The 72089-nt window shown below is 33.9% G+C and overlaps 3 protein-coding genes and 1 pseudogene across 3 annotated transcripts; 3 read left to right on the top strand and 1 right to left on the bottom strand.

The window, feature by feature from the left end:
- The first annotated feature begins 14796 nt into the window (after window positions 1-14796).
- LOC113119706 (sodium-dependent neutral amino acid transporter B(0)AT1-like) lies at window positions 14797-39060 on the top strand. Its single transcript, XM_026289322.1, has 12 exons — window positions 14797-15039; window positions 18737-18877; window positions 19602-19739; window positions 20538-20719; window positions 23204-23314; window positions 34368-34480; window positions 34563-34691; window positions 35573-35729; window positions 35868-36072; window positions 36535-36694; window positions 37787-37949; window positions 38793-39060. Exons 1-12 carry the CDS (start codon window positions 14835-14837, stop codon window positions 39024-39026), a joined length of 1938 nt encoding a protein of 645 aa, XP_026145107.1. The 5' UTR covers window positions 14797-14834; the 3' UTR covers window positions 39027-39060.
- Window positions 39061-43759: 4699 nt separating this feature from the next.
- Window positions 43760-53980, top strand: LOC113119705 (sodium-dependent neutral amino acid transporter B(0)AT1-like). Its single transcript, XM_026289321.1, has 12 exons — window positions 43760-43981; window positions 45219-45359; window positions 45450-45587; window positions 46955-47136; window positions 48514-48624; window positions 48702-48814; window positions 49813-49941; window positions 50135-50291; window positions 50409-50613; window positions 50857-51016; window positions 51851-52014; window positions 52987-53980. Exons 1-12 carry the CDS (start codon window positions 43777-43779, stop codon window positions 53205-53207), a joined length of 1926 nt encoding a protein of 641 aa, XP_026145106.1. The 5' UTR covers window positions 43760-43776; the 3' UTR covers window positions 53208-53980.
- A 1723-nt stretch (window positions 53981-55703) lies between these two features.
- On the top strand, window positions 55704-66385 carry LOC113119704 (sodium-dependent neutral amino acid transporter B(0)AT3-like). The gene is made up of 12 exons (XM_026289320.1): window positions 55704-55920; window positions 58531-58671; window positions 59495-59632; window positions 60685-60866; window positions 61795-61905; window positions 61978-62090; window positions 62200-62328; window positions 62443-62599; window positions 63460-63664; window positions 63735-63894; window positions 64869-65031; window positions 65805-66385. Exons 1-12 carry the CDS (start codon window positions 55788-55790, stop codon window positions 66009-66011), a joined length of 1839 nt encoding a protein of 612 aa, XP_026145105.1. The 5' UTR covers window positions 55704-55787; the 3' UTR covers window positions 66012-66385.
- A 2734-nt stretch (window positions 66386-69119) lies between these two features.
- LOC113120197 (telomerase reverse transcriptase-like) overlaps window positions 69120-72089 on the bottom strand; it is a 14433-nt pseudogene continuing 11463 nt past the window's right edge.

Raw genomic sequence — 72089 nt, 5'->3', positions numbered from 1 at the left:
TCCTGATATGACTTTTCTGCGCGAGAGCACGCTCCGGCTTCGAGGAAGAATGAAACACACACTGCACGAGTGTTTAGCGCTTCTGGGTCCGAATAAAATATCAGGTCATGCGCAGACTATCCTGTCTCTTTGAGTTTAAATCTATATTTATTTACACCAGCTCTTGAAAACATCTATGCGAACACATTTGACTGAAAAAGTGCGGGGAACGAATTTCCATGATATTAAAAGTATTAAAATCTACGCCCCTGATTTAGAATGGCGTCACAGAACTGCCAGATTCAAACAGCTTTCACTCGTTGGCTGGAGCTGAGCCAGAGACGGATGTGCTCAGCGCTTGTCATATATCACAATTAATATGAAGTGTTTTCAACCACATAATGTTTAGTTTAGGTTTCATACATTTAAATATAGCCCACATAATCACAGTAAAACAATACTTGGTATTTGTAAAATACACACTGATGATGTCTATGGAAGCTGCAAAAACTAATCAAATGTAATTTGCAGACGTGTTTTATTCATATATCAGACACACATAGCAGAACAAAAAGTTTACTCTATTCTTCTCCCAGTTCAACAGCCACTTACTTTCATGTATTTCGGGAGAAACTGGGGAATTCAAGTGCTGTAGCTACGTTAAATCCGGCTGACAGGACTCTGAACTGCAGCGCTCATCTCGTTATAGATCAAGATCATTTATAAAGGTTTTTAAACGAAGAATCGGAATATCAGATACTTGACATGGTAAGCAAGTTTGTGTATATATTTTAATAAAACATGAAAAACTAAATAAAACGAAGACCGATACATCTGTTAGTGGCTGCGGTGTGTCACGTGACAATCATGACGCGTCGCCATGGAAACAAGGGGTCAGTTAAAATATTTGTAATTTATGCGTGAAAGAAAATATATATATTTTTAAATCAATCCTAAGTAAACAACAATAGCCCAAGTTTAGTAAACATTTTTTATTGAGACTATAACAAATAATTCTGCATCTATTTTTAGGTGTGCCAGCTGCCACTGTGGGTGGCACCGGCACTGGTACACACAGCTTCAATGGAGGGACTGAGAGCTCTCGGACTAAATCTAAAATATCTTAAACTGTGTCCTGAAGATAAAAGGAGGCCTTACATGTTTGGAACAGCATAAGGGTGAGTTATTAATGACATAATTTTCATTTTTGGGCGAACTAACCCTTTAAAGTAAAGTGAATGACATGAAAATCGAGTACAACGGTACAGTAACATACCGGTATGTGATATAATAGATTTATAATAGCATAAAATTATATGTATAATATGAATAATACCATAACATAACAAGTCAGTTTGGGGTTCGCGAATCATTTGAGTCAGTTTGGGGATCGCGAATCATTTGAGTCAGTTCGGGAGTTCGGAGCGGAACGCGAATCATTTGAATCAGTTCGAGAGTTCGGACGGGTTTGCGAATCATTTGAGTCAGTTCGAGAGTTCGTAGCGGTTTCGCGAATCATTTGAGTCAGTTCGAGAGTTCGGAGCGGGACGTGAATCATTTGAGTCAGTTCGAGAGTTCGTAGCGGTTTCGCGAATCATTTGAGTCAGTTCGAGAGTTCGGAGCGGGACGCGAATAATTTGAATCAGTTCGAAAGTTCGGACGGGTTCGCGAATCATTTGAGTCAGTTGGGGAGTTCGGAGCGGGACGCGAATCATTTGAATCAGTTCGAGAGTTCGGACGGGTTCGCGAATCATTTGAGTCAGTTCGGGAGTTCGGAGCGGGACGCGAATCATTTCAATCAGTTCGAGAGTTCGGACGGGTTCGCGAATCATTTGAGTCAGTTCGAGAGTTCGTAGCGGGATCGCGAATCATTTGAGTCAGTTCGAGAGTTCGTAGCGGGATCGCGAATCATTTGAGTCAGTTCGAGAGTTCGGAGCGGGTTCGCGAATCATTTGAGTCAGTTCGAGAGTTCGTAGCGTTTCGCGAATCATTTGAGTCAGTTCGAGAGTTCGGAGCGGGTTCGCGAATCATTTGAGTCAGTTCGAGAGTTCGTAGCGTTTCGCGAAACATTTGAGTCAGTTCGAGAGTTCGGAGCGGGACGCGAATCATTTGAGTCAGTTTGGGGTTCGCGAATCATAGCTGTATATGGATAGGCATTTTTAACTAATTTAGTTGCTAGTTCTAATTACGTTTTCCACGTGTGTTTATGTGTGATATGTGAACTCGTATTTTGTGTTTTAATGATGTGCCTTTTAGCAGCATCAAGTATATTCAACAACTAAACAGATGCGTGCACTTTTTAGGCTAATGTAAAGTTATATGATGAAGTCATACTAGTGCAAGTGGTGTGCATTTTGAGTGCGTTCTTTCACTGCATTATTCGGTGCATTCAAATGCATTTATGCAAGTGAATGATCACAAAATTCAACATATGGGGGTTAAAAATTTATATATTTACATCATTTTATGTAGTTAATCAATATCACACGAAGAGTGCCATTTCAGTTTTTCTCAAAAAATCAGCAAGATTAAAATGTGATATTAAGTTACTACAAACAATAATTTAATTACAAATACAAAATGTTGCAGAATAATGTAATATATGAATGAATAATAGCCCAAAGAACCTTTGTGCTAAAAGGGTTCTCACTTGTCATTATAGAACCTTTTTATCATAAAAGGTTCTTTGGAGTTGAGTAAAGAACGCTATGGTTCTATATAGAACCTCAATTAACCCTTTTTTTTTAGTGTTGTCCAGTGTTGGGCAGTAACGCGTTTCTGTAACGCAGTTACTTTTGACAGTAACTAATACTGTAACGCATTACTTTTTAAATAAATTAACTCCGTTACCGTTACCATATGGTGCATTGTCCGTAAACAGGAAGACGCACTGTGGGCTTGTTTCCGTTTATTCAAGTGTGTGCTGCAGTCATGGAGAGTCAAGGCGAGAGCAACACGAGTTTCTCAAAGTGGAAATATGCTCATTATTTCACTTTAGTTGAGCATAAAGACAAAAACCTTTTAGTCAAATGTAAGCTGTGTTTTTCTGGTTCGAATGTCCTATCCTAGCTCACATATTTCCAATCCGTGCTCAGATTTTGTAAACCGTACCCTCGGTTTTTAAATCTGTACCCACGAATTCATAATCTACTCGCACACCTTCGCAATCTGTTCCCATGGATTTGTAAACTGTAGCCTACTCACGGATTCATGCAGCAAGCTCCTACGTGTTAACATACAGTTTTAATGAATATTATTATGTGGAATGGGTCTACAGCAAAGTGTCTTAAGTGATTCTCTGTATGTTTTTCTCATACAGGTGAAACATTGTTGAAAACATGCACCTGTCTCTACTGTGGAGTCGCCGGCTTTCAGCTCCTTAGCACGATAACATAGATTTCACTTATATACACTCCTGAACAAAATCTTAAGACCATGGGATGCATCGCAAGTTTTACACATTTTGCACTAGTGGATCATAACCGGGTTGTAAGTGCTGCTTCAAAATGCCAAAAGAAAAAACAAGATCAAGAGACAAAAAATAGAGAGTAGGCAATTTATTGAAAACTGCATTTAAAGTCAAACAGGCTGTTCATCAGCTGATCAAAAGTTTAAGACCATATCCCAAAAATAAACTCACAACTGAACTAAAAGTGTCAAAAAAGGACTCAGTAGTGAGTAGCCCCACCGTTCTTGTTGATCACTTCAAACACTCGTTTCGGCATGCTTCATGCGACTGTTTCCAGGAGGCTGGTGGGAACGTTGCTCCATGTGGTGAAGATGGCTTCATGAAGGGCATCCACGGTCTGGAACTGACGTCCGTTTTTGTAAACTTCCCTTGCCATCCATCCCCAAATGTTCTCAATGGGATTCAGATCATGATGGAGCCTCCTCCACTGCGGCGCGTAGAAAACATCTCAGCTGGGATCTCCTTGTCATGCCAGTAACGTTGGAAGCCATCAGGACCATCCAGGTTAAATTTTTTCTCGTCAGAGAATAAAACTTTCTTCCAGCTTTCAATGTCCCATGTTTGGTGCTCCCTTGCAAATTCCAAACGGGCAAGTTTGTGTCGTGGGAGGAGACGTGGCCTTTGAAGACGTTTTTTGTTCTTGAAGCCCTTCTCTAGCAGATGACGTCTTATGGTTATTGGGCTGCAGTCAGCATCAGTAAGGGCCTTAATTTGGGTCGAGGATCGACCTGTGTCTTCACGGACGACCCGTCGGATCCTGCGGCTCAGTGCAGGTGATATCTTTTTGGGTCTACCACTTGACTTTTTTGTCCCATAACTCTCAGGATTTTTTAAGAAATGTAAAATGACTGTCTTACTGCGTCCAACCTCGGCAGCGATGGTGCGTTGTGTGAGACCTTGCTTGTGCAGTTCAACAATCCTGCCATGTTCAAAGAGAGAGAAAACCTTTTTGCCTCTGCCATCAGGAGATCTAGACAGTATGACTGCTTGAAGAACAATGACATGAAAGCCATATTTTTGTGCAGATTTGACCTTTTTATGGCTATGGTCTTAAACTTTTGATCGGCTGATGAACAGCCTGTTTGACTTTAAATGCAGTTTTCAATAAATTGCCTACTCTCTATTTTTTGTCTCTTGCTCCTGTTTCTTCTTTTGGCATTTTGAAGCAGCACTTACAACCCGGTTATGATCCACTATTGGGAAATGTGTAAAATTTGCAAGCATCCCCTGGTCTTAAAGAGCCACACAGATGGGAAATCAAAAATTACCTGTATTACAGTGTATGATGTAGCTGTCCATCAGTGTAAACAATTTGCAAAGTAATTAAACCAAAAAGTACACGATTTATAAAGTTATTGGCTTCTAAAGTAAGGAGTCGACTCTGAATCGCTGAAACGAGTCGTTATAGATTTCAAATCTTTTGCCCATCTCTATGTACGTCACTAGGAGCACTTTGCATAATAATCTCCGCCTACCGTCTTGAGAGAAACTGAACTCTGACCTGTCTGCAGCCTTTCTCTGTGCTGATCGTCATGTACAAACACATCATTAAAATGAACTGTAACTCCGTGAATACTCAATGAAGAGACATGAGAGAGATATCTATAGAAAGCTTGACATGTCTACTTTAAAACTAAACAAGTGCTGCCGAAAACAGATATTCTGTGATAAAGTAATCCATATGAAAATAACTCGATGTCTGTTTTTCACGTCTCCCTTCATTATATCTAATGTGACCACGCCCCCGCGCTGAACGCGCTATTCAGATTCAAACTGAAGCGCGCAGCTTGAATACGGAACAACCAATCAAAGCTGACTATGTTAGTTGACCAATCAGAACACAGTATGCTACCGAAAGGTGGGGTTTAAGGAAACTGAATCTTTTGAACAGCTTCGCGCGAACCGTTTGGGGATCTCTGAGAATTTAGGTAATTTTAAAATGATAATTTGACAAAATGACAATGTTTTTTAACCTTGGATGGATTTAAACCTAATGTACAGGACTTATAAACAGTGATAGGAAGCTTAGAATTTTCATCTTACTGGCTCTTTAAGTTTTTGTTCAGGAGTGTATATTTATTTATGTTCTCGAAATTGATTCTGAATAATTCGGATTGCTTTCATTTATTTATTTCAAAATGTTTTGTGTTATGTTGTCCATTGTTGATAGTTTACATACTTAAGCTGTGAAAGGAACATTTTTAAGGGCTCAACACAACAGCTTTTATGATGCAGAAGCCACTTTAATTTCGATTCTGGATATATTATTCAGGTGTTTTGTTATTTATTTCAGAAATCCTTGTGATATACAATATTCAGTTTGTGCTGGTCTGACTTAATCAAAATAGTGTTTAAAAATTACTTTGTATAACTTTGTTTGCATAGACCATAACGCATAAAAGCACAATAATGGGAACATTAAAGAAAGTTCTAGGGCTGCAACTAACGATTATTTTGATAATCGATTAATCTGTTGATTATTTTTACGATTAATCTATGTACTTATATTTTAGTTTTGCCCATTTTTTCCCCAATTAAATTATTAACAAAGGGTCTTTATCATTCAACATAGACTTTTTAGAGATTTTAACCATTTTGCATTGTCATATCCTCATCAAAATATAAATTAAATTTATGCATTTAACAGACACTTTTATCCAAATGCTTACAGTGCATTCAGGCTATCAATTTTTACCTATCATGTGTTCCCGGGGAATCAAACCCCCAACCTTGTGCTTGCTTCTACTTGAGCTACAGGAACACTATATACCTGGAGTTTTGTTTTAATATGTGTTAGTAATTTTTTGTCAAACTCTTCTGCAATCAAAACACTGACCCATACTCTAGCAAATTTCACAAGATTTCAAATAATGTTTTCACCATGGCAGTCCTTAAGGCTCCTAAAGTAGTTTAACATCCCGAACAAAGCTTATTAAGGAATCTTTCAGAAAATATTTGCACGAAGAATAAAATTGCATTACATTGCATTTCATAATTTTTTTCCTGTAAACACTCACATTTTAAAGTAAAATCCATCAGAAGGTTGTCCAGGAAAAAAACAATTTGACACAAAAACCTGCTGTGTGAAAAAGAGCAGTGAATACTTCAAATACATTTAAACATTTAACTCTCTCATTCAGTCATAATTAGGCTACAAGACTAAATTATGAACTTGTAAATGACAAACTGGTCACAGAACATGTTTGTAAAGCTTTAAATGTTAACTGTTAAAAAGCAATGTTATTAGCTCTTACGACTAAACATTTGCAAACAACATTGTACAGGAGAATCTGCACAAATAAAAGTTTTAAACAGTTCAGTGGTGCAGAGTTTACAGGTTACTCTTCTGTTTTTAAGGCCCAAAGTAAAGTACTCCCACACACTTGATGACTTCGTTCAATTAGTTTAATCTTCCGCTTTTTCCTTTTTCTTTCTCAAGCTTACTCCACTGCCGTCAGTCTCCATCTCGCTGAACGCTGCAGACGCAGTTCAGGAAACACGTGACAAAACGAGGCCAGCGATTGGCTATTCGCTACTTCTCCTGCTGTACTGGCTGAATAAAACCTGCGGTGGCTCATTACTGCCACACTTCGGTCATCGCAGATTTAAAATATGCACAAAATGACCCGCTTATGGCAAATAAAATTTGTTTAGCAACTAATCGATGACTAAATTAGTTGACAACTATTTTAATAATCGATTTTAATAGATTAGTTGTTTCAGCTGTAGTTGAATGTGTTAAACAAATGTTTCTTATTTATCTCTCTCTGTCTCTCGCTCTCTCTTTCTCTAGAGTTGAAGCCTACAGCCATTCTATCCATGCAGCAACTGATGGAAAAGGGGTTCACTTTGGTGCTGTTGTCGAAAAAATGACATATATATATATATATATATATATATATATATATATAAACATTCTTGAATCATTCTTGTGTCTTGTCTTTCAACAACTTTTAAAATATTGACAGTAATTTAGTGACTCCATACGCTGATTCCAACTTTAACTTACCTGATAATGAGCTAATTCACCTTAAGGAGGTTAATCAATATACTGTATAATTCAAGAGACTAAGACTTTTAAGGTTCTTTATTTTTTACAATTGTTTTAAAATGTATATTTCATTTAGATTTTTTGTAAATTCATGTTTAAATTTAAAATTGTGACTCAAAGTACACTTAGTAATTAACCTCTGCTGCATTTTGAATCAAAAATCACATTTAAAACTACTACTGAGATTAATATTGATGCTATACAAAGTAACGCGACTGCAAACTAAACCAAACAGGGTCCTGAAACTGCAGCCATCGCTGTATAAACAATACTGTTTTAAAACCGTTTTCCTTGTTAGCTGGGCTGCATAGCGCTCAAAACCAACATGAAAAGGCTAACTTAGCCAGTAATGTTTACTTAGCGTTTTGTTTTGTTGTTAAACTGTGTAAAATTAGCGGTGATGTTAAATCAATGCTAGATGGTTTCAAGCTAATAGACGGTAGCTAACATTAGCAGATAAACCCGCACTTTTTGACATTCAAACAGGCGGCCTGTTGTCTGAACCAACTCAAACAGTGATTAAAATGCTGAAGCTTCATTTTCATTCTAAAGAGGCAGATAAACACACACACACACACACACACACACAAGACCAAAATTACAAAAATGCAAACATAAAAATGCAAAGTTAGCTAGAAGCTAGCTAAACCATTATCCAGGAGTGAACATGTTAAAGTTGTCCTAATATCAAACAACGTCTTACAATCATTAATATACAAGATGATTTAAAAACCAATGCTGTGAATGTCGCAATAAATCAATACTTACTCAAAAGAGGGTTCAGCGCAACCATGCACGGATCCTCACGCGGTTTGGCGAATTGAAGGCGGATCCGCCTAGGAGTCTCCTGCTGATGCACATTTCGGAGCGGATTTGGAAAACATTTGATTCAGATCGGGACTCCGAAGCGCATTTCGCGAATCATTTGATCGGGGCTTCGGAGTTCGCAAAACATTTGATTCAGATCGGGACTCCGAATCGCGTTCAGCGAATCATTTGATCGGGGCATCGGAGCGAGTTCGCAAAACATTTGATTCAGATCGGGACTCCGAATCGCATTTAGCGAATCATTTGATCGGGGCTTCGGAGCGAGTTCGCAAAACATGTTATTCAGATCGGGACTCCGAAGCGCATTTCGCGAATCATTTGATCGGGGCTTCGGAGTTCGCAAAACATTTGATTCAGATCGGGACTTCGAATCGCGTTTAGCGAATCATTTGATCAGGGCTTCGGAGTTGGCAAAACATTTGATTCAGATCGGGACTCCGAATCGCGTTTAGCGAATCATTTGAGATCAGGTCTTTCGAGCGGATTTGTAAAGCATTTGATTCTATCATGTAGGCTACTAGATCAAGTTTTAATAAAGAGAAAAGAGGTTTAGAGACAGATTTTTGTTAATAACCTGTTAATCCCACATTCCATAGCATCAGTAACTGTATAATTTAGTAAGGGAATATTAAAACAAAATAGGATGAGTTTCAGTTTTTATTTTATTTTTGTAGCAATGGTCATCTTAACCTCTGTGCAGTGTTCAGGGTATTTCAGGACCCCAAATTAAATTCTAATACTAATACTGCATCATACAAGTGTTTATTTGAGTTGAATATTTCGATATTCATGTAAGGAAACGAAGCCATAATTTGATAAGTTTACATTTACATTTATTCATTTAGCAAACGCTTATCCAAAGCGACTTACAAATGAGGATAAAAAACAACAAAAAGAGCAACAAAAAGTTTATAAGCGAGAAGAAACAAGATGCATGCAAAATGAAGGCAGATATTGTTTGATATGTTAAGAAATAATATAAAATAAAAATGCTAAAAACAAATTGCCAAAATATTTGAGTCAAAAACAGCAGTAACAGCAGCAGCAGAGATTATTAACCGTAAATGAAAACATTTAAAACTCTGATTCCTCGATTTAAAAAAATAAATAAAAATGTAGCAAAACATTAGATTCAGATGATATGTAGGAGTCTCTGTGATTATCAGTGTCAGACTGTGTGTGTTGTTTTGTCCAGGGCTCGTGAAACAGGCGTACTACTCTGACTGTGACGTCATCATCCTGGGGAGGGACTTTGAGAGGATTCAGATCATCCCAGGTCCGTGTATATTTTGGTCATTTGATTTTCTATTTTAAAATAAATTAAGATAAATGAGAAACGGTTTAATTTTCTTTTTTTCGTTTTGTTTAAGAAACGGAAAATGAAAATTTAGCTGGATTTTTCGTATTTTTGGTAGCCAGAATATTGGTAGCCAGAATATATTGGTAGAAAACGTTTACGAAAATAATTTTTTTTAAATCTTTTTTAGCAAATATATATTTTGGGCAGTTTTTATATATTTGTAAAAACATTTTAAATTATTTAATATATTGTATGTTCAATGATATCTCCAAATTCATTCTGGTATCTGTAACTATATAGTTTGTGTGAATTATGTCCACAATAAAACATGGATTTATCATCAATGCATTTTATGTCCTTTATTCGATTTAAATGTTTTAAATCCTAAATCTTAAAAGAAAAGTCTTTTGAATCAGTTCACAGCTTGCTGCATGTCATGTGACCATTAATCTATATCAGAGAAATTCAGTTATTCTTAAATGTCAAATTATTGTAATATTAACTTGAATTAATCAGCACCATAACTTAATTTACAGACCTAAAATACATTTTAAAAATGCGTAGCTTTTAATATCAGATAAATGCACTACTTACTGTTCACATGAGGCTAAAATAAACTTCTGATCAGCAGAATTGTGGGATACACACAGCAGAGAGCAGCAGAGCGTCACGATCAGACTGAAACTGATCAATAATGATGATCTTGTGTCCTCTCTTTCCCCAGAATGACTGGTTTTGGGATTATTTTCCTTTATTGATGGTCTCTCTTCAGTCATAATTCATTATACCTTCTTTTATTTACATTGCTCTGATCGTTCACTGTAGGTCCCGCCTTCTCACGCCACGATTGGTGGATTATTACAGCGCCTGCATGCTATTGGCCAAAAGAGTTTTCAGTCATTGCATTCAGCAAATATAGAAAAACAATAGGATTTTATGAATCTAAAATAGTTTCAGACAAAGGAGGGCACATGCAGGCTGAGATCAGCATCAGATGACCAGACTCGATGTCTCTGTGTCTCTGAATCTGTCTCATGTGAGGACAGGAAGTGATCTCTGCTCATGATCAGGCCTGCTATCAGTCACTCTCTATCATTAATGAGCTGCAGAGGAAACAAACACATCAATAATGTTCTAAACATGACCTGAAGTATTCAGTTCAAGGAAACTGCAAATAAATCAATAAATATATAAGATATAAAAACTGAAAAAGGGTTTCTGTTTTGGTCTCTTGTGAGGAAAGCCACACAAAGACATTTCAGTCAGATTTAATGTTCCTAATCTCATTTTGTTAGTGACTTTTCTTTCTGTTTTTAAAGACGCTTTCTTTGGATTGTTTGACAGCTCATAGGAGAAAATAACATTTGTGTTTCCTGCTGAATATCACATACATAAAGAAACATTCACTGGCTCTGAATCTCTCTTTTCTTTATTCAGAGTTGAGAGGAGTACATCTCATCAGATCATTAGAATTGAATTGAATTTGAATCATCAGTGGAAGACGGGAAAAGAATGGGAAGATACATGTGGAAAAATACAATTTCCTAAAGACACGCTCTTTTCTCTCCACTTCAGCTCTGATGCCTTTGAGGTTTTTAGTGAACCACAGCTAATGATTTGTGAATCTACACCGAAGGTTTGCTCTAAATACAAAAGTCGTCTGAATCTGAATAATGATTTGTGGAAAGTCATTTCTGATCTGGGGCTGATAGCTGAAACTGTTTAGACTAGTTTTTTTCTTTAAGACTGGTCATAACTATTTTAATTCAGCTATGAAAAGGTACATTGGTTTTATATGTAATGGAAAAAGTAAAACTGATTCAACTGCTAGTTGGTCAAACTAGATCTTAAGATCTTAACATGATGTCTAAGTTTAAGCAACTTCAAACAATCTTGAAAAGATTCGCAAACCCGCTCCTAAGTGCCGAACTAAAACAAACGATTCGCAAACTCACTCTGAAATGCCGAACATAATCAAATGATTCGCAAACTGATTCACGAATCACAATCCAATTCGAGCTCTTCAAAACAATTAATCATTTCGCGATGCAATCGTTTAACTGATTCTTAGTTTTGATAAGCTGTTTTCATCCATCACAAGTTCATATCAGTATACAGTAGAAATCCAGCATGATATTCTCCACTATCTTACGTGTTTTCAAAGTGTTATTTTAGTTGTTTTGAGCATTGTACATGTCAGAAGGAAACATTGTACCAACTATGACTGAGTTTGTAGCTTAATTGACTGTATTTGAAATAGTTTGAGCTGCAGTTCAGTTGCTGACAGTTCAATAGTAAATCAGTTTAAAGCATCCGGTCATCTCATATACCATTAAAGTGAATGTTCAGTGTATCAGTATAGATTGTAATAAATATTAGAGAAATGTCTGTTGTATGTGATTGTATTTGTATAGAGTGATAGTCAATGTAAAAAGAGCAAATGGAAGAAGCAGATGAATACAAAACATCAGAACAACATAAAGATATTGGTCGAGAGATGTCTTAGCTTCCCTAATTGCAGTAGAATTGCAATAGATTTAATTTTATTTAATTTCCATATTTAACCTTTACTTTAGAAATGTGCCCAAAAACTTGCAGAAGAAAAAGTAAGTATTAATTTAATTTAAATTAAATTAGTATTTTTTTATTTTCTTTTTTTGTGTAAACTCAACACTCTGCAGGACTGAAATCAAGATCAAGATAAAATATTTGTCTAAATATTCAGATATCCAGGATTTACCTGAGATGCAAAATGACCTAAGATACTAAATCTTAACTAATTAAACTAATTAACTAATTAAAACTGAGATTTTGCTTTAAAAGACAAGCATTTGTATCTAAATCAATTATATTATTAAAACACAATGACAATAATAAACAAATAACTCTGACAACAAATTTAATCTAAAAAATGTGAGTCATTTATGCCAAATCCAGAAATAAATTCTATCTTGCATACAGAAAATGAAGCTTCATTATGTTTTTTCATTATTTCCATGCCATTTCATTGGTATTAACAATGCAGAAATAAATGTATTAATTAATTAACAATAAATTAATTTAGAATTAATTTTAAAATATATTTCCTAACTGTGAAAAAATGATAATAATGGTCCAAACATAATTGTAAATAAATAAATTAAATTAAATTCACCAAATTCAATCCTCCATAAGTACAAATGATATAAAATTGCACAAAAAATGTTTTTCTTTGCATTGTATAATGACTGTAAACTATATAAATGATCATTGTCTCTTTGATTTCCTATATTTCATGTCTCTGTCCACACTCTCTTTCTGCTCACGCAATACAATTATTACAAATCAAACATGTAAGCATCATTTAACATGATAATGTACTGTCATCATAAATGAGAGAGTGTATTATATAAGAGCATCACGTCAGGGTTTATTCAGTGATAATGTTACACCTCACTTATTTCATGACTCAAACATGACATTCCTCTCAGTTAGAGAAATGATTACAACAACAATTAATGTAGTGTCAGTCCCGAATGATTGACCAGATGAGACGTGCTCATGTGCCAAACAGCTGCTCATCTTATGCAACGTTTCGGACGGGTCAATAAGTTGCTCAGGAACATCTTCATCTGAAGCTGAGCTGTTCAAACACCATCAATCATTCATCACATCTCAGATCTCAGCATATCACCGATGCATTTATTATTCAGCGTGTTGGACTTCAGTACTGTGCTGTGGGATGGATTTATGATGCTATAGGCAGTTTCTGTCAGATAAAACACTCTTGACCCATCGTAAAGCGATTAGGCATCAGTTTAATTGTTGTCACAACAGTGTCTCTTCACTCCTGGTTTAACACTCGTCAAACAGCTGTGGATCTGAAGCACTGATCTTCTGATTAAAACACAACGGCAAGTGATGAAGAAATAAAAGAGCGACTCTGAGTCATATGAAAAATATGTATCTTCCATTACAGGAAATAAAGCATCATTACTTGTTTGGTTTTCTTTATTATTATTATTATAATCAGTATTATTTAGTAATACTGATGGGCTATTATAGTTTTTGTTAATATATGTTATTTTTATAATTTCTGATTTCGCTATAATTTTAATTAAAATTATTGTACTTTTGCAGTGTATTTTTATTATTTTTCATTTTGTTTTTTTAAATACTGTATGTCTATATAATAGTTATTTGCAATACACACACACACACACATATATGTATATATACATATATATAAAATCCTATATGTATACAAGTATGTATGCTTTTGATTGTTAATAAAAAAATTATATAAATATTAATAATATATATATATATATATATATATATATATATATATATATATATATATATATATATATATATCATAGTATATGTTTTGCACTATTTAATTATATATATATATAATATTATATATTATTAATATTTATTCTACCAAAGTTCGGAGTCACTAAAATGTATATATTTGCATATATAAAAATACAGTAAGATTATATTTCATTATTACATATTTAATCCAGTTAATCTTTAACCTGGATTAATGAATGCTGTAAAAACCGTTATGTAATGATACCTAATGCATAATTATTAACAAAGTTGATGTTTTTGTAAAGTGTTGCTGATATACGAAACTTTAAAGCTGCACTGATTTGAACAAAATACAGTAAAAACAGTGAAATATTATTCTTATGTAAATCATCTGTTTTCTCTGTGAATCTCTGTTAAAGTGTAATTTATTTTATTTTATTTTATTGAAATTAATTTCAGCATCATTCCTCCAGTCTTTCAGTGTCACATGATCTTCAGAAATCAGAATAATATGATGATTTACTGCTCAATAAAATTTTCTGATTATTATCAATGTTGAACACAGTTGTGCTGCTCAAATATTTCTGTGGAAACTGAGATGCATTTTATTTTTCTGGATTCACAGATGAATAAAGTTAAAAAGAACAGCATTTATTAGAAATATAAATCTTTTGTAACATTATAAATGTCTTTACTGGCACATTTTATAAATGTAATGTGTCATTCTGACAAAGAACATTTCTCTCTCTCTCTCTCTGTGTGTGTGTGTGTGTGTGTGTGAGGGAGAAATAGAGAGAGTGTGTGGATAAGGGAGGAGATGTCAGTGCTAAAGGTCAGTGTGTGCATGTTGGAGTCAGTATTTATTGCCATCTCTCCATCTCTCTGTGTACAAACTCACCCCTGCAGACATGAAGCTGAAGCTGAAGCTCCCGAACCCGGGTCTGGACGAGCGGATCCCGTCTCACGCCGAGCTGGAGAAGCTGGAGCTGGAGGAGGCTGGAGATCGTCCACAGTGGGACAACAAAGCCCAGTACATGCTGACCTGTGTGGGCTTCTGTGTGGGGCTGGGGAACGTCTGGAGGTTCCCGTATCTCTGCCAGAGCCACGGAGGAGGTGAGGAACACAGACAACACACTCACAACATCAGACCAGCAGTCTGCATCTGCAGGATCTCACGCATTTCATGTATTTGAAGTGCATTCAAAATATTCATGCAACAGTTTTAACATAAACCAATAAATTTGATGCAAATTTGTCAGAAATGTAAGATTTCTGCACTCAGAATTCATGCCAATGCAGTGTGCATTTATTCAAACTGCTTAGAATCTGCATAAATTTGTTCATAAAAAAATGGATTTAGCTCAAAATGGTTAAAGTTGGCAATATTCAAAACAACAGTGGAATCTATTGATGATAAATATATATAAACCTGTTTATTGTGTACTTAAAACAAATTCTGTTTATTAGTTATATTAGAGAAATTTGACCTGTTTCATTTATGTATGACTGACAAAAATGCACTACATTAAGTTTATTATTTTTTATGCAATTCAAAGACATTAAAGTGTGTTTGTGCATCATTATTTACTATAAATGACACTTAATTTGATGTATATCTAATATAATGACATTCAGAAATATATGAGTGCCAATAAAGTGTTTTATGATTTTGCTCATTTAGAAGCAGTGCATTACACTATTTTCTTTTCTTTTTCGTATTTTTTAGAGACGTAAATTATGGAAATATACCAGTTAAAAGTGTTTTGTCCAAAACTGTTTCTGAGAATAATCAAAGTATACAACCAATTAATACCTGTGTTTTAAGATTGAAGACAAAAGTGATTGTAATTCTGTGTTATTTTCATACGCATGTGATATAAGCACATAAAGATCACTATAAACTCCCTCATAAAACCCCAAACAGTCTTATAATGGGCTAAAAGCAGCCACTTAAAACGATTATAGTTAAACATTAATTCAACATCAGCAGAACAACAGACGCTGTGAATGACAGCGAGATTTATTATGCTATTAAAACAGGATGGAAGTTTCCATTCAGAAAATGTACGATTTTTATGGTGTGGATCAAAGTGACCCTACTGGATTCGATACAATTAACAAAAAAATAAATAATAATAATTCACACTGCAGTATAAAAATAACTTAAAAAGAGTAAAATGTTAACATTGATATTTACAAAACATGAGAACATAAATAAATAAAAAAACTGAATGCCTTAAAAATATATTTTCCAATTTTCACTTAGAAATTACTTGTAATTATGACAAATCATTAAAAAGACACAGCAAGTAATTGTAATTGTGAAATTTTAAATGTTGTGGTATTTTCTTATTGAACTTACTCCACCTTTATTTTTTAAAAAAATTTTCAGTGCATATAACAAATATTTTTTTCATTAATTATTAATATTATGAACAGCATTTTAGATAATTTTTGTTATTCAAAAACTTTTTTTTAAGTGCAGAAAAGCACTTTTTTCAAGTCATGGGTTCAGTTGCGTAATGCATAAACATAATTGATATTCATATGCATTAACTTAAGTGTAAATACCCTCAGAGGGTACACAACAAAATACAAACATAATCCCTGCAAACATCATAATTGTAATTTTGTACACACATTCCGGTGTTTAAATTTTTCCACAAAAACAAAGAAAACATTAACATTAAAAACATCACAAAAAAACGTAATATAAAGACTGGAGTTGCTGAAGAGATCTCAACAATGTCTCAAACTGTACTCAGATTTGCATAGAAACTAAAGTCTGTTTTAGTTTTAACATGATTTTAACATGATATCAAACATTTTTCATCAAATGAAGAGGTGCTGCACATTCATTTTATATCTACTTTCATTTCTCCGGAGGATTTGTTAGAAAAATCATCTAACACATCAATGAAACAAAGCAACAAAGAGCTATGAAAGAGCAACATCTGAGCATTCTAATACTCATACGTTTCATAAGTGAGCTAACGCGAAGTGACAGAGCTGTTTCTTCAGAGAAGTAAATGTGCATCAAGTGTATACCTCTTGTTTACCTAAAGTGCCCTCTCACCTTCACCTTCACCTCAGTCCATCATCATGTGGACTTTCGAATCTTTGGGCTGATAACAGAAGAGAGTCAAACTCTGAGATAAAGATGCTGATATTTGCTGATAACACTTTGTTTCCAAAACAGCTGTTACAGTATGACAATGCAAAAATGCAATGCAATATGCATATGCAATAATTAATGTAATATAGCACTATGGACAGAAAATTAAATTAGGTTCTAGAGTTTGATTTGATGTTACAATTTAATGGTTTAATTTTTTTTAATAAAATGTAATATAAATCAGTGTGAATGATATATAAACAAACCTCTCAGTAAAAACCTTCAGAATATAGATAGGAATAAAACTGAAAAGTGTGGTGTATGTAAGTGCTGCTGAAGTGGAGAAACAAACTCTTTAAGGAAATGTATTGTAATAGAAATCTAAAGGCGCAAACAGATAAAGTGCAATAATAAAACCAGGCAAAACCATCTCAGTAAAAACCTTCAATAAAAAGTCCTCATTAAAAACCTTCAGAATATAGATAGGAATAAAACTGTAAAGTGTGATGTATTTAAGTGCTGCTGAAGTGGAGAAACAAACTCTTTAAGGAAATGCATTACAATGAAAATCTACAGTTCAAATAGATAAAGTGCAATAATAAAACCAGCGAATGATGAATGAAAAAAAAAACACTCAGTAAAAACCTTCAGAATATAGATGGAAACAAAACTGTAAGTTTTGGTCTATGTAAGTGCTGGTGAAGTGCAGGAAAAACTAATTTGGGAAAATGGCCTTTAAAGCTTTTGTAATAGAAATCTATAGACGCAAATAGATAAAGTGCAATAATAAAACCAGCGAATAAAATATGAAAAAACAACAACAGCAAAAACCTTTAGTATATAGATAGGAATAAAACTGTAAGTTTTGGTTTATGCAAGTGCTGCTGAAGTGCAGGAAAAACTAATTTTGGGAAAAAAGCCTTTAAAGATTTTGTAATAGAAATCTATAGACGCAAATAGATAAAGTGCAATAATAAAACCAGCGAATTAAATATGAAAAAACAACAACAGCAAAAACCTTTAGTATATAGATAAGAATTAAACTGTTAAGTTTGGTGTATGCAAGTGCTGCTGAAGTGCAGAAACAAACTCTTTAAATACATTTATTGTAATTGAAATCCACAAACGCAAATAGATTAAGAATAATTATAAAAATACCAGCAAATGAAATATGAACAAACCCCACAGTAAAAACCTCCAGAATATAGATAGGAATTAAACTGTTAAGTTTGGTGTATGCAAGTGCTGCTGAAGTGCAGAAACAATCTCTTTAAAGAAATGTATTGTAATTGAAATCCACAAACGCAAATAGTTAAAGTGCAATACTAAAACCAGCGAATAGATAGGAATTGAACTGTAAGTTTTGGTGCATGTAAATGCTGCTGAAGTGCAAGAGAAAAAAAATAATTTGAGGAAATGGCTTTTAAAGATGTATTGTAACTGAAATCTACAGACACAAACAGATGCTGCTGCACAATTATTTTAGCTATCTATATTTTTACTGTAGGACAACTATAAACTCATTTAATACTATTCTTATTGCTCAAGAGGATCTTTAAGAGAAACTTAGAGACATCAATGTTTTCAAACTTCTGTTAACTATTTAAAATGCTGTTTTAATTATATTTGTGCGCTGTAAAAATGAATAAACAAGAGCTTGTGTTGTTGAAAATAACTGATCTCACTCATTTCCAGGAGCATTTATGATCCCGTTCCTGATTCTCCTGGTTCTGGAGGGAATCCCGCTGCTTCATCTGGAGTTTGCCATCGGACAGAGACTCAGAAAGGGCAGCGTCGGTGTCTGGAGATCCATCAACCCGTATTTAGTTGGCGTAGGTGGGTATAAAGGCAAAACATTAAAGATAAATATGGTAAAAAGTGTTAACTAAAAGATCTCACCGTACTTGCCCAAGTTTATTAATTATAATACATTTATTTTGTTTTAAAACTTTTCTGAAATACTGTGTTCAATATCTAAATAAATATATACTAATTTGTATACATTACCAGAACAAAAAACATATAATTCATGTTTGATGTTTTTGACATATTGGAGTTTTTCAAGAGGGTCTTTTGGATTACTCCATAAATCAGAAAAGTCAGTTTTAGGAATTGAATTTTTAATTGTTTTTTGGAATAAAAATTATATAACATTGTGAATTCGATATGAACAAACCTCTCAGTAAAAACCCTCAGAAAACAGACAGGAAATAACCTGCTAAGTTTGGTGTATGTTCATGCTACTAAAGTGAAGAAACAAACTTTTGAAGATTTGTAAGTAATAGAAGTCTACATACGTGAAAAGAAAAAGTGCAATACACACTTACAGTAAATGTGTATATTGGATGTTTTCTTTCTACTTGTCTAAAGAACACATGCTATTGAAGCAAACTAGACAAAATTCAAAATAGACAATGGTTTTACTTGATAAAGACCTGATCCCAGTAAAAGAGTAATGCATCCCAGACCCACAGTATTAAAACTCTGTATGTATGAGCTTCATACAGTCTATCTGGTGATTCTGATGAATGATGTGATTGAAAGTGCTTGTCTCTCACAGGCATCGCCTCCATGCTGGTGTCCTTCATGGTGGGCATGTACTACAACACCATCATTGCTTGGGTCTTGTGGTACTTCTTCAACTCGTTTCAGGACCCTTTACCCTGGAGTCAGTGTCCCATCAATGAAAACCGGACAGGTACAGACCAACAGGTTCATTGTGACGTCACTTCATGAGGCTCTTTAGTAACCTGACTACACACAAAACAAACAAACAAACAAAAAATATTCAAATTAAAAGTAAAAATGCCTTTCTTATTCACTATTTGATCTGGTTTTCCAGTAAAAATATCCTAAAATATATTTTTCAAATAAGACTTAATATCTTACATCTATGCTTAAAATCAAGAAAAAAAATTTGATCTAGATTTTGATGTTTTTCTAAGAAAACAAGTCTTAGAAAACAATACTCAGTCATTTTAAGACCTAGTTGTTTTCTTTTTAAATAAATGTATCTTGATTTAATTTTTTTGCAAGTGAAAACAAGACAAAACTACTGAGTAAGACTATCTTTTTGTTAGGTCTATGCAAACTGCATGATCTTAGTGTAAAATCTATTAGTGTAAACATGCTGATGTAATAAAACTAGTGGTATCAAACAGTTAATCATGACTAACGTGTGTATGTACATATACATAACAAATATACACAGTACACACACATGTATTATGTAAACGAAATCTTTTATTTTGCATGCAATTAATCTCAAATAATCATTTGACAGCACTAAATAAAACTAATTTGTGTTTTTACCTTTTTTTACTGTTATTTATTTGATATTCTATTGTGTGTAAATGTCTGCTTTGTCAATGTAAAGCCTTTTATGATGTCAGTTAAGCGACCCGAGTCTTGATTGGTTAGCCGGAGTGCATTAAGACGATGAATGCACAAATCCAGGTGTACTTACACATCTGTGTGTGTGTGTGTGTGTTAACAGGGTTTGTGTCTGAATGTGAGCGCAGTTCTCCGGTGGATTATTTCTGGTACAGAAAGACGCTGAACACGACGCCTGTGATTGAGGACTCTGGAGGTCTGCAGTGGTGGATTGTTCTGAGTCTGTTCTGTGCCTGGACGCTGCTGTGGGTTTGCTGTCTGAGGGGCATCGAGACCACCGGGAAGGTACATCTCCAAAATATATTGAATCCAGTTAGGGTCTTTTCTTTTACTGCTCCAAAACATGTGCAGACCCTCATCTGTCTCTCAGTGAGATCAAATCTGTCATGTCATTGTTAGAGGGGTGACGTAGTAACATATCCACGTGCAGCTGCGTTAATAACCTTGTAAATATACACGAACATTAACCCAGGGTTTACAATGTGGAATCTCGAAACCTTCCTAGCCCAAATTAATTACTAACCCTCAGTAAAATATGAGCAGTGCATGACCTGGAGCAAGATAACCCAAGGTTAACCCATGCAAGGCCATTGATCTGGGTGTGGCTGTTCTGGTGAAACATTAGCTAGCGCACAGACTGACGTAATGGTTAAAAACAGCCAAGACGAGATAAAACATCGGAGGAAAGCGATACAATCTCTGCTTATGTTAAACACTATAATATAAAGAGCACAAAGGGCAGCGAGATTTGGGCCGCTGTAAAGATATCACAGCGACTAATGACTGGAAAGGCCTCGATGATAACAGACACTTTTCTGGTAAACTATAGGATGCAACTTTTAGAACAGGAAATTACATTTCCAGCTCTTATTTTATCCCAAAATCAAAAGAAAATATTAAGTTACAGGGAAGAAGTGAAGAAAGTGAAGTCTGTTCTTAAAAAGTTGTTACATTGTGACATTGTTTTCATGCCATTGAAGCACATTGACCAAACTCTTACTTTACAAAAGTTTATTAGTTTTTCTTATCTGCATTTCTCAGTCTTTCTTGCTGTCTAATCTAATTTTGATATTTGCATTTAATATATATTTTTTATTCATGTATTCAATTTGGTAAATTAAATTAATTTCAAATAAATACATGAGAATACTTTTAAAATTTAAACACATTGTTTACTGTATATATATATATATATATATATATATATATATATATATATATATTAGTGGTGGGCCGTTATCGGCGTTAACGTGCTGCGTTAACGCGAGACTCTTATCGGGCGATAAAAAAAATATCGCCGTTAATCTATTCTCAAAGTTGGGTTGGGAGCTGGGTCTATACTAAGCAAGCTATGATGACTTTCACCTTCATATTTTATATAACTGACTGGTTGAGGCCAGCCTAACGGACAGCGACGCTGAACCGAACTCTCTTCTGCGAAGTTCTCCTCAAAGTCCCTCCTGCACCGGAACGAACAAATACAAATCGCAGTTTGAAACAAACAAGATGTGAAAGAGCCCGATTCAGTACTCGCGGTGTTCTGGTGTTCAGGACTCACGCAGAGAAAGGCATCTCGAGACGCTAAAAATAAGCGTTTTCAAGTGTTTTGATCAAAATTGTGTATTTTATTGGATGTGTTCATCGTCTCTTAAAGTGACCGCGCCTAATTTAGCTGCTGGCTGCTGTAATGTTAATCCAAGAAAATGAAAATGAAAATCACTCACTGCTCTTGACTACTTTGTAGTTTTAACAGTCAAACCAAAAATTATTCAGACACCAAATATAATTTTTGATATATATAGCAAAACTGTAATAATGTGAGAAATGTTGAAGTTGTCTGAATAAATGTAGGTTTGATTGTATATTTCCTTTTTACATTGAAGACTATCCAGTGCTATTTTACATTTAATTATTTGGATTTCTTTACCTTGACACCTATAAACTTGAAAAAAACTTAAACATTGGTGTGAAACAGGCGTAAGGTTGTTTGTACCTTGTGCAATGTGGAATTAGTTTACAGCTTTTTCAAGCACTTTGTGATATATTTTGGAAACAGGAGATGAGCCCCTTTTCTAATGCACCACCTAGCTTGATAAACCCCTTCTCAAAGACTTACTGACTTATTTGTCAATTTTATTTGGGTAACACACATATTCTGAATGCCTTCGGCAGAATTCGAATGAGCCATTTTAATCTAGATTAATTTCAAGATCACAGTGAGATTAATCTAGATTAAAAAAATTAATCTATGCCCACCTCTAATATATATATATATGCTGTAAAACGATTAATCCTGATTAATCACATCCAAAATAAAAGTTTTTGTTTACATAATAAATATACACAGCACACATACATAAATAATGTGTATATATAAATACACACACATGCATGTACATATTTCAGACAAATATTTTATGTTTATATATTAAATACATATATTTATGAATATATATATAGACGTAAATACTTGTAAATATTTTCAAAATATATATTGTATTTCTGTGTATTTATGTATACATAATATATATATATATACACACACACACACACACACACACACTATATCCAAGGCGTCAGTGCTTTCTCTCTTCACTCTCAGCATAATGTGTATATATATTCAGCAGAGAATTTGTCATAACTATGGTCATTGTCATGTAAATTAATTTCATAAAATCCTTGTCTTTAGGCTAAATATAATTTGCACACATGATCTGGGCATGTTTCAGGCTCTGTGTTGAGTGTTTGTGTTGTCTGTGTCCTACACAGGCCGTGTATGTGACCTCCACGCTGCCGTACGTGGTTCTGACCATCTTCCTGATCAGAGGACTGACGCTCAAAGGCTCTGTCAGTGGAATCAAGTTCCTCTTCACCCCAGATGTGAGTCTGACACAAACACATCCAGCTGACTTCACTTTACACAGAGAAGAAAGAACTCGTGCATGTTCAGAAAGAGGAAATCTGCCATCATCTCCTCTTCATAATGCCCTCGAAACATCTTCGCAACTGCGAGATATAAAGTCAAAATTGTGGGTTATAAAGTCATAATTGCAAGATTTTGCAATTCCGAGAATAATTTTACAATAATACAATAATTTTACAAGTTTATATCTCGCAATTCTGACTTTTATTTGTTCTTAGAATTGCGAGTTATAAAACCTAAAACATAAAACATAAACTCGCAATCACGAGATTTAAAGTCAAAATTGTGAGTTATAAAGTCAGAATTACGAGATATAATTTATTGATTCTCCCTAATTATGTTGGCTTGGCAACAAGCCAACATACTGTTATGCTATTTAAACTTATTATGTTGGCTTGGCAACAAGCCAACATACTGTTATGCTATTTAAACTTATTTTTATTATGTTGGCTTGGCAACAAGCCAACATACTGTTATGCTATTTAAACTTATTTTTATTTTTTTTATTTTTATTATTATTATTCTTCTGAGAAAAAAATTCTGAACGCTACTCCTCCTAGGGCTTTAAAGCCACAAGCCCCAAACTCGGCAGACACCTGCGGGATAGAGGGGTGGTGTGTGCTATATCTTTTCAGAGTGATCAGACTTAAAGTTTTTTTGTTATTAATTTTTAAATGTAAAAATTGTCTGAGAAAAATTGCGCCCCTACAGTTGCAATGAGATTTAGGGGAGGGGAGCAGTCAGACGAGAGAAGAATCGCTGCTGCTCAGCTCAGGCTGTCTACACGGAGCCGACAACAAGCGAATTCATTCCTATTTAAGACATTTTAAAAACGCTATTGCACGCAATCCACACGTTAGAACACACCAAGAGCTAAATTGAGATGTTTCTGAACTGTTTAAAGTAATAACATGATATATTCGCGGCAGCCAACTGCTCGCGAGCTGGCGATGTATTTCTCTGAACACTTGAAGTCCACATTTACAGCCTTTCACATTAAAACACTGCAGCGAAACGGCACAAAACAATTAGAAGAATATATTACACATATGAAAATGAGTGTTTATATGTGCTTGTGAGATTTCTCTGTCAGGCTTAACGTCGCAGCAATTGCTCAGCGTTGCATAACATGGTAAAGCAGGGAGCTACACTGAGACCAAAAGGGTCGCAGGCATCACTGATTATTTTTGTACCTACTTATGTGTTATGCTATGATTTAATATGACCATTTATTAAAACAGAAATGTGTATTTTAAGAATACGTTTTATAACGTGCTCCGAGCATTCAACACATCAAGTTGGCTTCAGCCCCGCGCTGCGGGAAACTGATGGCGCGTGTGCACGAGAGAGAGCCGTGCGTCTCGCGGACAGGGACAGCAACACACTGACAAGCTAAACCAACATATGTTAATTATTATTACCCGATCGGATCTCATTAATACATTATGTCTCAGGCCAAAGAACCGAGAGAAAGACGAGAGAAATGAGCACTTCATCAGCAGCCCATATGACAGCGTAATACAGTTTATGAATACTGGAAGGAAAAAAAGTCACGACAGCCTTTTAAATTAAAACAGTGCAGCGAATCAACACAAAACAATTCTAAGAATATATTATAGAGATCAAAATGAGTGCTTGTGTGATTTTTTTTTTGTCTTAGGTGAAAATAACATCCATCTCTCCAGCTTCAGAGGACAGTGGTCGGTAGATCGGTCAAATCAAGTACACGATTACTTCAAAATTCATAATAGCTTGACTTGAGAGTTATTTAGTAATTAATGTCAGGAGTGCAAAATAATAAATCCGTATTATGCAACATTTTGAATAGAAATTCACCACTCATTCATATTGAGTTACATATTTGATTAGTACAGGTGTTAGGGCTCATTAATAATTTATTTCTGGGCAGAGAGCAGTAAAAAGGACGAGACAAGAATCACGGCTGATCAGCTCAGTCATTGTCTAAATGGAGCTCACAACGAGCGAATTTATTCTTCTTTAAGACCTTTTTAAAACATGTTATTACTTTAAACAGTTCAGAAACATCTGAATTTAGCTCTTGGTGTGTTCTAATGGGTAGATTGCGTGCAATCGCCGATATAATTTAATTTGAAAAGGTCTTAAATAAGAATAAATTCGCTCCCTTGGTCGCAGCCTTGGTCTGCGCTGATCTTCATTTACAAACACGTCATTAAAATGAACTGTAACTCCATGAATACACAACGAAGAGACATGAGAGATATATCTATAGAAAGCTTGACATGTTTACTTTTAAACCAAACAAGTGCTGCCGAACAAATATTCTGTGATAAAGTAATCCATATCAAAACAACGCAATGTCCTTTTTTCACGTCTAATGTGTATGGAAGGCCAAGAGGGTCAAATATACGTGAAAAATCAGCGGGTATTTAACGTGTATTTCACGTGTTAAATACACGTGAAGTAAACGTTAAAAATCAGTTTGAAGAGGTCAATGTCATTGGCTGCTGAGGACTTGGGTCAAACCACTTCTGTGAGCTTAGAGGGCTGTAGGCTGCCATTCATAGACAGGCAACCACCATTTAACATGCTATAGATCAGCTTATTCAGCCTTATTATTTAGTCTTTTTCTTTTCTGTTTTGTATAGCCTATAAAAATAATATATTTAAGTTTCAGTTTTATGAAATATTTATTTTATAATAAATATTAATAAACATTTTGTGGTGATAGTATAAAGTTTATAAAAGTTACAGTATTTTGTAATGAAACAGTACTTTTTGTTTAGCTCTTGACACGCCTAAGTATACTATAAATAGTGTCCCTTCTTAAATTTTTCAGTAATGTGTGATAACTTAAAATATGTTGTCAGTACTATTAAAATAAGATTAAATTGAATGGTATTTAGGAGATTATGGTTTTTGCATGACTTTTTTTGCATTCAGCTAGACAACCCTGTCTTAGCTGTTATCATAGCTTAGGCTTTTTATTAAAAAAGAAAACAGCAATGGACCATGGAAAAAGACTGTTGCAGGTGTATTTTTTTATTTACATTACACTTACATTTATTCATTTAGCTGACGCTTTTATCCAAAGCGACTTACAATTGTTATATATGTCAGAGGTCGCACGCCTCTGGAGCAACTAGAGGTTAAGTGTCTTGCTCAGGGAGACATTGGTATTTTATGGTATTATTATTTTATTTTTTTGCAGCGGGGCAACTCAAGAATGTTGGGCACACAAGTACTGTGGCTCTTTTGCCCCATGGCCAAGATGGCCAAGCCAACATCAAAGTTAGTTAACTAACTTTTAATTCTAGTTATGTTGGCTTGGCAACAAGCCAACATACTGTTATGCTATTTAAACTTATTTTTATTTTTATTTTTTTTATTATTATTCTTCTGAGAAAAAAATTCTGAACGCTACTCCTCCTAGGGCTTTAAAGCCACAAGCCCCAAACTCGGCAGACACCTGCGGGATAGAGGGGTGGTGTGTGCTATATCTTTTCAGAGTGATCAGACTTAGAGTTTTTTTTTAATTAATTTTTAAATGTAAAAAAAGAAAAGAAAAATTGCGCCCCTACAGTTGCAATGAGATTTAGGGGGAGGAGAGCAGTCAGACGAGAGAAGAATCGCTGCTGCTCAGCTCAGGCTGTCTACACGGAGCCGACAACAAGCGAATTCATTCTTATTTAAGACCTTTTAAAAACGCGATTGCACGCAATCCACACGTTAGAACAGACCAAGAGCTAAATTGAGATGTTTCTGAACTGTTTAAAGTAATAACATGATATATTCGCGGCAGCCAACTGCTCGCGAGCTGGCGATGTATTTCTCTGAACACTTGAAGTCCACAGAGAATTTACAGCCTTTCACATTAAAACACTGCAGCGAAACGGTACAAAACAATTAGAAGAATATATTATAGCCTACACATGAAAATTAGTGTTTATATGTGCTTGTGAGATTTCTCTGAACGTCGCAGCGATTTCTCAGCGTTGCATAACATGGTAAAGCAGGGAGCTACACTGAGACCAAAAGGGTCGCATGCATCACTGATTATTTTTGTACCTACTTATGTGTTATGCTATGATTTAATATGACCATTTCTTAAAACAGAAATGTGTATTTTAAGAATACGTTTTATAACGTGCTCCGAGCATTCAACACATCAAGTTGGCTTCAGCCCCGCGCTGCGGGAAACTGAACTGAGCAGAGCTGGTGACTTGCATGTGCACGAGAGAGAGCCGCGCGTATCGCGGACAGGGACAGCAACAATGAACCGAGCTGTAGTTCAGGACGTTCACTTCCTCCTGGACCTGAACGAACAAATTCAAATCGCAGTTTAAATAAACAGAAAAAAGAGCGAAAAGCAAAAGAGCTCAATTCAGCAGCGCGGTGTTCTGGTGTTCAGGGAGCAGGCAGAGACGCGTCTCAAAGTCTTCTTGCTTTTGTACCGACAACAAATACATACAAAATATGTCGAAATACCCGTGTTGGAAAGTGTGTTCGAATAAGTATGTGGTTATGTCTTAAGTGAAAGTAAAGATTTGCAAAAAAAAATCGGATGTGTATCATCATAATGGATGCGTTTGTTTCTTAAAGGGACCGCGCCTAATTTACTAGCTCTGCTGTCAGAGTCTTTAATGTATGAAAATGAAAGTAAATCACTCACTGCTCTTGACTGATTTACCTTGTAGTACAAGAATTTATCCAAAGTCAATCCAAAAATCAGATATAATTGTTTTACTAGTGGGTGCAGGCCACTAGTTCATTTATGTAAGTGAGTATGGCAAAATAGTGATCTGTGAAATATTATACCCACTAATTCTTCATACTGTAGGCTACCAGTGAAATTGATTTAAAAAAATAATAATTAAGGACCTGCCCATGTTTTGCTTAAGTGTTTCTTTCTTTAATTGTTAATGCAACCTTTTCACACCACAGACTGAACCAAATTAAGCATTTCTTGCTTGGTAACTGTTCAACAAAGTATTGATAGTTGTGTAAATATTGTCATACTGACAGTCTGAAGTTTTGGTTGATTCCATTACATATCTTTTTATCAAAGTTATCCGAAATTATCAAGATGAATTTGTTCTGAGTTATTGTCGTATATTATTACCAGTTTCTAAACTACAGCAAATAAACTGTGATTATGTGAGAAATGTTGAAGGTGTCTGAATACATTTTGGTTTGATTGTGTATTTTATCTTACAGTGAAGACTATGCGGTGCTATTTTACATTAACAAAAACAAACTTAAAAAAAGTAAACATTATGTAAATAGCACAAATAAATAAATAGAATGAACATACAGTACAAATTAAACAATTTTAAACAGTGTGTAACTGCATCATCTATACAAACCATTGTGCTTGGACCCCTTATGATCTCCTTGATTTAAAATGCATTGTTTCAGTAATCTTGTGTGTCGTTGCCCACAACGCGATGGTGGCAGGACTGTGAAATACATACACGAGAAAAATAGGCATGCCTTATTTCACATCCAGCTAGACAACCCTGTCATAGCTGTTATCATAGCCCAGGCTTTTTATTAAAAAAAGAAAACAGCAAGGGAGCATGGAAAAAGACTGTTGCAGGTGTATTTTTTTATGGCATTATTATGTGTATTAATTTTGCAGCAGGGCAACTCAATGTTTGGCACACAAGTACTTTGGCTCTTTTGCTCCATGGCCAAGATGGCCAAGCCAACATCAAAGTTAGTTCACTAACTTTTAATTCTAGTTTTTATTATTATTCTTCTGAGAAAAAAAATTCTGAACGCTACTCCTCCTAGGGCTTTAAAGCCACAAGCCCCAAACTCGGCAGACACCTGCGGGATAGAGGGGTGGTGTGTGCTATATCTTTTCAGAGTGATCAGACTTAAAGTTTTTTTGTTATTAATTTTTAAATGTAAAAAAAGAAAAGAAAAATTGCGCCCCTACAGTTGCAATGACATTTAGGGGCGGAGTCGGGTTTCGTTTCACTTTTAAACTGGTTAAAAATACTGCTGCTCAGCCCAGGCTGTCTACACGGAGCTCACAAGGAGCGAATTCATTCTTATTTATGACCTTTTAAAAACGCGATTGCACGCAATCCACACCTTAGAACACACCAAGAGCTAAATTCAGATGTTTCTGAACTGTTTAAAGTAATAACATTATATATTCGCGGCAGCCAACTGCTCGCGAGCTGGCAATGTATTTCTCTGAACACTTGAAGTCCACAGAGAATTTACAGCCTTTCACATTAAAACACTGCAGCGAAACGGCACAAAACAATTAGAATAATATATTAAATGGTTTTAAAGTAGTTTTGGCCACTGTCACGCTGGTCTTAGCTGGTTTCTAACTGAATCATCAGGCTGAACATCACAGCGAGCTCGCCATGTATTTCTCTGAACACTTGAAGTACACATTTACAGCCTTTCACATTAAAACACTGCAGCGAAACGGCACAAAACAATTTGAATAATATATTAAATGGTTTTAAAGTAGTTTTGGCCACTGTCACGCTGGTCTTAGCTGGTTTCTAACTGAATCATCAGGCGGAACGTCACAGTGAGCTCGCGCTTCAGCCCCGCGCTGCGGGAAACAACTGAGCAGCTGATGGCGCGTGTGCACGAGAGAGAGCCGCGCGTATCGCGGACAGGGACAGCAACACTGAACAGAGCTGCCGTTCAGGACGTTCACTTCCTCCTGGACCTGAACGAACAAATTCAAATCGCAGTTTAAATAAACAGAAAAAAGAGCGAAAAGCAAAAGAGCTCAATTCAGCAGCGCGGTGTTCTGGTGTTCAGGGAGCAAGCAGAGACGCGTCTCAAAGTCTTCTTGCTTTTGTACCGACAACAAATACATACAAAATATGTCGAAATACCCGTGTTGGAAAGTGTGTTCGAATAAATATGTGGTTATGTCTTAAGTGAAAGTAAAGATTTGCAAAAAAAAAATCGGATGTGTATCATCATAATGGATGCGTTTGTCTCTTAAAGGGACCGCGCCTAATTTACTAGCTCTGCTGTCAGAGTCTTTAATGTATGAAAATGAAAGTAAATCACTCACTGCTCTTGACTGAATTACCTTGTAGTACAAGAATTTATCCAAAGTCAATCCAAAAATCAGATAGAATTGTTTTACTAGTGGGTGCAGGCCACTAGTTCATTTATGTAAGTGAGTATGGCAAAATAGTGATCTGTGAAATATTATACCCACTAATTCTTCATACAGTAGGCTACCAGTGAAATTTATTTAAAAAAAATAATAATTAAGGACCTGCCCATGTTTTGCTTAAGTGTTTCTTTCTTTAATTGTTAATGCAACCTTTTCACACCACAGACTGAACCAAATGAAGCATTTCTTGCTTGGTAACTGTTCAACAAAGTATTGATAGTTGTGTAAATATTGTCATACTGACAGTCTGAAGTTTTGGTTGATTCCATTACATATCTTTTTATCAAAGTTATCCGAAATTATCAAGATGAATTTGTTCTGAGTTATTGTCATATATTATTACCACTTTCTAAACTACAGCAAATAAACTGTGATTATGTGAGAAATGTTGAAGGTGTCTGAATACATTTTGGTTTGATTGTGTATTTTATCTTACAGTGAAGACTATGCAGTGCTATTTTACATTAACAAAAACAAACTTAAAAAAAGTAAACATTATGTAAATAGCACAAATAAATAAATAGAATGAACATACAGTACAAATTAAACAATTTTAAACAGTGTGTAACTGCATCATCTATACAAACCATTGTGCTTGGACCCCTTATGATCTCCTTGATTTAAAATGCATTGTTTCAGTAATCTTGTGTGTCGTTGCCCACAACGCGACGGTGGCAGGACTGTGAAATACATACACGAGAAAAATAGGCATGACTTATTTCACATCCAGCTAGACAACCCTGTCATAGCTGTTATCATAGCCCAGGCTTTTTATTAAAAAAATAAAACAGCAAGGGAGCATGGAAAAAGACTGTTGCAGGTGTATTTTTTTATGGCATTATTATTTGTATTAATTTTGCAGCGGGGCAACTCAATGTTGGGCACACAAGTACTTTGGCTCTTTTGCTCCATGGCCAAGATGGCCAAGCCAACATCAAAGTTAGTTCACTAACTTTTAATTCTAGTTTTTATTTTTATTTTTATTTTTTTTATTATTATTCTTCTGAGAAAAAAAATTCTGAACGCTACTCCTCCTAGGGCTTTAAAGCCACAAGCCCCAAACTCGGCAGACACCTGCGGGATAGAGGGGTGGTGTGTGCTATATCTTTTCAGAGTGATCAGACTTAAAGTTTTTTTTTTATTAATTTTTAAATGTAAAAATTGTCGGAGAAAAATTGCGCCCCTACAGTTGCAATGAGATTTAGGGGAGGTGAGCAGTCAGACGAGAGAAGAATCGCTGCTGCTCAGCTCAGGCTGTCTACACGGAGCCGACAACAAGCGAATTCATTCCTATTTAAGACATTTTAAAAACGCTATTGCACGCAATCCACACGTTAGAACACACCAAGAGCTAAATTGAGATGTTTCTGAACTGTTTAAAGTAATAACATGATATATTCGCGGCAGCCAACTGCTCGCGAGCTGGCGATGTATTTCTCTGAACACTTGAAGTCCACATTTACAGCCTTTCACATTAAAACACTGCAGCGAAACGGCACAAAACAATTTGAATAATATATTAAATGGTTTTAAAGTAGTTTTGGCCACTGTCACGCTGGTCTTAGCTGGTTTCTAACTGAATCATCAGGCGGAACGTCACAGTGAGCTCGCGCTTCAGCCCCGCGCTGCGGGAAACAACTGAGCAGCTGATGGCGCGTGTGCACGAGAGAGAGCCGCGCGTATCGCGGACAGGGACAGCAACACTGAACAGAGCTGTCGTTCATGACGTTCACTTCCTCCTGGACCTGAACGAACAAATTCAAATCGCAGTTTAAATAAACAGAAAAAAGAGCGAAAAGCAAAAGAGCTCAATTCAGCAGCGCGGTGCTCTGGTGTTCAGGGAGCAAGCAGAGACGCGTCTCAAAGTCTTCTTGCTTTTGTACCGACAAAAAATACATACAAAATATGTCGAAATACCCGTGTTGGAAAGTGTGTTCGAATAAGTATGTGGTTATGTCTTAAGTGAAAGTAAAGATTTGCAAAAAAAAAAAATCGGATGTGTCTCATCATAATGGATGCGTTTGTCTCTTAAAGGGACCGCGCCTAATTTACTAGCTCTGCTGTCAGAGTCTTTAATGTATGAAAATGAAAGTAAATCACTCACTGCTCTTGACTGAATTACCTTGTAGTACAAGAATTTATCCAAAGTCAATCCAAAAATCAGATAGAATTGTTTTACTAGTGGGTGCAGGCCACTAGTTCATTTATGTAAGTGAGTATGGCAAAATAGTGATCTGTGAAATATTATACCCACTAATTCTTCATACAGTAGGCTACCAGTGAAATGTATTTAAAAAAATAATAATTAAGGACCTGCCCATGTTTTGCTTAAGTGTTTCTTTCTTTAATTGTTAATGCAACCTTTTCACACCACAGACTGAACCAAATTAAGCATTTCTTGCTTGGTAACTGTTCAACAAAGTATTGATAGTTGTGTAAATATTGTCATACTGACAGTCTGAAGTTTTGGTTGATTCCATTACATATCTTTTTATCAAAGTTATCCGAAATTATCAAGATTAATTTGTTCTGAGTTATTGTCATATATTATTACCAGTTTCTAAACTACAGCAAATAAACTGTGATTATGTGAGAAATGTTGAAGGTGTCTGAATACATTTTGGTTTGATTGTGTATTTTATCTTACAGTGAAGACTATGCAGTGCTATTTTACATTAACAAAAACAAACTTAAAAAAAGTAAACATTATGTAAATAGCACAAATAAATAAATAGAATGAACATACAGTACAAATTAAACAATTTTAAACAGTGTGTAACTGCATCATCTATACAAACCATTGTGTTTGGACCCCTTATGATCTCCTTGATTTAAAATGCATTGTTTCAGTAATCTTGTGTGTCGTTGCCCACAACGCGACGGTGGCAGGACTGTGAAATACATACACGAGAAAAATAGGCATGACTTATTTCACATCCAGCTAGACAACCCTGTCATAGCTGTTATCATAGCCCAGGCTTTTTATTAAAAAAATAAAACAGCAAGGGAGCATGGAAAAAGACTGTTGCAGGTGTATTTTTTTATGGCATTATTATTTGTATTAATTTTGCAGCGGGGCAACTCAATGTTGGGCACACAAGTACTTTGGCTCTTTTGCTCCATGGCCAAGATGGCCAAGCCAACATCAAAGTTAGTTCACTAACTTTTAATTCTAGTTCTTTTTCATTTTGAAAATGTTTACCTACAGGACATGCTTTAAATATATAATTAATATTATTTATTTCAATTTAACATTTTATGACTTAATTTATTAACTATCCATTAAACTCACAAACCCCAGTTTGGAAAACCTTGACATAATGTTCAGTTAATGTTGTTGTTAACAACAAATGGAATATATATTTTTTTGCATTTTAATATCACTATGGTACATTATCCTATTTTCTGTAAATCAATGTGATAAACTAGTTACGTCAAAAGTAATCTAAAAATAATCTACCATAAAATGTGTAATGTAATTGATTATGTTACTAACTTTTTGTCATGTAATTAGGAATCAGTAACATATTACAATTTGTTAAGTAATCTACCCAGCACTGCTAATAATATAATGATATATGATGATGTACAGTAACTAGTTACATGTAACGGAATTAAGCAATGTAATTACAAAATAAATGTAACTGTAATCAGTTATAGTTACTGAGATAAAATGTGTAATTAAATTACAGCTACTTATGAAAATGGAATGTTAATCAAAAGTAAAAGTAATCAAATGTAATTAGTTACATGTAACGGTTTAAAATCTAGCAAATACTGTAACTTTTTCAGAGTAACTTGTAATCTGTAACTCGTTACATTTCCAAAGTAACCGTCCCATCTCTGCCGATGTGTTTGTGTAGCTGGACGAGCTGCTGAACCCAAGCACGTGGCTGGACGCAGGAGCGCAGGTGTTTTACTCCTTCTCTCTGGCGTTTGGAGGACTCATCTCCTTCTCCAGCTACAACTCAGTCCAGTCAGTAACTCCAGCCTTTCACAGATGCTGAAGCTTTGATCAGTGTAATGATTTTAATAAACGCTCCTCTTTCTGTCTGCAGTAATAACTGTGAGCAGGACGCGGTCATCATCTCCATAATAAACGGCCTGACGTCTATATACGCAGCCATCGTGATTTACTCCATCATCGGCTTCAGAGCCACAGAGAGGTTCGACGACTGTCTCAACGGGTGAGTGTCTCCGGCTCAACATTTTATATATTCCACTACATATATCATATACATATAAAAATCTATAAATATTAATTTAATAAATATAAAAATATATTCATTCAACTGTCATTTATTTTTCAATTATATATATATCATACACATTATTTCATATATTTTAATATAATGAAATATATATTGAATAAATGTGAAATAAATGTATATATTCAATAATATATTTATGTATATGATGATATTTATCATAGTTTTTTTATATACTTTAAACATAATAAATAATGAAATATATTAAACAAAAGGTGACAAATATCTTAATATATATATATTAATATGAGTCAATTTCATATACGTCTATGTTTCAGAATATATAAATTAGTAAATATATCATACATTACAATACAATTATTTATTAAATAACTTAAATGTATCTTAAAATAAAATATATATATTTAATAAACCTTAACTAGAATACAATGATTGATTTAATTTAATAACATTTTAATTTATTAATTTAATTAAAATAAATATATTTTAAAAAATGTATATAAATATATAAATATGTTGTATTCAGAAAATCAATATAATTTATTTTTTATTGAAATTATTTAATAATATTTACTTTTATTATATTATATATATATATATATATATATATATATATATATATATATATATATATATATCATTTTTTAAATAATACATATATAAATATGTTGTGTTCAGAATATTATAAACGCATATTTAATAATATATTTTTTTTTATATATTATTATGAAGAATAAATATATGTTGAAACTAAATATTTAAATAAATATGCAATTTCAATGTTTTCCTTTTTTTTAAGATAATCTGCTCAAGTTCACAGTGCTGTGTTTTGTTGACAGTAACATCCTGACGCTGATGAACGTGTTTGATCTGCCGGAGGGAAACATCACGGAGAGCAACTACGACAGCGTTCTTCAGCATCTCAACAGCACAGCACCAGCCGTCTTTCAGGAGCTCCAGCTGAAGACCTGCGACATGCAGACGCTCCTCAGTCAGGTCTGCGTTTCTTTCTTTTATTCTGTGCTTCAGTTCTCTCAGGCCACTTACACACTGCAGCTAAATTCAGCTGTCTGAATGTGGTTGTCGAAACCTGCAGTGTGTATGTGGCCTCAGAGACTCTTGTTATCTGTACAGGGAGTTGAGGGAACCGGTCTGGCCTTCATCGTCTTCACCGAGGCCATCACTAAGATGCCCATCTCTCCTCTGTGGTCGGTGCTGTTCTTCATCATGCTCTTCTGTCTGGGATTGTCCACTATGTTCGGCAGTGTCGAAGGAGTCGTTGTGCCACTGCAGGACCTGAACATCCTACCAAAGCGCTGGCCAAAGGAGGTCTACACAGGTACAGCCACAAGCTTTATAATTAGGGGTTGCACAGACTAATCTAGTAGTCGACTTCAATGCTCTGCCATGACTCTTTAAGCTTGACGTCAACTAGTAGCTTGACCAATAGAGGGCGCAACAGGAGAAGAAATCTTTGAAGGACATTTACGCTCCATTTCCAAATAGTTAAAATGACAAATAAATGTATAATTTGATTTGTTCTAATCTAATGTGCTGCTGCACTGTAACACACACATAGGCTACAGACAACAGCTCGTATTGTCTGTGCACAAGAGGCTTGTCACAGCTCCAGACTTATTTGTTCATTAATGACATCAACAGCGACTAGTCGGCTTCGACTCGACTTTCATCACATAAAAGCTGACTTTAAAAAATCCGAAGTCATTCAACCCCTAATTAAAATCTATCCGTCTCCATTGATGATCACGTGTGAAGGTCTCGGTCTGTGTGTGTGTTTCAGGTCTGGTGTGTTTCGTCTCATTTGGTCTGGCCATAATCTTCGCTCAGGGTTCAGGTGAATATTGGCTGGCTCTGTTCGACAGCTTCGCCGGATCCATTCCTTTGCTGATCATCGCCTTCTGTGAGATGATTGCTGTAGCCTACATTTATGGGATCGACAGGTGATGATTGCATAACTAATCTTTCCAAAACTGAAAGCTTTTGTTTTTTTAATATTAAAATGTATATGTACATGTTTGGTTTTAAATCAAATATTTTATTATTTAATAAATATCTATTTGTTATTTGAATATATTTTATGGTTTGAAAATCAGGATAAATATATTCTAAATAAAATAATCTATTTATTTTTATGTATTTAACATTCAATATACACACACATGCTTGTATTTAGATATCTAAAAAGCCCAGTGAATTTGACCATGTTATCTTTGGGGAAAAAGGTAAAACAATTAATATTAAACAAGTCTCATACCATCACTTCTTCCTATGGAGTGCCTCAAGGATCTGTTAATGGTCCGCTTTTGTTTTTAATCTACACACTCCCTCCGTGTCAGATCATGCAGCGCAATGGTCTTTAATTTATATAGTTACAATGATGATACACAAAATTTGTATCTGCACAGCCCAACTCAGTTTTTTCTCCCTTTTCTTAAACATTTTGCCTATGTGATCTTAAAATATGGATGACTCAAAATTACTTAAAATTGAATACTGAAAAAAAAATTATTCTGTTAGTTGGCCCCAAATCCTCTGTCTCCACTTATCTTGACTTTTCAACTAATATTGACAGAGTTGTAGTTCATAATTTCTCCTTTACGTAATCTTGCCGTACTATTAGATTCTACATTATGCTTTGAACCCCATATCAACCATCTTGTTAAATCCAGTTTTTTCCCATCTATCTGACCCAAAGAGAGCATGTAGATTAAAAACAAAAGTGGACCAATAACTGATCCTTGAGGCACTCCACGGGAAGAAGTGAAAGTGTAAAACTCTGAAACAAACTTGCTCAAAACCTTTGTGCTGTCTCTTCACACCAGATTTTTAAAACTGATCTCAAAACTCACTTACTGTATTTACTACATGTTTTGTTAATTGATTGTTTGCCTCATTTTTCAGTTCAAGGTCAGAATTATCCATTTTTCTTTAATGCCAAAAATCATTAGGATATTAAGTAAATTGTCAGCAGATTATTGCTAGAACATGAGGTGAAACTGACCTGTTGATATTTGTGTGTTGATTTGGTGCAGATTCAACGATGATATAAAGTTCATGATCGGTCACAAGCCCAACTTCTTCTGGCAGGCCACGTGGAGACTCGTCAGTCCGCTCATAGTCCTGGTCATCTTTCTCTTCTATTTCGTCACCACTGTCAATAAAGAGCTGACCTACATCGCCTGGGACCCGGAGTCGGTACGCACATCCCATGCATGGCTGCCTTTATCCCTGTAGGAAACTTGGAGAAATGGCCATTAGATTTGCATGATTGAAAATACTCCTGTTATGACACCCAGAATATGTACAGTAATTTCAGCTATTTTAAGAAAAAAAACAACAACATTATTATCAGAATGTTGTTTGTTTACAAAAATATATATATATATATATATATACCAAATAGTTTGAGAACTTAATTTCTCTGATCAATAAACATCCATAACTTAAGATGAATAAATAAAGCATGATACATAAAATGAAAAACTAGTGAGTAATGCATAAACATATATTATAATTGAGTATTACATACAGTACATATGAATACATAAATATGCATAATAAACAAATCTTAATATGCATTACTACATATGAATTATAAATCATATATATTATAAAGTAATACATAAGAATAATAAAATAAATGTATGAGTAATGCATGAATTAATAGTAATGAGTTATACAGAAACATTATATATATAAGTAACAAATACATTTGTAATGCACATATAAGTAAATAGATTATGTATTTAGTATTAATAAAGTATTAATAAAAAAATTCACAATTTACAATTTAACCAGCAGAAATGAAATAAATACAAATAATAAATAAATAAATAAATGTTTAGTAAATACATAATAAAAATGTTAGTAATACATAAATACATATGAATAATAAAGGTGATGAATGATTAAATGATCACTAAATAAATACATAAAATACGACCGATAATAAATAATAAAATTGTCACTGATAAACGAATATGAGTATTAATTAATCATGTGCTGTCACCTCATTATATTCATGATAACTGTCTCCAGGAGAATTTCCCCACGCTGGAGACGAAGTCGTATCCGGGCTGGATCTATGCCATCATCTTCATTCTGTCGGGTGTTCCAGCGCTGGTCATCCCTGCGGTCGCTCTCTACAAACTCATCAGAAACCGCTGCTGTGCCAAAGAAGAGAAACACACATCAGCAGAGACACTCTACTCCATATCTGACAAAATAAAGATCCCTGACGAGCTCGACAGTGCAAGCAGATCGCTCCACTAACACACGGGACCCAGTCTGACCTGCAGCATCAGGGAGAGGTCTATGAACAGAGAACTGACGTTTACAGATGTGATTTGCACTGACAGCTCTTCATACTCTTCTGTTGTTTTTATGTATTTATGCGAAGCAGGTCATATGCATTAATGAAGCTGCCCAAGATAAACAAATAAATAAACATTAATAAGTCGACACACATTTCTGTAAATGATAATTAGCCAGAAAACAGCTGTTTACCCACATTTCTTTTCTGGTGGCTTCATGTACAGTGAATTCAATATAAATGACCCACAGAAGCAGTCATCAGTATCACAGACGTATATTTGTAGTAATAGACAACAATACATTGTATGAGTCACAATTATACATTTTTATTTTATGCCAAAAATCTGGATATTAAGTAAAGATCATGTTCCATGAAGATATTTAGTAAATGTACTACTGTAAATATATCAAAACCAAATTGTTGATTAGTAATATACATTGCTAAGAATTCATTTGAACAACTTTAAAGATTAACTTGAAATATTTTTACAAATATTGTTTTATTCTAACAAACCATACATCAATAGAAAGATTATTTATAAAAAAATAATAATTGTCCCTTATGACTGGTTTTGTGGTCAAGCGTCACATATATAAATATATATATATATTGTATATATTAATTTTTTCATGTGTGAAAAAACAATTACTGTATCTGAAGATAATTTTCATATATATTTAGGGGAGTATCCGTGCTTAATCTCTGATAAAATACTGTTATTTTATGTGCTTTATAGTGAATATAATTTATATTTACATGCAAATTGTCCTGTCTTAAAACTGTTATTGTACGTGTATTAGAAGTATTTTTACAATGTGTCTGTGTTCTTCTTAACAATGCCAGTTTAATAATAAACTAATTTTGACTGTGTACCATGTTTGTATCTAACGAAGCAGTAAAGATATCCACTCTGAGCTGATAACACTCAAACATATTAAACAGAAACATAATACTTTATGCACAAGTTAGAATGTCATTCATAATTCCAACATTATGAATATTTAGTCAAAAAAGAAAAAAAAACCTGGATGTACTCAAATGTTTCTAAAACTTAATAAACTCACACAAATAAACAAGAACATGAGGTATTATAGTTAACTATAACTAAAACCATAAAAATTCAAGGTTATTTTATTTCAGCTAATTGCCAAAGCAACTCTCATTTTCATTTAGTTTTTAAAACTATAACATAATAGGAATACAGAAATACACACACACACACACATATTATTGCTGTCAAATGATTAATCGCGATTAATCGCATCCAAAATAAGTTTTTTTTTACATTATATGTGTGTGTACTGTGTATATGTATTATGTATATATAAATACACACACATGCATGTATATATTTAAAAATGTGTGTGTATTTATATACTGTATACACATAATAAATAAACAGTACACATACATATATTACGTAAACAAGTACTTTTCTTTTGGATGCGATTAATCGCGATTTATAGTTTGGCAGCACTGATATATATATATATATATATATATATATATATATAACATTGCTCTGTTTACTGTGGAGTCAAGAAATCTGTAAACATGATTAAAAGATGAATATGAGACAAAACTACAGAATGTCACATTCTATTATAAGCTGTTTAACACATAGAAAGGCAAGATTAGAGTTTGAAAAAGCCAGTAGAGTTATGGAATGAAGTTTTATGGACAGATGAGACAAAGATTAACTTTTATCTAAGTGATGGGAAAGCAAAAGTGCGGAGATAAAAGGGAACTTCAAATGATCTCAAGCATATAACCTCATCTGTAAAGCATGGTAAGGTATACTTTATTGTCCCAGAGGGAATTTTGTCTTGGGCTCCAAATACAGCCACTGCATCACCACATTTAACACATAAACCAACATCTCAGTGAAACCTCAATACAGAATCACTTACTACTATTTAGTGACTTAATTGCTGAAGGAATGAACAAGTTCCTAAACCTATGAAGTCTGCACTGATGGTAGCATTTCAAATTTCTGGATTCCAAATGTGTGTTGTTTCATTTAAGCTGTTCAATTTCAGAGTGATAAGATGATGTGTCTTGGTCTTTATATAACAAGCTATGGCTGTATCATCACTAAATTTTACAACTTAATTGTTGGCATAGCTGCGGGAACATATTTTATCTGGGGGGTGCTGGGGGGGCGGGGCTTGATGTAGCAGGGCGGAGCCCTGATAGGAGACATCATATAGACATATTGCAGATGTAAAACAGACTTGCCTAAAACATTAAGTTTTGTTAAAAGTGTAAAACATGTAAAACATGTGAACAGTTAAAAGATTACATTAGGCTACAGTGTTTTAAACGGTTTGACCAGAGAATAGAGCGCAATTAAAGATCTGTGGTTATGTGATTGAGGTGGCCAAGTTCAAGTTCATATTTTATTTATAAAGCACATTTAAAAACAAGTGCTATATAATTTATAAACAAATAATATCAAAAGCAACAACAAATAAAAGTAAAAGTTGCATGGATCACTACTTCTAGGTCTTTCTTTGAGAGAAACTCTTTTAATTTGTCGAAGGATACGCAGATGAAAGAAGCTTCCTTTGATGACAGAATTTATCTGCTTGTCAACTAATAAATCAGATTTAAAGACAACGCATAGGTTCTTGACTCTGTTGTGAAGTGTTAAAGATAGGGAGCCTAATTGGTTTCCAATATTAGCGACACACAATGAAGATCCAAAAGCAACAGCTTCAGTTTTGTCTTAATTTAACATTAGGATGTTTTCGGACAGCCACCTTTTAACTTCCTTCAGGCAGGCGATAAGATTTATGATGGAGTTTCCATTGCTAGACTTGACAGGAAGATAAAATTGTGTATCATCAGCATAACAGTGATAAGAGACATCATATTTCTGAAAGACAGAGCCAAGAGGAAGCATGTATAAAGAGAAAATAAGAGGACTTAAAACGGAACCTTGTGGGACACCACATATGATTAATGTTGAGGATGAATTATCCTTACCCATATTAACTGAGAATGTTCAACCTTTAAGATGTGAGAGAAACCAGCTTAATACAACCTACTGGATGCCAACCACTCTTTCTAAACTATTTAATAAAATGGAGTGATCTATTGTGTCAAATACTGCACTGAGATCTATAAGAATTAAAGAATTCTCCGGAATCCAAGCAGCACAGCACAGATAAATTTATCAAGTATGTTACAGTCAGTCAGATAAGAAGAAAGCTGTAAATAAATGACCTTTTCCAGAATTTGAATCAGTTCAGTCAAGGACTATATCAGGGCAAAGAAATTTTAAGTCTTAGATTGCCCGAATCGGTCTCCAGATTTAAATCCAATTGAAGATTAATTTCACCGTCTGTAGAAGAGAGTAATGGCAGAAACGCCCCAAATCAAGCAATAGCTGGAATTGACTGCTTTAAAGGCTGGGGAAAGCATTTATAAGTATGAGAGCAAGAGTCTGGTGATATCTATGGCTCACAAACTCACTGCTCTGATTGCACAAAAGAGATCTGCATCTAAATAATAACTTTAAATAACTTTAAATAACTTTTAAGTGCTGTCCTTTGGTGTCTTTGGAAAGAAGAGCCTTTGGGCTTTACTGTCCATCAACCAGAGTTGATAAGGTTCATGTCTTGACTACACAGCAAGCAATGCAATTTTGTCATTACTATCATTATATATAAATATGACATGGATAAAAAACAACAACAAAATGAATACAACTTAAACTAAAAAAGAAAACCAAAAATATAAAAATAAAAATAAATTAAAAATATGATTAAAAACTATAATAGTATGTAATACCAGTAATAACACTGCTAGAAATAATTTAAACCTCATTTTCAGACCATGTAGATATAAACTGTAACTTAAATAATAAAATAAAATACATATTTTATGATTAATTAATTCAGACTGAGACATTACTGTTTCTTAAAAAATAAATATATTACAAATAAATGAATAAAAAACATTAAGTTTAATTTAAGCTAGTTATCAAGAAAAATTTTCTCATTTCCATTTAGTTGAACTTGAAGTATTAAAATAACTAAGAAAAAAACAAACACTATACAAACATTTAAAAAAAAAATGTAAATACTAATAAAAATGATACAAAAATACAGCAAAATAACTAAAACTTTAACTAAAATAAAACAAAAACTGAAAAAAATAAAGTAAAATAAAAAACTCTAAATATTAATAAAAACTACAATAGTATATCGATGATAATAAAACACAACACTAGGAATAAAGTAAACGTATTAACATGATTGATTTTCAAACAGAGCATACAATACATTTCTGTATTACACATTAATAGAATGATTAAAATGTTATTTTATTTTAGCTACTTTTGTTTAGATTCGCTTGATGCAATGAAATAAATAAAACTAAGACTAAAAACTTAACGATGACAGAAACACACAAGAAGAAGAAAACTAAAAAAGCTAACTGAAAGCTCTCTGAATGACAGTGAACAGCACTAAATGAAGCCTCCTGACAGGATGGATTGAAGTAACCCAGGCGTGAGTGAACATTACACATTAACCAGCATCAGCACAGCTCCGGCTGTCATCCAGCCGCTATCTTGCTGACAAAACACTTCAGACATCCCGGGACGAGGGGCGAGGACTAAAGGTCTTTAATAACCAGATCCCCGTTACTATCAGCACATCTCACTCTATCTCCAGAAGAGAAGCACAGTCCTGAGCAGACATGAAGCTGAAGCTGAAGCTCCCGAACCCGGGTCTGGACGAGCGGATCCCGTCTCACGCCGAGCTGGAGAAGCTGGAGCTGGAGGAGGCTGGAGATCGTCCACAGTGGGACAACAAAGCCCAGTACATGCTGACCTGTGTGGGCTTCTGTGTGGGGCTGGGGAACGTCTGGAGGTTCCCGTATCTCTGCCAGAGCCACGGAGGAGGTGAGAAACACAGACAACACTCCTCCGACTCAAACCTGTAGACGGATGCAAAGAGTCGGAGAAGGGATGAAGGGAACGGAGACAGAAATAATACATGCATTTCTAAGCTGCTTCGGATGAAAGCATCTGCAGAGTGTTTAAATGTGAAATGTAAAAATAATCAATCGATCGATAAATGCCTCTATTATTAAGTTGTTTTGGATAAAAGTGTCTGCTTGATGCATAAATGACTGAAAAATCAAACAGGTACAAAAATTTAAATTTATTTTTTATTTATTTTTTTCATCTTAAATGAATTTTAAGGGAAAACTATTATTCATCTCTTATGAATTATCCCTGTTAATGCCAAAACTCTTTGGTTACACTTTAGTTTAAAGTTTCCTTTTACAGTGTAATTATACATGATTTAAGTACTAATTGATATTATGTACTTACTATATGGGTTAGGATTAGAGTTTGATTATGCATAATTAATTGTTATTAGCCTATAATAGTAAAGGCATTTAACGAGGACACATTAAAATAAAGTGTTGCCAAATATTTCAATAATAAAAAAAGGAGTTAGAGGAAGATCAAACTTGCTTTTTAATGTCAAATTAAACCAATTTACATTTGTATGAGATTGAATTTAAAAAAAAATGGATAGAAAAAAGTGTGTCTAAGCAGTTTATGCAAGCAGTGACTAGAGTAATTTGTGTTAATGAGTGATGAGGTTAATGTATAGTGATTAAATATTCCTGTGGTCATTAAATAACCTGAGCGGGGAAACTGAGAAGAAAGAAAAACTTAAAATCTCAAATTTGAGGATTCTCTATAATTATTATTTTATTATAATGCATTAAAACACATTTAAGTTGTGTTGGATAAAAGAGCTTGCCAAACGCATAAATGTAAATACCAGATAAAAGAGTAAAATATCAATATTTAAAGGGTTAAATAAATGTGAGTCGCTTTGATTAAAAGCATCTACTACATGCATAAATAAACACATTTCTAAGTTTTGTGCATAAGTGCATGAATGTCTAATTAAAATAATAATAATAAATAATTCTCTATTGTAGGCTCCTTTGGATAAAAGTGCATAAATGTAACTAAAACTAAATATTGCAATGTTGTAGATTGCTTTGAAATAAGCACCTGCTAAATTCAAGAATGTATGTAAAAACTCGTACTCACTGAAAATGGATGAAACAATGTTTTTGCGTCTGATGTGAGTGTTTCCTGCCGGCTGCTCCAGGAGCGTTCATGATCCCGTTCCTGATTCTCCTGGTTCTGGAGGGAGTCCCTCTTCTTCATCTGGAGTTTGCCATCGGTCAGAGACTGAGGAAGGGCAGCGTGGGCGTCTGGAGGTCCATCAACCCGTACCTGACCGGCGTCGGTGAGTCACAAAGACATAAACGTGTTCAGATCATCCGTTCCTGCAGAGTCTGGTGTGTGTAGAGCTTCACATGTGTGTGTGTTTGTGCAGGCATCGCCTCCATGCTGGCCTCCTTCATCGTGGGCATGTACTACAACACCATCATGGCCTGGGTCATGTGGTACTTCTTCAACTCTCTGCAGGAACCTTTACCCTGGAGTCAGTGTCCGGTGAACGCCAACAGGACAGGTATCGCACAACATAGTAACACTTTACTTTAAATCTTTATGCATGATGCATTAAAGCTATTCATAATACATGTTATAATGAAATATATGTTCTCATAAATTGATGTGACTAATGTTAAAATGAAGATTCCTTGTTGCATCTGGAATCAGTTGTTTGTCATGTGTTTTAATGCATTATAATTTCTAAAAGTATTGTGCGATGTTGTCATTCAATGCATATTTAATGCATTTATCAAGATTTTAAGTGAAATAAAATATCAGATTTAAATCTTCAATGTAAAATTGGAAATGCAGAAATAATATGAAAGCAACAGAGAAAAAAAATGGTAAATGTTAAAATGAGATGATATAGATACACATATATTAGATGAGAAACATGTTGAATTAAAATAACATTATATGAAAACTTGGAAATGCTGATATAAAATAAAATATAAATGACATATAAACTTCTAAAATGTTAGAAATGTTGATTGATTAAATGAAAAGATTAAATTAAATTAAATTTTAAACATATATATATATAAAAATATTAGATGGAAACTTAATTGTTAAAATTAGGATTGTTAATTTAAAATTAAATATAAATGTTCAATTAAAAAAATGATCTATGTTTTTGAATGTTAAGTTAAAATCTGCTAACAATATATAACAATATATAATAAAGGAAATAGATGAAAAAATGTAATGTTAAAATTATAAATATTAGAGGAAAACTTAATCATTAAAATTTAGAAATGTTAATATAAAAAATCTAATATAAACATTAGATGAAAACATGAACTGATTTCATTTCTAATATTAATGTTTAAGTTGAAATACTAAAATTACTAAAACTGAAATAAAAATATATAGAAATGTAGAAAACAAAATTACAAAAGCACATAAATTTACCAAAACTAAAATGGATACTGGACATATAAAAATAAAAGTTAATTCTAAATATTAAATTCTATAAAGCAAAAAAAAAATAATTAAAAGTAAAATAAATTTAATAAAATAAAAAAAAATAATTTACATTCCTAATTAATGTTCCTGGGGCAGGTTGCATAAACCTTTTAGATTAATGATAATAAAAAAAAGACTGGTCATAACTTTTTTTATTTAGTTATGAAAAGGTATATCTGTCTTATTTGTATTGAAAAACTAAGTCGGATTTAACTCTTTGGTAACTGCTAGTTGGTCAAACTACACGGTGGCGACGTTTATCTAATTAGCCCCTGCTCTTATTATAAACATAAAGCATATATTGTAAATAAAAGCTCTGTAAGTTTCTCCACCTCTGAAAGGCAATGCTGTTGATGTAATTTAACCTAACCTGACTGTAATCCTGTACTGAGTGTGTGACGGGAGCGTGTCTCTCCGCAGGTCTGGAGCCGGAGTGCGCGCGCAGTTCTCCGGTGGATTATTTCTGGTACAGACAGACTCTGAACAGCTCTGCGGCGATCGAGGACTCTGGAGGTCTGCAGTGGTGGCTGGTTCTGTGTCTGTTCTGTGCCTGGACCGTCCTGTACGTCTGCTGCATCAGAGGCATCGAGACCACCGGGAAGGTGACACGCAAAACACACCTCATACTCACCAACAATACAGATAGCTTCACAGCAGCCGAAACCAGTGCGGGGGGTAGCATTACAAGTAACGTGCGTTACGTAATCAGATTACTTTTTCATCAAGTAACTAGTAAAGTAATGCATTACTTTTTAATTTGCAAGAGAATATCTGAGTGACTTTAAAAAAAAAAGAAAAAAACAAACACACTGATTTAGTATTCATCAAAATGAATTAAAACAGTGAAATGAAAACTCAAAATATGACGCGAACCTGCAATACTTAAATAATACAAATGTATTTAATCCCATTTTATTAACTGTCTTTACTGCTGATCTGTGACGATCCAGTTCAACCATACGAATACAAAAATGACTTTAGATAAACCGTGTTTCATTGTTTTGTTCGTTTTATTGCTGAAGAGCGTCGAACCTTCTTCTTCTTACTTTCCCTTAAGGTTTAGTCTTTACACTTTTTGGTGTGAAAGGGCTTTTACATTTGCTATAGATATAACATATTTATATTTATATTTAAAAAATAATGCAAAAGTAACATAAAGCAGTACTTTCCATGAAAAGTAACTAAGTAACGTAATTAGTAACTATTTAGGGAGTAACGCAACATTGTAATGCAGTACTTTTAAAAGTCACTTTCCCCTACACTGATAAAAAGTTACTGAACAGTAAGAATTTGAATGATTTTTAAACAATTATCTTCTGCTCACCAGGCCTGTGTTTATTTAATATAAAGAACAGCATCAACTGTAAAATTGTGAAATATTCTTTTATGTAATTTATTCCTGCAATTTCAACGCTGAATTTGTTGCATCATTACTCCAGTCGCATTATTCTTCAGAAATCATTCTACTATTCTGATTTGCATCTCAATAAATAAATAAATAAAATGTTGAAAACATGATGTTTCTTTGATGAATAGAAAGTTCAGAAGAGCAGTTTTTATCTATAATGCATTTATAATGTCTTTATCGTAACCTTTGATCAATTTAAAGTATCCCTTACAAATAATAGTATTACTTTTATAGTTCTATTTAGCTTTACATTTTATTTATTACTTACTGTAGTAATTTTACTACTTCAACTAATTTTAGCACTTCAACTTACAGTTAAGATTAACATTACTTTTACAAAATTTTGTAAGAACGCTACCTGTTTAAAACTGAATTGTTTCACAATCGATGAACTCTGCAGCAATGATATTTATTGAATTTAATTCATATTCTCTTCCGTAGAGTAGCTTCACAACTGAAACGTTTGTTTCATAACTGATGAAGTTTACAGAATCACGGTTCTTTCTGCTTTGAGTCAGTCTGTCCTGTATACAGCACTAACAGTGATGTGATGATCTCCTGCTGTCCTCAGGCCGTGTACATCACATCCACGTTACCGTACCTGGTCCTCACCATCTTCCTGATACGAGCGCTGACGCTGAAAGGCTCTGTGAACGGAATCAAGTTCCTCTTCACTCCAGACGTACGTTCAGCGGTTAATCCTGTGTGTGTGTGTGTGTGTGTGTGTGTGAGCTCTGACGTGTCTCTTCGCTGTTGAAGGTGAACGAGCTGATGAACCCGACCACGTGGCTGGATGCTGGAGCTCAGGTGCTCTTCTCCTTCTCTTTGGCCTTCGGGGGACTCATCTCCTTCTCCAGCTACAACTCGGTCCAGTAAGTGATCTATACACACACTACACTCCCAGGATGACACTGATGAGAAGCTGCGTACTGAGGGATGGCCATACTTCTGAATAATCTGCCCAAGAGGCAGCATATAAATACTAAATAGAACAGGTCCCAAAACCGACCCCTGAGGGACACCCTGGCATACAGGCGTAGTCTGAGATCGATTAGTACCCAGGTAAACAAACTGAGAACGTTCTGAAAGATAAGATTTAATTAAACCAGTTCAACACAGTTCCAGATACACAAATCCATCTATGTAGTCTGTCCAGTAATATGCTATGACGTATCATATCGAATGCAGCACTAAGAAGATTTTAGTTTAGATTTTAGTTTTATTAATTTAACTAGCTTCAACTATTTTTTTTTTTTTTTGGTTGTTACTTTCCAAGGCTACATTTCTATATTTCTATATTTTAGTTAAAGTTTTAATAACCCTGTGATATATATATATTTAGTAATGATAATTTAATTGATATTTATTTCAGTTTTAGTAATTTTAGCACACTTTATTATTTTTTTGGTTAGTTTTTTTATATTTACTTTCAACTTATATTTGTTTTAGTGTTATTTTAAAATATAAATGTACTTCAGCTTTATTTTATTTTAGTACTTTATTTTATTTCAATTAGCTGCCTATGCAACATCTTTAATTCTCGTGTCTTTTTTCGCATCTAATCTCATTTCAGTTAACGAAACAATGCTGCTCAAGAGACCATCTAGTTTATGTTTCTGTCCATTTTAATGCAAATTTTGGCATATTAACACTTGGAATGGAAGAGTGCTTTACTCGCAAATGTTTCATGCATTGTTCTAATAAATTTTTTAATTATTAATATTTAATCAAGTTATAGTAGCAATTTTGGATGGAAACATGGAAACAAGGTGAATGCCTTAAAGCGTTTCCTATGTAGGTAGCTTACTAGGTTTTGGAAAAGCAGCTTATATTGTACATATTTTGAATAAAATGATTATTTTTCCATCAGTAATAACTGTGAGCAGGATGCTGTCACCATATCCATCATCAACGGTCTGACCTCCGTCTACTCCGCCACCGTCATATACTCCATCATCGGCTTCAGAGCCACGGAGAACTACGACGCGTGTCTAGAGAGGTGCGTCCTTACATACACTACTGTCTGTAAGATTAATCTCTATTAAGAAATTAATACTTTTATAAACGCATGATTCCACTGAAGAAAGAAAAAGCTACTTTGAAGATGAACAGAAGATACTTCTTTCAGAAGCTCTGAAGACTCCAGATGTTTGAATGGTAGTGTGACCTCATTGTATTAAACTTTCTGACAGTAACATCCTGACGCTGATGAACGTGTTTGATCTACCGGAGGGAAACATCACGGAGAGCAACTACGACAGCGTTCTTCAGCATCTCAACAGCACAGCACCAGCCGTCTTTCAGGAGCTCCAGCTGAAGACCTGCGACATGCAGACGCTCCTCAGCGAGGTACGACAGAAACCACACATTGATTACTAATCTCCCATCCTTCACTAAATCATTCTGAGCTCCCAGAGTCTGAGTAAAGATCTCCGGATGAACAGCTGCCCTGATGTTTGGTTTCAGGGAGTTGAGGGAACCGGTCTGGCCTTCATCGTCTTCACCGAGGCTATCACTAAGATGCCCATCTCTCCTCTGTGGTCGGTGCTGTTCTTCATCATGCTCTTCTGTTTGGGATTGTCCACTATGTTCGGGAACATCGAGGGAGTCGTGGTGCCTCTGCAGGACCTGAACCTGCTCCCCAAAAAATGGCCTAAAGAACTCTTCACTGGTAAACACATCAAACACAAACCACTTCCAATCACTTCCAAGTAACGCACGTTGCGTAATCCGATTACTTTAAGTAACTATTAAAGTAACGCATTACTTTTTTAATTTAGAAGGAAATTACATTACTTTCCATAAAAGGTCACTAAGCTGTTACTTTTTTAGGGAGTAACGCAATATTGTAATGCATTACTTTTAAAAGTAACTTTCCCCAACACTGATCAGCTGACCTGCTGATGTTTTTCAGGTCTGACGTGTGTTGTGTCCTTTGTGACGGCGCTCGTGTTCGTCCAGTCGTCTGGTAACTACTGGCTGGCACTGTTCGATGGCTTCGCCGGCTCTATTCCTCTGCTGGTCATCGCTCTCTGTGAGATAATCGCTGTGGTTTACGTCTATGGGATTGACAGGTAAAAGCCAACTTGGACAATTTGCTAATTCATGCTAACAACATGCTAAAATGTTAATGTACTAAATCATGCTAGCAATATTCTAACAATGTGTTAGCAACATCATAATGCTAGCAACATTTTAACAGCATGCTAAAACTGCTAGCAACATGCTGATTCATGCTTAAAATATGCTAAAATGCTAGAAATGTGCTAAAGATGCTAGAAACATGCAATGTGCTTAATCATGTTAATATGCTAGTAAAATGCCAAAACATGTTAGGAAAGCATAAAATCATACTAGCAACATTTTAAAACACACTAAAAATGTGCTAAACATGCTAAAACGAGCTACCATGGGTTAATTAGCAACATATTAAAACATGCAAACGATTTGCTAAATCAAGCTATCAACATGCTAAAACATACTAGAAATGTGAAATTATGCTAGCAACATTGTAAAATGTTTAAAATATGCTTACAATGTGAACACTCATGTTAGCTATGTGCTAAATTATGTTAGCATGCTAAAACATGCTAAATCATGGGTTAAAATGTTAGAAGCATGTTAAGTTATGAAATAACGTGCTTAAATGCTTTAGCAATGTACTTAAACATGTAATAATCATGTTATTTCAAACTTTTAAACAAGGCGTTCTCAAGCCAACATCAAAGTTTGTTTACTAACTTTACTCGTCTAGTTGATCTTATTATTGCACAGTTCCAGTTCTAGTTCATGCAGTAGTTTAATGCAATACACAGCAACAGCTTGTGTTTCGATAGATGCAATTAGAAACTCCTGATGTTTTCAAGAGCTGAGAAGAAAGGTAAAGCTGTTCTCTGTCTATCCTCCAGGTTTAACAGTGACCTTGAGTTCATGGTGGGACACAAGCCCAACATCTTCTGGCAGTTCACGTGGCGGTTCCTCAGTCCCATCATCCTCCTGGTCATTCTGATCTTCTACTTTGTCACTACAGTCAACAAACAGCTGACCTACAACGTCTGGGACCCTGAAATCAGTACGTATGGGGCTATATCTAGCATTAGCAAATTCAAAATGCATGTTTTTTACACTATTACTTTAAGCTTGTTTAAAAAAAAATGTATATCCAATTTAAAAATGATAATATAGAAACTGAAAGATGTGGTCAACGTGAAATCTAAATTTTCTCAAATAAAGTGCAGTCACTTCTACACAAAGAAGCTTGTTATAAAATAAATAAGTAAAAATACGTAATTGCAACTTTTTATCTTACAGTTTAAATTACTTTTGGGGAAAAAAGTACGAACTGTGAGATTTAAAAAGAATAGCGATTATTTTTATTGCATGGTTGGGGGGGGGTGGACCGACAACACTTCCCCCGAAAAACTTTGTTTTCAATATTAGAATGTTTGTTGTTGCGACCAAAAAAAAAAAAAAAAGAGATGTGAGATCTTAAATGTAAAAAAAAAAAAAAAAAAAAAATCGCAATTACACTTTTTTGGCAATTTTTTTTGTTATTTTTTTTATTTATGTTCATCACCCATTCAATTTCCAAAAGATTAAAATGATATCCTTGTTAAATATCCAGTCTCTATGGAAGCTTGTTTCCGCCAAGGAAATAACAAAAGGTAGTTGCGACTTTTTCATCTCAATATTCAGACTTTTTTCTCGCAATTCAGAATTCATGTCTCACAATTTAGACTCGAAAAAGGAAGAACAAATCTGAACTGCGACTATTTTTTTATTTGGTGGTGAAAAAAAAAAACTTGTTCCAATTTTATATTTTAAAACGTAATGTCAAATTAAAATAATGTTACAATTCAAATACGCACTAAAAATACATTAACGTATAAAATGTAAAATTAAAATAATTTTTTTTAAATGAAAGCAAATCGTAAAATGAGAATAATTACGTAGCTTTATAGCAAAAACAAATCAAAACACTAAGAATGTATTAAAACGTGAATAATTAAAAATAAAAACGATTAAAATAAGTGTGAAGACTAAGCTCATGTTCTGTGTGAACAGGATAACTTCCCCACTCTTAAAGAGGTGAACTATCCGAGCTGGATCAGCGGGATCATCTTCATCCTAGCCGGCATTCCCAGTCTCTGTATCCCAGGAGTCGCCATCATCCGAGCTCTGTGGAGATGCTGCTCGAAGGACCAGGAAAAGAACGAAAAGAGCAGCATTTCCGGAAAAGAAACCAGTGTGAATACAATAGCGTAGACCCTACGGAGCGATGAAGCCACGACCAAAATAAGCTCACGGATAACATTCTAAATGACGCCAGGTATTGAACTCTGACATTTGTACTATATACACTCACAATATATATTTGTGTAATAAACAATGATGGTTTTTCAATGTCTCTATCCACCTTATTTTGAAACGTGAAGCTAATTTTTGGAGCGAATGAAACCGGAAGCCGTGCATATTCCACTTAGAAATGATTAAAAACAAGGTGGATAGAAAACAGATATAGATTCTCTACGTTTGTTTTAAAGAGAGTGTGTTATTGTCATCATTTCCCACAGGACCCGCTGTATTTATTTCCCAGCGCTTACAGAACAGTTTGTCCTTAAGGTTTTACAGCGCTTATCTCTCAGTGTTGAATTAATAATTATCAGAAGCTGATATATTGTGCTCTCTTTGTTCTAATAGAGGCTTTTTGTTTTACTGGTGAACTTACAGTCAGGACACGCCGATAATCTACAGTTAGTTACTGTAATATCTTATCTAACACACACACACATGAAACAATACAATCAGCGCATGCTAATAAAGACACTAATTGAGTTCTGAAGAAAGAGTTTCCCAACACCTGGCCTGGAATGCTCTTATGCTTATTTCTACACAATTCTTTAACAAAAGAATTTTTCACATGTTTACTGCTGTATGACACTTACAGCAATAATAATTAATTCAGATTATTTTGACACAGGGAATCGTTTAACAAACGTTTAACAAACAAACACTTTTGAGCTGAAAGCCTGAGATTTTAGGTTAATATTTCAGTAATTAACAACAAATTCACACATTTGTTTTTAGTAAGGGTTTTATTTTGATTGTTTTTCATTTTGAAATTATTTATTTTAACTTTACATTGTTATGATTTCATACATTTTTGTGAGTGTTATTTTTGGTAGATTTTATTTTTTAAATATTGATATAATTTTTATGGTTTAATACATTTTTAATAAGTTTTCTGTTCTGATTTGTTTTTATTGCCACTGTTTTAAATAAATTGTACATGTTGATTCAATGCATTTATAGTGTTTTATTTTGAATTGGTTTTTTTTTGCAATAAAATTAATGTTACATTTTATGATTTAATACATTTTTAGAAAGTGTTCTGTTTTGATTTATTTTAAATGTATCACATTATTTTTTTAAATTTAAATTTTTTATTATTTTATTTTGATTTGTTTAAAAAAATAAGTTTGTGATTTAATACATTTTTGTGTTTTATTTTGATTGGTTTTAATAAAAAAAATATTTAATTAAAATTTCATATGTAAAGTGATTTATTAGATTTGTAATTTTATTTTAATTAGTCATTTTATGTTTAAATTATTAATTAATCACCACTTACAAACCAGGAATGAGGCTAATATAAAATCCAGGACATGTTTATGATAGCTTTACTGCACTTATTGTTTATTTTTGCGTAATAAAAAATTATCTTTACACATTACTGTATCTTTTGATGTCTTAACTGTGTTTTCTGTAAACTGCATCCGCTCACAATCAGCAGCAGGTGGCGCTATGAGAACAACACTGAGTGAAAACCATTACATGCACACAGCCAGCAGACATGAGACACACATCCTCAAACTTCACCAATTATCTTGACAACATAATAAATATATAAGTAATAAACAAAAACATTCCAAACCGATCTAAAAAATTATAATTATATAATAATTATAATTATATAATTATACATTAAAATTAATTAAAGTTAAATAAACGACAGAATAATTTAATTTAATTTAATTTAATTTAATTTAATTTAATTTAATTTAATTTAATTTAATTTAATTTAATTTAATTTAATTTAATTTGTACTCAAGGATTTTTAAAACATTTCTTTTTATATTATCTGTATTCGTTGTAGTTTTTAGTTTTGGTAATGTTATGTGCTTTTGTCATTGTTATTAGTTTTTATTTCATACTTCTATTTAGCTTTATTATTTCAGTTTTAGTACACAAGTACTTTTAATTCATTTTAGTGCTTCAACTTAAATCATTAACACTGGAAATGTTGCTTTGGCGAACAAACTCAAATCAGTTTATGTTATTTAGTTTTTATATAAACATGTTTGGCCTTTTCCAGAATCCCAATCTTCTGCGCACTAGTGTACATGTGAACAGCTGATGATGTCATCACTAGTGGCCCGAACACCCGAGTCTTCACACATTCCCTCTAAAACAATGCATCTGAGTTTAATGACAAACCAGAGCCATGCTTTCAGAATTATTTACTAGCTGTGCCCACATTATGATTGTTCTCTCTGCCTGTATATTACGAGAAAGGACTTTGTTTTTAGCCGAATGATATAAAAATGTAATGAGGACTATAAAATATTACAGCAGTGACACACAGGCAACCTTTGCATCTTGGTTTTTATAGGGAAAACACGGATTTAGGAAGAAGTTACACATTAAACTGCAGCACACAGCTCTGAAACTGCATTTTTCAACCAATGCATAAATTATCCGCCCTGTTTATAGTTAGTTGTGCGAGTACATAACCCAGCTGTGGTGCACACACACACACACACACACACACACTCTCACATCAGGATGGACACAGCCAGCGAGCAGGAACGGCCCAAATGGGACAATAAGGTCCAGTATCTGCTGACGTGCATCGGATTCGCCGTGGGACTCGGGAACGTCTGGAGATTCCCGTACCTCTGCCAGATCTACGGAGGAGGTGACTGGATTATTACTGAAAATAACGCAGAAGATGATGAGGATTTGAGTGGCTTTAGATCAGCTTCTACGCTGAGAAATATTCAGTGTAGGATTTACTTTAAAACTATTTATGATGGTAAATCTGATAATAATTACAAACAAATGGCATTGAATTACACGTCAAATTTTGATGTAGAAAGACTGAAATTTGATTTTCTCATAAAACATCCACCAATAATTTCAGAAAAATTATGTATATATATATATACAAATTTTTTACATTATATTTTATTTTTTTGTTATATATTTATGTTATTTGACATGTTTAATTTATTGCTGTTAACACTCGAAGACTAAATAAAATAACATAAATTAACGTAATAGTTTGAAACTTACGATAAGCTCTGATTTATTAACACTGATGCATTGACTTACAACAAGCAATATATTTATTTACAGCACTTTTCGTTTAACATTAGTTAATAATAACACGACATGACAAAACACAAATAACATTAATATTAATAAACGCTATATTGTTCATTGTTGGGTCTAATAATGCATTTAACTTAAACCATTTCTGTAAAGTGTTGTAGAAAATACTTTATGATTGCTGTTGAAAGTAATAATTCTTGAAACCTGAAGTCATAAATAATCAACTTCTTCCTGGAGCTTATTAAATAATAAATTCAGTTATAATTATATTAAGTAGGCAATTATTAAATGGATTAAAACAAATGCTCAAGTAATTTCAATATTATTTATACAGCTGTTCTTTATTATAAAAAAGGGTAACAAAACACTAAACCAGTTATTAAATGCGTTTTACATTTGCATTTATGCATTTAGCATATGCAGAAATTCATGAATTTTATTCAAAATAATAAGGAACAAAAGCAATTTGTCGAACAGTCTATATTCATAAAATTCAATGCCAGGTTTATCACATAACTACATCAGCAAGAAGAAACACAAAAGTCTGAGATCAGTATCTCAGTACCCAAATTTGAGAGTTGATACTTTATATAAAAAAACAAAAACTATATATATATACACTATATATATATACACTAAAAATAATCATTAATTAATTATATTCATAATAATATCATTAATTATTATATTCATTATTATTAACTATATATTTGTATTGATTTTTTTTCTCATTTTATTTTATTTATTTCATTTAAAAGCACCAACAATATATGCAAAATACAATACAATGCTGCATTTATTAGTCAACAATATTACGTGGAAAATTTCAGATATCACCAGTGTTTGGGGTTTATTTTTTCAATTAAGCAATAATGTAACATTACTTTTAAATTAACAACTAAATTTCTTAGTTACTTTTGCAAATGAGTAATGAAAGTGACAGCCCTTCTGTCCACATGTTGAGAGGAACCAGGAGTAAGTGCAGAGACAGAGGCACAATTTCACTTTGGGTGTGAAAGGGCCTTTAAAGTTGCCAAAAATAAAACTTTTTAACCCATGTGACAAAGAGTAAAGTAAAATAACAATGCATTACTTTCCATAAAAAGTAACTAAGTAACACAATTAGTTAATTTTATTATTGAGTAACGCAATATTGTAATGCATTACTTTCCATAAAAAGTAACATTGTACTGAACAACGCATTAGTGTCAGTCAATTACTTTCCATAAAAGTAACAATGTTACTCAATAGGCTACTTTTATATCGAGTAACGCAATACTGTAATACATTTCTTTCCATAAAAGTCACTTTTTTATTGAATAAGTTACTTTTTATTATTAGTTACTTTTTTCTTATTGCGCAAAACGCAATACTGTAATGAATTACTTTACATAAAAAGTAACAATGTAATGCAATAAGTTACTTTTTTATTGAATAACGAAATACTGTATTGCATTACTTTCCATAAAAAGATACAATGTAACACAATAAGTTACTTTTTATTGAATAATATACTTTTTATTGAATACCGAAATACCGGATTCAAATATGTTCCATAAAAAGTAACAATGTAACACAATAAGTTACTTTTTAATTGAATTAATTACTTAATTACTTTTTTACTGAATAACACAATACTGTATTGAATTACTTTCCATAAAAAGTAACAATGTAACACAACAAGTTACTTTTTTTTATTGAATACCGAAATACTGTATTGAATTATGTTACATAAAAAGTAACAATGTAACAATGTAACACAATAAGTTAATTTTTTATTGAATTAATTACTTTTTTACTGAATAACGCAATACTGTATTGAATTACCCATTCCATAAAAACTAACAATGTAACACAGTAATTTACTTTTTTATTGAATACCAAAATACTGTATTAAATTACGTTCCATAAAAAGTAACAATGTAACATAAGTTACTTTTTAATTGAATTAATTACTTTTTTACTGAATAACGCAATACTGTATTGAATTACTGTCCATAAAAAGTAACAATGTAACACAAAAGGTTACTTTTTTATCAAATAAGTTACTTTTCTATATAAAATAAACGCAATAATGTATTGCATTACTTTCCATAAAAAGTAACTTTCCAGTTTTTGAACAGTCAGATCTGGAGGTTGTTGTGTTTGTGAACAGTCAGATCTGGAGGTTGTTGTGTTGTTGTGTGTGTGTCAGGTGCGTTCCTGATCCCGTACCTGATCGCACTGGTCTTCGAGGGGCTACCTCTGCTGTATCTGGAGCTGGCCATCGGTCAGAGTCTGAGGAAGGGCAGCATCGGCGTCTGGCACTCCATCTCTCCTCTGCTGGGTGGAGTCGGTGAGTGAAACACACTCTTCTGCACGTTACTCACACACACTAACATGCAGAATGTTTCCAGAAACAACCATAAAACTAAAAAGTTCCTAAGCTAACTTCGATGATGGCTTGACAAAGCCTTATTTGAAATAACTAACTAACTAGTTTCACGTTTAAAAATGTTACTTGAAGTCATGTTATTAAAATGTTCTAGAACATTGCTAAAATATTTAAGCAAGTTGCTACCATGATTTAACATGCATATTAACGTGTTTTAGCACATTGTTAACATGATTAATATGTTGCTGACATGATTAGCATGTTGTTAGTATTACTGTATGTTGTTAACGTGATTAGCATTTTGTTAACAGGTTGCTAGCATGTTTTAGCACACTGTTAACACGATTAACATGTAGCCATACTGCTAGCATGTTTTAACACATTGTTAACATGATTAGCATGTTGCTGGCATGATTTTCATGTTGTGAACATGATAAGAATATTGTTATTTAACATTTTAATTTAATATGTTGATAGCGTGTTGCTAACATTATTTAACAAATTGCTAGCATGTTTTAACATGATTAATATTTTGCAAGCATGATTTAGCATCTAAGGGACTTTCATTTGTAGTTTTGATAGGTCCAGCTTTGTTTTTACAGATGTGAAACATGCTGAATTTTATCTGAACAGATAAACATGGCTTTTATTCTCTGGTTGTTCTGTGATTTTCCATGACTGAATGCTTGATGTGTTGTCAGATTGTGTTCCTGCATTATAAGTCTTTATGAGCTCATAAAAGCATTATTGGGTTATTACCGTATGATTGCGCTTGTGTTGGCAGGCGTGGCGTCGATGATCATCTCGTTGCTGGTGGGTTTGTTTTATAACACCATCCTGGCCTGGGTTCTCTGGTACTTCTTCCACTCGTTTCAGGAGCCACTGCCCTGGAGTCAATGCCCCATCAGCGAGAACCGCACCGGTACGGAGAGAAAAACACACCAGGAACAAATACAACATCTCAGTCCATTTGGACATTTCTTTCATCACAATTAAACTTGTTTTCTGTCAGGTGCCCATAAATGCAATATAATTGAAAATTAAGCGAAGGATGAGGTTCAGACAGGAAATAATAAAAAATCGGAATACTGTAAATCATAAAATGTAAGAAGACAGAGGGAAAGAGAGAGAGAGAGAGAGAGAGAGAGAGAGAGAGAGAGAGAGAGAGAGAGAAAGAAATAGAAGAGCAATTCTTACAAAACCTGTCAAGGCCTGTCAGCATATCTCAGTCATGTAATTTATCAGCAATAAATAAATAAAATGTAATATAAATAAAATAAAATAAACACACATACATAAAAATAAAGGAATAAATACAAATATGGTAAATAAAATAACTACCAAAATATGAATAAAAAGAAAATAAATACAAATATAAATGTATATTAAAAGTAAAGAAAAATACAAAAACAAACTAATTAATAACATCTGTAAGAGTACAAAGCAAAAAAAAAAAAAAAACTACATTCAAAAATTAAATGAAAATAAATAGATAAATAGAAAATAAATAAAAACATAAATGGAATACAATTAGGAATGCATATAGTTTAAGATATACTTTATATAATATTCACAAATTATATATATATATATATATATATATATATATATATATACAAATTAAACATACATATAAATAAATAAATACATACAAATATATTAAAATAAAAAATATAGTAAATAAAATAAATACATAAATATGAATAAAACAAACATAAATTTACATTAAAAGTAAAGAAAAATGCAAACAAATACAATCTAAAAAAGCTAAAAAAAAATGATAAAATAAAATTTTAAACAAACAATTAAATAGGAATACATAAATAAATTCACTAAATAAATCCATTAAAAAGTAAATATAAATAAAATATACATTAAATGTAAGTATATGAAGTACTTACATTAAGAATAAACATATAATATAACACTATTTCTCAAGTGTCTGAGGTGTTGACCTGGGCCCGTGTGTTACAGGTTATGTGCAGGAGTGTCTGGCCAGCACACCGGTCAACTACTTCTGGTACAGACAGACACTGAACATCACGCCGGACATCGAGCAGAGCGGCTCGCTGCAGTGGAGGCTCGTCGTGTGTCTGGCCTCGGCCTGGAGCATCGTCTACATCTGCTTCATACGGGGCATCGAGACCATCGGCAAGGTGAGCCCAACCGTCCCAAATACACCAGCCTTTACTGAGCTGCATCATGGGTTATGTGTTGGTGGATAACCCTGCATTTGAAATATGATTAAAAAAATAATAAAAAAACATTTATTATTATTTTATAAAACAGTCATAACTTAAAACTGTTAACTGTATCTAACCAGCAACTTCTCATTATAAGTGAATGTTAAAAAATATCAAAAGTTTTTAATGTTACCGTGTTATTACTGCATTTCATCATTTTTAATCAATTTAAGAAATTCTTTGAAATTACACATGAACGATAGCAATATGTAAACAAAAACCTAAAAACTAAGTCAATGCTGATGAGAAATTTTATTTGGATATATAATTGTAAGAAATTTATAAGAACATATAATCTGAGAATTATTAACCCCTTTGGAACGAATGGAGTTAAATTAAAAATCTTTCTAAGATCTGAATTTTTACACCATTGCTCTAAACCAAATTTATGAAACCTACATATTTATTTCTAACAAAAGAAAAACAATACTCAAAGATTTAAAACAAGATTAAATAATTTTACTTGCATAAAGTGTTTTAAAGTGATCAGTTTTTCATTTAATCTATTAGATAGATATTCATGTTTATCAACAAAATTCAGTCCAGAAGTATAAGAGACATAGGGGAAAGGCTAAATATAAGTTACAAATATTTTTTGACACTAATATAACTTCACAGATTATTTTACAGAAGGTATTTTTGACACTAATGGTGCCCCATACAAACCCGGGTCAAAAATGACCCGAACACGAAACACGTTATATCTCTTAAAGAATAAGTGTAAAAAATCTGGGGAAAATAAACAATGTGTATTTTGAGGATCTTCACGCATTTTCAGAGTTTCGTTCTCTTACAAAAAACTATGCATTGTTTAGAAGTGTTTCTCTGGACTGTGTTGCAGGCCGTGTATGTGACGGCCACATTTCCATATCTGGTGTTGACCATCTTCCTGGTGAGGGCCCTTACTCTGCCCGGGGCCACAGACGGGCTTCGGTACCTCTTCACTCCAGACGTGAGTCTCTCTCTCTCTCACACACACACACACACACACACACAGGTTTGACGTGTGATCTGGTCTCTGCAGTGGGCGCTGCTGATGGATCCTCAGGTTTGGCTGGACGCTGCGACCCAGATCTTCTTCTCTCTGTCTCTGGCGTTCGGGGGACTCATCGCCTTCTCCAGCTACAACCCCAAAAAGTACAACCTGACAAAAAAACAAATCAATGACACCAATGATTCTTACATTTCACCTAAAGGCAAAAGTGTGCAAACACGTGTGGACCTGACTGTGTCTGTGGTTCTTCAGGAATGACTGTGAACGGGACACTCTGGTTGTTGGGATCATTAACAGCGCCACGTCTCTCTACGCTTCCATTCCCATCTTCGCCATCCTGGGCTTCAAAGCCACCAGCAACTTCAACTCCTGCATTGACAGGTGAAGCACAGCAAACTCAAGCTTGAACTCTTATCATGCATTAACACACACACACACACACACACACACACACACTGTAAGGAGAGGCTTTAATGGTGTTTCCTTCCTCTGCAGTAACATCCTGGATCTGACCAACGCTTTCGACGTCACCGAAGGAAACATCACGATGGAGAACTACGAGAGCTGGTTAACATATCTGAACTCCACCGATCCGGACAAGGTGTCCAGTCTGAACCTCAAACACTGCGAGCTCCAGAGCTTTCTGGACCAGGTAAACCATTGCTCACTAAATCATCAACAGAACAGAAAATCAATCATAAAAGAGCTCAGATTCTCTTTCTACACAGTTATATTTATTCATTTGGCTTGCAAATCCCTTCAGAACAGCAAACTGAGATGCATTTTATTTTTCAGGATGATTAGAAAACATTCGTTTACAATAGGAATCTTTTGTATCATCATACATTTCTTCATTTTTCATCAATTTAATGCAGCATTGATGAATAAAAGTATTAATTTCAGTGCGTAACAGGTCTTGAAGATTAAAAATAATATTATATATATAAAATATAATAATAATGTTAAATTACTTTAAAAAAATACTTCGAAGTGAACATTTCAAAATACAAAAAAAGCAACAAAAAAAATTTAAATAAAAAGTTGATAAAAATATACAAAATAAATATTATAAAATAAAATAATTACATTTAATTAAAATTAAAATATAAATTAAAAATATAAATTATTTTTTTTAATTAAAAAGATAAAAAATAAAACAAACAAATTATACAAAAAATGCTAAATTAACATCCACTCAAAACAAAAGGGTGGTGGTCTCAAAAGTACTTAAACATAAGTAAAATAAATAATAAATAATTATAAAATAAAATAAATCTAACACAAAAATCTAAAATACAAATTAAAGTTTAATAAACAAATAAATAATACTTTTACTAAAAACAAAACTATATACATATATATAAAAAATACAAAAAAAAAATGAATAAAAAGGCTAAATGAATAATGAATAATAAATTATATAGAAGACAGGGCTTTGTTTCTTAAAGCTAGGAGCTGTAATTAAAGCTGATGGTGTGCTCTGGATGAATCTGACGGCTCTCTCTTACCCAGAGTGCTTCAGGAACGGGGCTGGCGTTCATCGTGTTCACGGAGGCTGTGATCGAGATGCCGGGGTCACAGGTGTGGGCCGTGCTCTTCTTCGTCATGCTCTTCAGTCTGGGTCTGTCCTCCATGTTCGGGAATCTGGAGGGAGTCCTGACGCCGCTGCTGGACCTGCATCTGGTGCCCAGCTGGATGCCCAAAGAGCTCTTCACAGGTGAACACACACACCATCCACAGGTGCACACCAGCTCGTCTCGAGCGCTGACCACGAGCTCTCCGTGCAGGTCTGATCTGTGTGTTCAACTTCCTGGTGGCCCTGATCTTCACGCTGGGATCTGGCAACTACTGGCTGGAGATCTTCAACAGTTATGTGGGCTCCATCCCTCTCCTCGTCATCGCCTTCTGTGAGATCATCGGCGTCGTCTTCTTCTACGGGATGAAGCGGTCAGTGAACTCACTCACTACACACAGACTGACCGATGAAACACAGCAGAAGCTGCTGCTGCAAACAGCTGTTCATCAGAGCAGGGTTCATGAGCTCATCAAAATAGATAACCATTAATTAAACCCTACATATACCAATAAATTAAATTGGAAAAATGTATTTGTGATTTAAATGAATCACAAAATAATCAAAAATAAAATTCAAAAATAATTTTCAAATTAAAATAACACTTAAATGTTAAAAACGCTGAATGTTAAATTGAAATGAATGATTTCATGAAAACATAAACAATCCAGATAAAACACACTTAAAATGAAACCATTAAAATTTTAAAAACGAAAGATTGCTAAAATTAAATTATAGATGTTTAATTAATATGAATAATAAAATAAAATGTCAAATTAAAATTAATAATTGTAAAAACGAATTAAAACACTTGCTAAAAATGAATTAAATCATTAAAAATATATATATATAAAAAAACACTCAAAATGCAATACATTTCAATAAAAACCAAAGTATAAAAATATGTTAAAAAAAAAAACTTTTATCAACTGAATAACTTTTTTTTTTGTTCTTCATATCATTAAAATGGAAGAAATAGACGTTTCTTTAAAGAACCTTTTACTGAATGGTTCTTCAATGCCATCGCTGTAAAGAACCTTAAGAACCTTTATTTTAAAATTTGCACAATGAAATCATAAAAATGTAAAAAATAAAAGTCATCAAAGTAAAAAAATAAATAAATCAATATTTAAACGAAGTACTTTCTACAAATTAAATTATAAAAATAAATAAAAATAAATTTTAAAATAAAAAAATTAAAACAAAAGTTTAAATCATGTCATGTTTCTCACATGAGCATGCTGATCTATTATTGAAATATGGAAGTAACATCTTCAGCTTTGGCTGACTAAAGAAGTTTGGGAATCAGTATGAGACGGTACTTCGAGACAGATGACTTGTGTTTCAGGTTCAGTGATGATATCGAGAGCATGACGGGCCGCCGGCCGAACCTGTTCTGGCGCGTGTGCTGGATGGGCATCAGTCCCATCATGCTCCTGGTGGTTCTGGTGGCGTACATCGTGGTCCAGGTCCAGAAACACCCCACATATCCTGCCTGGAACCCAGAATACGTGAGTCTGAAGCACATCCACACACAACACAACAATAACACCCAGCGTCCCCACAGTATCACACACAGCCGTAGCCAAGAAGTTATTGCTCATAAGTTTTCACACCCCTTGCAAAATGTGCGTTAAAACATCTTATTGTTTATTTAGTACTGACCTGAATAAGATATTTTGAAAAAAAAAAACAACAACTAAAGTTTACATATAGTCCAATAGAGAAAATAATAGTTGAATTTATAAAAAATAATCTTGTTCAGTAGTTTTCATCCCCTTTGACTCTTAATACTGTGTTGTTAGCTGAATGATCCACAGCTGTGTTTTTGTGTTTAGTGATAGTTGTTCATGAGTCCCTTGTTTGTCCTGAACAGTTGAACAGTCTGCTGTTCTTCAGAAAAATCCTTTAGGTCCCAGAAATATTTTTGGTTTTCCAGCATTTTTGTGTATTTGAACCCTTTCCAGTAGTGACTGTATGATTTTGAGATCCATCTTTTCACTCTCAAGACAACTGAGAGACTCAAACACAACTATTACAGAAGATTCAAACACTCACCGATGCTCCAGAAGGAAAAAACATGCATTAAGAGCCGGGGTGTGAAAACTTTTGAACAGAATGGAGATACATTTTTCTCATTTTGCCTAAATATCTTTTTTTATTTTTTTTATTTAGTACTGCCTTTCAGAGGCTACAAAAGATACTTACATATTGCCCAGCAGACAAAATAAGTGAAATGTACCCCGATCTTCAAATTCATAATGCTGTGTTTGTGATGGTGCAGGAAAAGTTCCCGGAGTCGGAGGTGAAGCCGTACTCGGACTGGGTGTTTGCCATCTGTGTGCTGCTGAGCACCGCTCCGGTTGTCTCCATCCCCATCGTAGCTGTTTACAGACTGATCCGACGGCAAACACGGCCACAGACCGGCAGCAGTCTCCCAAACCCCTACGACAACCAGGCCTTCAGCACCGAGAGCTTCAAAGCGCTCTAGAGACACTTCCCATCATTCCCTGCAGCACCATCCCTAACCCTTCCGGAAGAAGGATCTGAACTCTTAAACTTTTACTAAAACTTTACATACTTTTTATTACTAAAAATGTTTTTTGTTGTTGTTCTTAAACTAGGAGGATAAAAAGCAAAAAAATAAAAAATAAAAAATAATAATAATAATGACCATTTAAAACGAACATCTTCAGAAAGAATCTGAACTCTGAAAATTATTATGACTTTACTGCATCTTTACATTATTTAAATTAAGAAAAACAAAAAATTCATTGAAATTTTATTTTTTGTTACTAAAATAGCTGATAGCAGATGTTTTTCCTCTTTCAATTAACTTATTGTTTTATTTCTAAAGATTATTTGTACCAGATCAAATCTTTAAATTATATTTTTTATTAAATGTTTAATAAATAATATAAATAATATCCTAAAATTAAATGTATACTGTATGATTAAATTCTACTTTATAATTAAATTATAGACTACCAGTCAAAAGTTATTGAACAGTATGTTTTTTTTTAGTTTCTTCAAGCCTATAATTTTTGATCCAAAATAATTTTTACTATTTACTAAAAATAATTTTACTATTTAATATATCTGTTTTCTGTGTGAATCTGTGTTAAAGTGTAATTTATTTGTGATGTACAGCTGTATTTTCAGCATCATTCCTCCAGTCTTCAGTGTCACATGATCTTCAGAAATCGGTATATATATATATATATATATATATACATAAACGTCTTTTAATATTTTCAAATGCATTTAAGTATAATTTGTGTTGATTTGACAGTAGCAGGAGAGATTCTAGTTCAGATCAATATTTGACTCTCACTGTAAGACAAACCTCTTTAACATTATATTTTAGCAGACTTTCCTCACCTGGTCACACATTACAAATGCCAGTGAATTTCCGAGGACTGACAGGAGTGAGAGAAACTGTGTTTTGCTCACTGATCACGTTCTCTTACTGGCAGATGAGATTTAGTTAGTCAGTAACCAGAATAACCAGCACAAGTATTTACAGCAGTCATAATGTGAGTGAACACTGAACATCAGCTGTCCTGACAGAACTGACCATCAACTCATTCACCGATGGAAAAATGGCATGTTTGTTAATCAATATGAGATTATAAAAATAAAAAGGCTATTTTTACAAATCTGCATTGTTTGAGTCTTGCATGTCAATAGTGCAAAAGCACAATAAATCACAGCTCAACTAACATTTAATATAAATAACATTTATATACAAACACATTTATTGTGTATATAATATATAAATATATATAGAGAGAGATTGATTTTCTATAATTTTTATATTTCATGCCTTTTTAACTAAAATATTTTATTTAAAAGTATTTAAATTTAATGTTTAACATTAGTTGTATTTACTCTGACAAATATGAAAAAATGTTAGAGACAGACAGACAGATAAAAAGATAGATAGACAGTCAGATAGACAGTCAAACAAACAGACAGAGTCAGATAGACAGCCAGACAAACAGACAGTCAGACAGATAGATAGAAAGTCAGACAGAGAGTCAGACAGATAGTCACCCAGACAGACAGATAGACAGAGTCAGACAGAGTCAGACAGATAGACAGTCAGACAAACAGTCAGACAGATAGATAGTCAGACAGTCAGATAGACAGTCAGACAGATAGTCACCCAGACAAACAGACAGTCAGACAAACAGACAGATAGACAGAGTCAGATAGAGTCAGACAGATAGACAGTCAGACAAACAGACAGATAGAGTCAGATAGACAGTCAGACAGACAGATAGATAGACAGTCAGACAGATCGAGTCAGATATATACACATTCAGACAGACAGTCAGATAGATAGACAGTCAGACAGACAAACAGACAGACAAACAAACAGATAGAGTCAGATAGATAGTCAGACAGACAGTCGGACAGATAGACAGTCAGATAGACAGCCCGACAGATAGACAATCAGATAGTCAGCCAGACAAACAGTCAGACAGACAGTCGGACAAACAGACAGATAGACAGACAGTCAGAAAGATAGACAGATAGAGAGTCAGATTGACAGTCAGACAGACAGACAGATAAACAGACAGATATACAGACAGACAAACAGACAGATAGAGTCAGATAGATAGTCAGATAGACCGATAGATATACAGTCAGACAGACAGTCAGACAGATAGACAGATAGAGAGTCAGATTGACAGTCAGACAGACAGACAGAGGCAGATAGATAGTCAGATAAACAGTCGGACAGACAGACAGACAGATAGACAGAGTCAGATAGTCAGATAAACAGTCGGACAGATAGACAGTCAGATAGACAGCCAGACAAACAGACAGTCAGACAAACAGACAGATAGACAGAGTCAGATAGATAGTCAGATAGAGTCAGACAGATAGACAGTCAGACAGATACAGTCGGACAAACAGACAGTCAGACAGATATACAGTCAGACAGACAGACAGACAGAGTCAGACAGATATACAATCAGACAGATAGACATCCAGACAAACAGACAGTCAGACAGATAGATAGAGTCAGATAGACGGACAGACAGATTGATAAACAGACAGATATACAGTCAGACAGTCAGGCAGATAGACAGTCGGACAAACAGACAAATAGACAGAGTCAGACAGATATACAATCAGACAGATAGACATCCAGACAAACAGACAGTCAGACAGATAGATAGTCATCCAGACAGATAGACAGTCAGACAGAAAGATAGAGTCAGATAGATAGACATTAAGACAGACAGTCAGATAGATAGACAGATAGATAGAGTCAGATAGACGGACAGACAGATAGATAGATAAACAGACAGATATACAGTCAGACAAACAGACAGATAGTCAAATAGATAGTCAGATAGACAGATAGATATACAGTCAGATAGACAGTCAACAGATAGAGTCAGATAGTCAGATAGACAGACAGTCAGATAGATACAGTCAGACAGATAGACAGTCGAACAAACAGACAGTCAGACAGTCAACAGATAGATAGAGTCAGATAGATCGACCGTCGGACAGCCAGAAACACACAGATAGATAGACAGAAGGATAGACAGATAGATAGATATACTGAACAACAATTCACATCTGTGTTTATCAAAATTTATTTTATGTGCTGAAATAACAGATTTATTTTATGTACATAACGAATGTTTATTTAGATGACAGATGCAACAACATGCAAATATCACAGAAACATGCAGCACAACAACAGAAATGAACGTCTGAGCTTCTGAACACTGTCGTTTACAAGCGTCTCTTATCTCCACGCGTTTAACGACACCCATCAAGCGTTTACGAGGAGCGCGGATCTGTTTAGTCAGCTGCCGTCGAGTGAAACTCGGAGGTTTACCGCTCTACGTCCGGATGTGTTTAAAGTCCTGAGGGATTGTGGGAGTGGCGGCCTGACGCACGCGTGACAGTCTGATGCCGCGCAGCCCGCGCTCCAGACGCCGCTTTCCTGCGCCAAACAAAGAAAACACCAGATTACTCGTGATCAGGGGACTCTCTGTGCTTCAGAACGTCGTTTGAGTTTGAGATGAGATAGATGACTTCAGCCCAAATTAATCAAATCATCAGTGAAGGCAAGCTTTCACATTATAAACAGCCATCAACACAGGCTCCGCCCACTTTTCCTGGAAGTATTTTTCCACTGCTTTGCTCCATAAGCATAAAATAAGTCAAATAGACAGTAAACAATATATGAAGTGATTTAGGAGTGTAAAGAGACTGGATTATGAGCTGGCAGTCGTTCATAAACGCTCTAAAGATGCAATTTCTGTCTGTACTGTAACAGAAGCTGCTCTGATTGGTGGATTTCTCCATTTAGGGCTTTTGAGGGAACATGGCTATTAAACTAAAATGATTAAGAACAAATTTGTCAACAGAAAAAAAACCTGAAGAAAACTGAACTAAAATAAGCTTCAAAGGTAATATTAAAACATTTTAAAAGCACATAAGATAAAAAAATGACAATATAAAATAAAAGCGAATTAAAAACATGAATAAAAATTATAATTGTATATTACTAATAATAAAATAACTGTTAATCACACTGATTTATCAGTTCTTCTGCCATGATGAATGGGAGTGCTACAAATGTTAATTAGCTTGTTATTATGAACTCAAACTATTTAAAGACTTGTTAATTAAAATATAAAATGTTAACGGAAATAATATATAATATACAAACAGTTTAGACAGTTAATTTAATAAAAATCTAAAAGTAAAATAACGATAACAACAATATAATAATAATAAATACATTAAAAAATATACTAAATATACTTAAGCAGTAAAATTACTAAACCAAAAACAAATGAATAAAGAGAAATATTAACAAAATAAATGAAACAATCTATATTTTCCATTTTCATTTTACTGTACGTTTTAGGTATTTTGTTTTTGTAAATAGGTCTATTTACTTTTTTATAAATTTTTATCTCAGTTTTAGCCATTTTAGTACTTCAGCTTAAACTATATTTTCCACTGTCATATTAAAGTTAGCGTAAGCTGAAGTACTATTTTCCATTTTAATTTAAGTACTAAATTTATATTATTAAATAATATAAAAATGGATAAATAGTAAATGGACATTACAAAAATATATATATATTATTAAATTTAAGTGGAAACAGTGTAGCTTTTGAACTACAATTACTAAAACTTAAATTAAAAACTAATAAAACGTGAATAGACACTATTGAAAACAACTACGTTATTTATGACATTAATGTCTCAAACCCATGATGCAACTGTCTCCTCCTCACTCCACACCAGACGAAGATCTGAAGCACAGAAGGGACTGAAGATGAGCGTCTAAAGCAAAGCGAACATACGTTTGTGTAGCGGAGGAAGCAGGCTTCGGTAAAGAGATCGGTGCCGCGTGAAAACCACCACAAACGCCAAACAGAACAACAACTGAACGGCTTCGTACTGCAGAAGACCTCCACCGTCCGGAGAACCTAGAACCAGACCTGCACGAGACACAAACACATTCAGGGGAGTTACATTTCTAAAATAACCTTTTTAAATTAAAACAACAAGCAAGCCCCGCCCAGATTTAAAAATAACTAAAAAGTAACATAACGCAGTACTTTCCATAAAAAGTAACATCATAAGTTACTTTTATAGGAAGCAGCGCAACATTGTAATGCAGTACTTATAAAAGTAACTCTCTCGAACACTGTGTGTGTTTAACAAGCCAGCGCTCGTGCCTTTATTGATGTGTCTGACGAGTCTGTTGGTGACGCGAGACATGGTCCAGATCATCTTCAGGAAGAAGCAGGGGTTCGACTCCACGCTCTGACCCAGAGGCAGACTCCTGACGCAGGCGTGGAACCTGACACACATTGACAGGGTTGATGGTTCTTTCATTAATGCTCTGAGTTTCACACAATCATTCACACAGCACAGTCTCAGTTACTCAGATCAGTGTCTCGTTAAACTGTCGCCAAAACAAACAACTAACATGCACTACTTTATTAAAAGTCTGAGGTCGGTAGGAGTTTATGAAAAGTCTCTTGTGCTCACCGAGAATGTATTTATTTGATCAAAAGCACAGTAAAAATTTTTAAATATTTTTACTATTTAAAATAACAGCTTTTCTTTGAATATATTTTAAAAGGTTAATTTATTCCTTTGTTCAAAGTTTAATTTTCAGCATCTTTAGAGTAACATAATGCTTCAGAAATAATTCTAAAATGCTGATTTACTGCTCAAGAAACATTCTATAATATTTCACAATATTGTCAAATATTATTATTTAAAATAGATTTTTACTGTTAATTTATTTATTTAGTTTTTAGCACTTTTTTCAGTACTTTTTATATACTATTATAACTTTTGTTAATATTTAATTGAATTAGCTTTTATTTTTAATGTGAAGTTTATTTTTATTCATATAAATATAAAAAAAGATTTAAAAATTTTAAACAAACACATTTTTTTTTTTATGTAATAAAAATTAATAAAATGAACAAAATATAAAAAAACTAAACTAAATCTTATCCTAAAATTAAACTGGAAAATAGTTTGTGTTTTTGTCTTTTTTTGT

Source organism: Carassius auratus, chromosome 19 (genome assembly GCF_003368295.1).
Source record: "Carassius auratus strain Wakin chromosome 19, ASM336829v1, whole genome shotgun sequence".
NCBI lineage: Eukaryota > Metazoa > Chordata > Actinopteri > Cypriniformes > Cyprinidae > Carassius > Carassius auratus.
Note: the sequence above shows the minus strand (reverse complement) of the source record. Positions and strands in the feature narration are given on the sequence as shown.

What these genes read in the sequence shown, in the direction of transcription:
- LOC113119704 (XM_026289320.1), top strand. Translation starts at nt 55,788, where the DNA reads ATGGACACAGCCAGCGAGCAGGAACGGCCCAAATGGGACAATAAGGTC. An exon ending in TTCAACTCCTGCATTGACAG is followed by an intron (nt 62,329 to 62,442) that starts GTGAAGCACAGC and finishes CTTCCTCTGCAG; the next exon opens with TAACATCCTGGATCTGACCA. An exon ending in CTGCCTGGAACCCAGAATAC is followed by an intron (nt 65,032 to 65,804) that starts GTGAGTCTGAAG and finishes GTGATGGTGCAG; the next exon opens with GAAAAGTTCCCGGAGTCGGA.
- LOC113119706 (XM_026289322.1), top strand. Translation starts at nt 14,835, where the DNA reads ATGAAGCTGAAGCTGAAGCTCCCGAACCCGGGTCTGGACGAGCGGATC. An exon ending in GCATCGAGACCACCGGGAAG is followed by an intron (nt 20,720 to 23,203) that starts GTACATCTCCAA and finishes TGTCCTACACAG; the next exon opens with GCCGTGTATGTGACCTCCAC. An exon ending in GCCAAAGGAGGTCTACACAG is followed by an intron (nt 36,073 to 36,534) that starts GTACAGCCACAA and finishes TGTGTGTTTCAG; the next exon opens with GTCTGGTGTGTTTCGTCTCA.
- LOC113119705 (XM_026289321.1), top strand. Translation starts at nt 43,777, where the DNA reads ATGAAGCTGAAGCTGAAGCTCCCGAACCCGGGTCTGGACGAGCGGATC. An exon ending in CCCGTACCTGACCGGCGTCG is followed by an intron (nt 45,360 to 45,449) that starts GTGAGTCACAAA and finishes GTGTTTGTGCAG; the next exon opens with GCATCGCCTCCATGCTGGCC. An exon ending in CGTCTGGGACCCTGAAATCA is followed by an intron (nt 52,015 to 52,986) that starts GTACGTATGGGG and finishes GTGAAGACTAAG; the next exon opens with CTCATGTTCTGTGTGAACAG.